This window comes from Lepisosteus oculatus, chromosome 14 (assembly GCF_040954835.1).
Source record: "Lepisosteus oculatus isolate fLepOcu1 chromosome 14, fLepOcu1.hap2, whole genome shotgun sequence".
NCBI lineage: Eukaryota > Metazoa > Chordata > Actinopteri > Semionotiformes > Lepisosteidae > Lepisosteus > Lepisosteus oculatus.
In genome coordinates, this window is record NC_090709.1 from 565228 (window position 1) to 637316 (window position 72089).

The following is a 72089-nucleotide window of genomic DNA, read 5'->3' on the forward strand; positions in this document are numbered from 1 at the left end:
TGAAGACACAATAATTGTATAGTTCAGGTTGGTAGCTGCATCAGCATGCGTAGTAATAGGTTTATTCCATGCTGAAAAGAGAAGAGAGAAAACACATTGTTTCAGCTATGAAGCCTTTTTCAGGTGAAGGTGTGATTGTCGCGGTTCCACTCGGGGTCGTGCCCTCCGCTACCCATTCTGTCCCGCACACCTGGGGCGTGAACCCGGGTCTCTAGCTTAAAGCAACAGGGCTAAAGGAGACTTCCCTCAGCCCAGGCAGCTGAGGTCCCTGCTACGTGCAGTGAGGATGCTGACGTCACCGTATCAGAACTAACTCCGCTACAAAGGCACCCTAAGAAGGCTTCACAGCTGAAATGTTGTTTTCTCTCTCTTCTCTTTTCAGCATGGAATAAACCTATTACTTATTCCTTTGCACAATAATTGTATTACCAAATCAGTTTTTTTTTTAATTTAGCCTCATTACCAAAATTACTGTGCAGTATTTGTATAATAATACTATACAGAAATTATATAAATAATACAAGATGCAGTACGTATATTTATGTTAGTTGAAAAATAACTCCCAAAGCGTCCAGATAAGTATTTTAAATGTCAGTCTGTATTAACCTCTCTCTCTGAGTGCAATGTTAATGTTAGTGACGGGGACACTATACTGTAAACAGGTGCTGTCCTTCGGATGGGACATAAAACCAAGGTCCTGACTCTCTGTGGTCATTAAGAATACATATAAGAAAGACAAGCAGTTAGAGGTGCTACCAAAATTAGAAAATGAAGCAGATACAGACACTAAGTCTTCTGAAAAGAAAGGTTCTGAGGTTAGATTTAAATGCACTCAGGGTACGTGACTGATATCACTGGGAATACAAATTGAGAGCTCTGGGGTGCAGCTAGAGAAGACCCTGTCACCCACAGAATGTAGATGTTCTTGAGGACAGCTAGAAGACCAGAGTCAGACGGACAAAGGTGGGGAGTAGACAGATAATAAGGCATATACTGTAGGTACTGAATGAGGATGAGGATTTTGAAGTTGATTCGAAACCTGATAGATAACCAATGCAAGGACTTGAAAACAGGTGTAATACATCCCTGATAGGATTCTCACTGTCATATTCTGAACATATTGAAGATTGCTCAGTGTGGATTTAATTTCCCCAGTGAACAGGATGTGCATTTATTAATTCTAGAAAAAAAAAGCCTTTCTTAGTTCTTAGTTTCTCTAGTTCCCTTTAAAATAAACTATTATTCCACAATGCAGAGTATTACATGGCCAGTATTTACACATGATATTTGTGATTTCAAGAAATTAACACAAGCAGCTTTTGGAGATTTAAGTGTTGGCTGAGTTATTGCAGGATAAAAGACTAGAGATGTTGGTAAGAAGAAGATAATTTTTGGGATAGCTGAGGATACACTGATAACAAGAACACTTCCTAATGGGGTTAGGCATACTTTTGATGAAGATGATGAAGTTAACAGACTGTATGTTTACATAGATACTGAAATGAGGATTGTATTTTAGATTTTGTGTAGTTGCTAGCGTTGAACTGTGTGTTGGATGCACATGAATTGAAGGAATGGGCAAACATAGCTGATGCGGATCCACAGAGCCAGCATATTAAGATGTTTATAATTAGAGGCAATTTGTTTAAATAACTAGGTATGGATACTGATGTGCAAGAGAGGTAGAAAGGCTGTTTCCTTAAGCCAGCACTATAAAATATTTTATTCTCAGTGAGATGCTGCCATTTCATAGTGGGTTTCTAACACCGTGTATAGTTCCATCCACACAGTGCCTTTACTTCCATTTCTAATCTCTTTATCCAGTACAGAGGATTTGGAGCCTATCCCAGTAAGCAATGGACACAAGGCAGAATACACCCTGGACATAGCGGCAGTCCATCACAGAACAGACAGACACAAACACACACACCAGGGTCAGTTTTCCCATAAACCAATTAACATACCAGTATGTTTTGGAGTTCAAGAGGGAGTCATATCACACATATGGAGAAAAACCATGTAACCCAGAGAGAACATGCAAACCCCACACACACAGGATGGCAGGAATTAAACCTAGGACCCCAGTGCTCCAAGATAGCAATGCTAACCACTTTGCCACCATTATAAATGGATGGATATCTTAGTTATCTTTCTAGTTCACAGGTTTGCATGCATAATTTAATTTTGAAAGCCACTGAGACATCAGGTACTACTGTTGTATTTATGAAAAAGAAACAAAACAAAAAGCATACTAACAACTGTGCCATCCTACTCTTTAGTTAATACAATTTATTATTTATAAACAGTTAACATTGTTAGCAAAATATTTTGAATTATATTTAACCCTATTTTTTCTTTAGTTTTGTATTTAACTTATTATATGATAGTCAGATTTAATGTATATTTGAACAATGAAAATATATTTTTACAAGATGCGGGGGAAAGTGCAACAACTTATTACAGTGCTAAATTTAATATTGATTGCTAATAGTTTATGCTAACACCTAACTTTCTTAGATGTATTTAAAACAGTAAACTAAGTGTAACATACCATTCAGAAATACAATCGAGAATAGTTTTGTGGTGTTTGTATGGATGAAACGTTTCTAAAATGTATAACGTAACAAAATTAAAGACGATTACAATCTGTAATCTTTCCACTTGTAATGTCATTAGACAGAACAACACGTTTCTGCTTTGTCTAAGGATGGTATCAAAAAGTAGTCTAGGTGGTGAGAAAGCTGTGCTTAATGATAATTAAGTGACTTAAAAGTAAAAAGAGATGCTTCATATTGCTTGATTAATTTTAAAAACTAAGTTATAAATGCAGACGCGATCGCTGCCATAAGCGCTCCAGGCAGAAGAACGTTCGGTCTGTACTGCTGAGCTCCGCGCCTCCTCCCTCTCTCGGTGCCGCGCCCCTCTCTGACGGAACGCAGTGGGCGGTAGCTATTTTCAGAGCCTCTGATTGGGAAAAAAAGACCTGCTGATGAGTTTCACACAACAGGAAGAGAAAAGAATGGGATTTTTTCTCTTCGAAACGTGTGTTGTCTTTATGAAATTCGTGTAACGTTTAATTAAGAAGTAAAAACCTTACAGCGTACACAAAGATTCTGAGCTGATCACGAGGAAGAAAAATCACCCATTTTTCGTGCATAAAAAGTGGTTTTTAACTCTCGAAACCTGTTTTTATATGTTTTAAAGTCGTGCAATGTCTAAGTTAAGCAGGAACACAACATTATATCTCATTGTTTATTTATTTTTTTAAAAAAATAAAAATCGTTTGCCCAGCCTAGTAGAAGACCTTCCCAATTTTTCCAAAATACCACAATTTGTAGGCATGAAACTAAAGCATGTTATATCAGAATTTATTTTACCTTCATTTACACATTGTAACATTCAACCTCTAAGTAAATAACAAATGCTCAAACATTCCGAACAGTAATTATACATCGTCTTAATAACTTTGGAAAATCATGTTAGAAACACTCTAATCTCTGTCTGTAAAATATCCTTGTAAGTCTGGGATTTTACATAAGTCTACTGTAGCTGAATATATTTCATGTAAAAGCAGAAATGTTACACATCCTTAATCTGTTTAATGACCTCTCTGCTAGATAAGGCATCTCAGTGTAAAGTATTGAGGAAGGTAATGTTACAGCTAAATAAGGGGATGGTATAAAGAATCTCCAGGTTAAAGATGGTCTCTCCTGTTGTACTTTGTATTGCTTAGTTTGTATTATGTCATTATTGGTAAATAGTTCAAGTAGGTAGCTGTGTCAGCATGCGTAGGCTGCAAAGAACAAGTAATAGGTTAATTCCATGCTAGAAAGAGAAGCTAAGAAACACAGCATTTTGGCTGAGGAGCTTTCTTTTGATGTGATTAAAGTAAATAGTTAGCTAAAGTAAGCCCAAAGAAGGCTCCACAACTGAAACATTGTGTTTCCTTTCTTCTCTTTTTAGCGTGCAATAAACCCTTTACTTGTTCCATTATTGGTGAATATTAATTTAACCCTATTTTCTTTAATTTATTACCTCTTCACCAGAGCTGCGCCAGGGAACAAAGTGCATTTAATTATATCAGCTTAATCCCTTCTCTGTAATTGTTTTAGAAGTGTGATTCTCTGGTTTAAACTGTCCCTGATACTTTACGGATCCTATGAGGGACAGCACAGTGTAACGAATGATACAATAATAATACAATACAATCAGTACAGTCAGTGAGATGTGCACTAAGAAGAGTTATTCACAGTCCAGAACATACCAGAACAGTACACAAAAGTTGTATTGCACAATATAAATCTAAATATATTGCACAAGTCCCTGGCATATATTGCACAAAAAATGGTTGTAAACAGGAAAGCCAGATGTAGGAAGGAGTTTACTGTTTAGTGCAAAAAACATGTCAATGTCAGTGCTGCCCCTGCCCAGACACACAGTGGATGCGTTGTACAGTTTGATGGCAGAAGGCAAGAATGACCTCCTGTAGCACTCCCTGTCGCACCGTGGATGGATCAGCCTGTTGCTGAACGTGCTCTTCATTTTCACACGCATGTCATAGAGGGGATGGGAGACGTTGTCCATGATGGCCTCTAGTTTGGACACCATTCTGTGTGAAGAGTAATTACAGAGGTGGATTTTAGTTCAGTGCAACAGTAGTTTTTTACCTTATACATACGTATAGCAAAGGAGATGACCTAGAACTGCTAGAAGTAATAGATATGTTAATTAAAGAGTGACTTTAGGCAATTGCATAGTAGCTTGAAAAGGCAAAACATAATTTTTTTTGGTCTTTTAATTTTGGGGAGACAGAAGTTAAGACTGGAAGGCCAGAGGAGTGTCTGGTAGCCTGAGTGCAGGTAGAGAAGTCACTGTACTCTGAACCTGGAGTATAGGATGTTAGTGAAAGGATAGAGGTGTGTGAGCCTCAACTCCAGTATTCCTCAGAATTCAAGGACACTGGCTCCAGTATTTCCCTGAATCCTTGGACATTGGCTCCAGTATTCCTCAGAATTCCCAGACATCAATTCCAGTATTCCCCTGAATCCCCAGTCATCAGCTCCTGTATTCCTTCAAATCGCCCGACATCAGCACTAGTATTCCTCCGAATCCTGGCAGGAAGTTGTGAATTCAGCAGCTCCAGAGCTCATCTGTGTTCATACTGCAGTGCCGGCAGGAGACAGTGGACTCTGATTGGGGTCGTACCAGCATCACTCCCAGTAGCCCAGCAGTGCTGGAGAAACCCAGGCCTGCTCTGGTGCTGGACAGACCTGACCCTCCTGCCTGGTGTTGCCCTTCTTGAGGGAGCAGTTTGTGCACCCTGGCTGAGAACAACCAGTGACTGGTTTGATGAAAGGAAATGGACCCGATAACTGATCTGTTTCTGCTTAACAGTGATCTTACTGATTTCCCTATGTGGGTTCAGTTTGTATTTTTGTGATATGTTAATATTTTTTGATAATGTCAAATAATAATAATTTGTGTTGTTCATACTGTGTCAGAGTGTTTGATTACTTCCTGTTATTCTTACATTTTTCTAACAACAAAATATTTATTGTGCATCACAGCTCTTATAGCAGTGAAAACACCAGCACCTTCTCTAAATTTCTTTCTGTGGTATTTAAAATGAAAAATAATACTTTATGCAAACTAATTCAACTGATCTCTTCTAAACACTATAGCTTGAAGAACTGCCAAAGCACAATGTATCAATTTGGGTGACACTAGGGGAAAAGGAGCACAACATTGAAAACAACAAGGTTTATTTTCAACATCAGAAATGTGCTTGAAAATATTTGACAAGAAAGAAACCTTAAATGCGTGGAAACCAAGTTTTTTCCTACTATTCCTATTTTCCTACAAGGGTAGAGTGAAGCATAGAACAGTAGAACAGAAGGTTAGTGTAACTCGATACTGCATCACAGAGGCCAGTCTCTTCCCTCTCATTGTGCAGGCTGATGTGTTTACGATGAACTGTCCTCCAGCGACAGTCAGCTGAAATCACCGACTCAGTCAGACATGATTTTAATGCTCTGACGACACCTTGGTTGATTTGGTTACTGTCCTATTAAACAGGAAATCCTGAGTTCAAATCCCAGCAGTGCCTTTCTTCCTGTCTTGTCTTACAGAATGCATCGCTATGGATGATCACGATTCATTCATTTCCTTTCTGGAACAACTTGCTTTTCAAGAAATTCATATAGCTTATAAAAGATAAAATACAAATCTTACCTATCAGGGGTGAGTTTCCCAAAAACGATGAATCTTAGAGACTAACGAGCAACTTAACGATGTCCGTACGTAACGTACGAGCTACTTTTTCGTGGGTTTCCCAAAACCCCTTTTAATCGATCATTTAACGAGCGAGTATAAAGTACTTCTTTGTTAACCCATCCCCTGAAGTCGCTTAGCAAAAAGCATCACAAGTCGATTGAAAAACAATCGATTGACAATACTTTCATTATATGGTGTCGGTTTGGGTCCTTCAGTGGGATGAAATAAAGTAAGGAATAAAATAAAAAAGGAATATGAAGCAAACATGACATCATAATTTAACAACCATTTAAGCGAAAGCGTATAGATAGGCACAAAATGGGACCCTTATTGTTGACCAAAAAAGAAAATCAAGTTTAACTGTGTGGACAGTGTATACGTCCTGCACGACGTCTTTGATTTAAAGCCATGTTTTAGGTGCGCTGCCATTGTTAAGAATCACAGTGTTTCATGAGAAAATAAATGTTGTTATTTTTTAACTTAAAACGGTATTCGAACTTTAAATATTGTATCGACCGCGGGTTTCGGTACGGAATGGAGCAGGCGTGGGACTCGGGGAATGGGGCTGAACAACGCATTTATTAACTCGAATCGGGAAAGGTACACACACAGGGACAGGGGTTACAGCGCTGCACCTACACTAACATACACACACACTAAGGGAAGAGACTGTATCCCAGACTCCGTCCCACTATATAGTCCGGTAGTCCCCAGGTGCTGTTCTCAGCCCGCCCTGCGTGGTGCTACATTGTAATACATGTTACATGTTTCACATTCTTTATGGAATTTAAATACAATTTAAACCCCACCCCAAAAGTACTAACCCAGTGGGCATTGATTCGTCGAATATACGTATATTCACGGCGAAAATACGGCTATACGTATATATACGTCGCCTCGACGTATAATCAACGTCGAATTGCAACTGTAAAATCGACGACATTAATAAACGCATATATAACGTCGAAAACACATCTAACACAGTGCCTGAGGCTTTTTACTGTATGTATCGTGTGTGCCGCAACTAGGAGTATACGGCACTCTGCACAGTGTACGAAGTAAATTATTTTCGCAGTATATTCGACGAATCAATGCCCACAGCTTGGCATACAAGGGTTTTGCGGAGGGGGTCTTGCCACCTGCCTGAAAAAAAAACAGTAAAATGTTTGAGTGCCTATAGAGTTTCTATTTTTATTTTTACTTGAGAAAAGTTGATACCATTTCCTGGACACCCCGTCCCCCAACAGTGCGCGGTGCCCGGGGAAAAATCTGCAGGGGGTGTCTGAAAATTCTGAGGGGGGTGATATTTTGGTTGAAACGGAGCTGTACGGTGCAGCTACCCAAATGAAATCTCGCAGCTATGCCATTGATTAGTGCTTCATGATAGAAGATAACGACTAGCAATCTGGTATTTGCGATGAAGTTCAGTTTCACATTTTTCGTCACTCTCACTCTTCTGTGTTTTTATGGCTCTTTTGCCTGGAGCAAAAAGTACCATAAAAACACAGAAAGCACAGACTGCTATAACTAGTCCTAGTTATATAACGATTTTAAGAATAATGATAAACTACTGCAAGGAATCGGTCCACCTGAGCAAACAGGATCGTACTGTTGACACTCAATAACGACACTGATATGTGCAGTTCCTGGACGGATAGCCCTCCTGCCCATCAAACAGTCCGAGTGACTGTTAGTGTCAATTAGTGTTGTCTGACCATTTACAAAGTACAACTATTTTTTTAGGGCGCAAATTAAGTTAGGTAAATCTTTTTGCCCAAAACTGAAGGGGCGACATTCTTCCCTCCCCCCGTGATGCCAGGCCTGTCCCCATCCTATTCCATAATATCATTATATATAATACCATACAACAGTGACCGATCCTTACTAACTGCATGCGTTAAAATTGCACATCAGCTCATAGCAGGGGGCACATAGCCGCGATGTATTATCAATGTTAAATTTCAACCATAATATTGACAACATTAATAAACGCATACGTTGAGAAAATATCGAACCCAGCATATTTTCCGGTTTTATACCACAATGCATTGCTATTATTCGTTGGTCACCATTTTGGACACGTTTTTCAAACGTAGAAGTATATCCGCAAATATCTCAGCAATCCTCTTTTGACGAGTAAGTATGAACAATAATAATACTATCTGAATACATACAGATCTTTCTTAATATTATTTTGATTAAAATAGTACGTGAATAAGCAAAAAATGGCACATAAAAATAGTGTGAATGGGGAAGATGACACAAAATCGTTTTGCCGTTTCTCTATTCTTATTCTATGTTGTACTTTCAAACTTTGGGTACTCTTTAATTAGGACAGACTTTATTGCTCAACTGCTATGATGCAAGCCAAATTTTATACATTTATTTCAGCTTTGAGCTTAGTAAACCGTTCATTTTTTAGATTATACTAAAGAAGATATTAATCATCATTTATTTGGGAAGTAATATTATATAATTTTCTCCTAGCTGCGGTGCTGAAGTCCCACCCTACATCAACAGAAAAAGAAATAAAGGTGCACGCAATGTGTTACTTGAAGAATGCATATGCAAGGCAGGGGGCCAGGAGATCTGGACACTGAAAATAATAGGTTTTTGGTTCTAACTGTTAGGACAATTAGACAGGGTTTGCAAATAGTGGACAAAAATCGTCTTAACTTCCATTGTAATATTTTTTTCTTGGAAATATAGAAGTTGTACATTTTAAAATGTATATTTGAATCAAAATGTGGTTTTGAGTTAGTGTGTTAATGTAATTAGTTTGTGTTTGTCATTACTATACTGTATATTGCCATGTTACCAGAATTTGTAGCTGAAGTTTAAGACTAGTTGTGTTTTTTATGATTATTGCCCATATGTTGATTGTTGATTGATTGTATACCATGTATAATTTGAAATACATATGTTTCAGGTGTGAATGTGTATTTTCAGAATAAATTTCTAAACCTAATCATTGGCTTGGTTTACTTGTTTCTACACCTATAAACCTATCTTTGATGTATAATAGACCTCTAATGTTATCCGTATAATAGACCTCTAACCATATACGTATAATAGACCTCTAAAGTTATCCGTATAATAGACCTCTAACCATATACGTATAATAGACCTCTAAAGTTATCCGTATAATAGACCTCTAACCATATACGTATAATAGACCTCTAAAGTTATCCGTATAATAGACCTCTAACCATATACGTATAATAGACCTCTAAAGTTATCCGTATAATAGACCTCTAACCATATACGTATAATAGTCCTCTAAAGTTATCCGGAACTCCAACCATATATGTATAATAGTCCTCTAAATTTATCCGTATAATAGAACTCCAACCATTTATGTATAATGAACGTCTAAACATAGACGTCTAATTGACGTATAACTTTAGATGTACAGGTATATTAGAATTTCATTCTAGACGAATTGCAGACCACATTTAGACGTCTAAGGTATGCGTTTAATAGAAGTATATTATACGTCTTTTGCCCACTGGGAAAAGAGGGAGTATTATTAAAACATTTGACTTATGAATATGAAATTTACCCAAGATGACTAATAAATTAATTACTGTAGAAATAAATGTTCTTTTTTCGAATTTCCTCTTACATAGTACAACAAAATATCAAAATCCTTAATATAAACTCCTAGTATTCTATATTTCCAGAGAATTCCCATGACGTGAATTGAATGTGCTCTGTCTGGCGATCTCTGTCACTAAGGTTGGCACAAGAGGTAGCCAGTTTAAGAAGCACTTAGTAATTAACAAGTGGGTCGGGGAGCACGTAGATTACGAAGGATTTAACGTTCTACTTTAGTTCCGATAGGTTTTGGGAAACACTCGTAAATTAACGATCTATCTTAAGAGCGAGTTTATGATGTTCTTAGCGCTACGATGCTTTCGGGAAACTCACCGCAGAGCAGAAAAAATACTGCCGACTGGCAAGAAAAAAGCCAGCGATTTTTCTTTATTAACCAAAAGTTTACAAATGGAGAAAAGGGACGCACGTCAGTCTCTGGCCGCTGTTTATTGAAAGGTTAGTGGTTCGCGCCCACCCAGGGACACACTTCTCATTATTCTGATGTAAACCTCATCTCTACTTAATTGGATTTCTTAGCAAAACCTTAACCCACTTGATATTTGCAAGAAATGCAGTTGTTTTGTGCGTGTCCAACAACAACAAGTAAGCAATTCAGTAAGTAAGTCAATATCACTGGGAATGGCCAATAATGGCCAGCATTCAAGGAAATCGTATACAGCCATGGACTTTGATCTTCGAATGGCTGGCAGGAGAATTATTTTATACTCTTGTTGCACCCTTAGTTAAAATATTTAAAATTATAAAAATTTAAAATTTGTTGGAGAACTTGACAAGCAAAAAAGACAGCTGGATGGCATGATTATGTTTGGACTGTGCGTTTGTATTTTAATACTTTTGTATATTTACCTTAATTTTTATATGATGACAGGACCTACATTTAGTGCTCAGTACTATTAATAAGTAAAATAAAATTTGCCTTTTTTTAATTGTGTATAAAATTCACTCCCATGGGCTCTGAAAGGGGGAAGATACTGTTGGGATCCTTTTAAGTGAAGTGTCTTATCTTGTGGTGAAGCACAGTCATACCTGACCCATCTTTATCCAGACTTTATCGGCCATATCACGCTGCAACTCACAACTGGCAACCCACTGAAGCTAAGCAGGTGTGAGCCTGGTCAGTACCTGGAGGGGAGACCTCCTGGGAAAAACTAAGGTTGCTCCTGGAAGAGGTGTTAGTAGGGCCAGCATGGGGCGCTCATCCTGTGGTCCATGTGGGTCCATATAATGCCCCAGTATAGTGACGGGGACACTATACTGTAAACAGGCACCGTCCTTTGGATGAGAAGTAAAACAGAGGTCCTGACTCTCTGTGGTCATTAAAAATCCCAGGGTGTTTCTCGAAAAGAGTAGTGGTGTAACCCTGGTGTCCTGGCCAAATTTCCCATTGGCCCTTACCAATCATGGCCTCCTAATAATCCCCATCTATGAATTGGCTACATTACTCTGCTCTCTGATGTGGGGTGAGTGTTCTGGCACACTATGGCTGCTGTCGCATCATCCAGGTAGATGCTGCACATTGGTGGTGGTGGAGGGGAGTCCCCATTACCTGTAAAGCACTTTGAGTGGAAACCAGAAACTCCACTCAATAAGTGTAAGCAATTATTATTATTAATAATAATTATATTATTATATATTAATAATAATCCACTCCCAGTAGAATGAGAGAGAAATACAGCACGATATGGCGAGTCAAGGGGGGGTCAAGATTCCCCCAATTAATATTTCCTCACATTACTAATTTCTTCACTGACATTTTGACTGTTTCACAGTCAGACCTTTCTTCATATTTAAGAACTTTTTTAAATATTTAAGAAAAAAATGAACATTTTTTATACAATAATTAAAAAAATGTTCAATGCCTTCATTGCATAAAGTTTCACACACAGCACGCCAGCACAACCAACATTAAAAAGGAGGGCACACTACGATTTGCATTGACTCAAAAGTGATCTTGGCAGATGTCGTTCCCTGCATAACGCAAAAGGTGGCAAAGCACATATGGGTTGAGAGGACACAATAAAGTTTTTGTTTTCTGCCTTGATGTCAAGCTGACAAAGTATCTTTAAACACGTTGCTTAGCTTCTCGAAAAACTGTCAAAAAGAAATTCAACCCCTTGCGTTTCAAGTCAGTAGAAAGGGGGTCTTGACAGACCTGGCAGCAGTGGGATTTAAACCCATGCCCCCAGAGAGACTAGAGCTTAAATCCAGCGCCTTAGACCTCTCGGCCACACTACCCACTGCCCTCTCTCTTTGCCTCATTACTTGTTCGGAGAAAGCCGAGTGGCTTTCGCTCTTGTCGTCTGACTTAGTGGTGTTATGACTGTGGAACTGACTGCACCTGCTTTTTCTGAGATGCTTCCCCTCTCAATGGCGAGATCTCGACTCCTTTAACACCTCTGGATATAGTTCTTCTATGGAACAGGCTTCACACCTCTGTGTACAGCACCCTTGATGTCATTTTATTTTTACAGCAGCCACATCCAGAAAGTTGTTTTTTTTTACTTTTTATTTGAACAACAAAAATACATACAATACAAACAAGAGCACATATAACATATCAATAATATCGTCAGGGGCACATGCTATAATACAACTACACTTTATGAAAAATGATTACACAAGGTAAATAATAATTGCACAGCTTGTTCTTACATTTCAAGAGAGATGGTAAATACCCCTTTACGTCTATTTCAAGCTGATGACGGATAAGATGACAGAGCAATGACAAAGGAGCAATGTTCTCGGATGTTGCACAATCAAATCCTAACATCCTGAAAGTATTACAGCGCGTTTGTGTCAGACTATCTGTAGCTGCAGGACAACTAACACAACTGGACAAACACAATCTGTGGTGTTTAGCGTGACATAGTCTTGCAGGCATTGCAAGTCTTGCTGTCTCACTGCAATACAATACCACTGCGGTTCGTGACTCTCAAGGAAACAGTCCATCTGAACGTCTAGGAGCAGTATTGAACGATATCATGATTCCTTCGCGATATGTGGAATCAACACAAATGCTGGAGAAAGCTTAAAATATCAGTGGCATTCTCTTATGGTGTTCTGAGGGGCTCTGCAACGTGCGCGTTGGTGGTGTAGTGGCGAGCATAGCTGCCTTCCAAGCAGTTGACCCAGGTTTGGTTCAAGCCCAATGCATCGACAGCTGTTTTCAAACGTTGTTGAAAACTGTTAGGAACCTAGTACTCCAACTTGTTACCTATACATTTTTGAAAGCACTAAAGCACAGCCAATCTGAATTCAGGAGAATCATACTGGTAATTCTGAGCAATATTTGCATCCACGCAATCCGATACAGACGCTGAAAGCTTGAACAACTATCGATATTTTGCTGGCTTTTGCCCAGCAGTAAAACTATGATTAAGAATCCTCATCAAATGTTGAAAATGGACAATTGTTAGTCACAGAAATCAATGATTTGGTGATTTTTACACTTTTTAAAAGATGGCTATATACACACACACAAAACAATGTTTCTTCCCGAGCCGAAGCCAGTGCACCCTTCCAAACCATTTGATAAAGATTATCAAAGATAGATTTTATCAGTTTCGTGCAGTTGATACTTTGGACTTTTTGAACGATATTGAAAATGGTAAAAAGCAGTTTTCTAAAGATCTCAGGAAGTATTGCCAGAGCTTACCTTTAGCACTCAGTAGCAATGTTGATGGAGTGGAAATGTATGATGAATTGACAGCTTTATCTGAGCTTAAAATGTTCTAAAACAGGTCCTATAAAAGCATTAGATTTCATAGGAAGAAATCTGTTTGTTTTTTTTACCGCAAACATTGTGCTCACATTACGCATTATGTGAACATTACCAGTTTCAGAAGCTTCTGGTGAGTGTGTTTTTTTCTGAAACATAAAAAAATAAAATTCACCATGTCCCAAAATCGTTCATCAGGAGTAGTAGTAATATCAATTCAAAGTTGTACCGAGAAAAAATAGTTTTACTGAAAAAACGCTGTAACAATGTAACAATTAATTCACATGATATCTTCTTTAAATTTTGGAGAACTTAGCCTGCGTACCGGAAAACCCCGGGATATGTGTATATAAATAGTTTGTCCCAAAATGTGTAATCTTCTGAAATAAACGAGTAAGAAATTGATTTATTTCAAAATGCAATCTTCCTAATTTTCGTTTGGTTGTTTTGAAGCAAAAAAAAATGCAAAGCACAGGCCTGGGTAAATAGCATCACAAAATTCTTAGAGGGGCCAGACAAGAAATTGTTTGGTGGGAGCGGCAGAAAACCTAGAGCAGGCACTGGGTGGCATACTCAAGATAATCATCTTTCCCAGTACTAGAGAGTCATATTTCAAGCGTATCTTTACTACAATTGTATCTGATGGATCAACATTTTCCCTGGGAGATGTGAAGCCATCAACCTGTACTGAGCTTCACATTGAACTCGTTGAGCATGAGAAGTGCCAGATAAAAGCCCTTTCTCATCTTTTCTCTTAGTGTCCGGGCTGCTATTGCATGTAAAGGAGGAGACTTGATAATGAAATGTGTAATCACCATACAGAGAGTCTTCAGGAAGGTGTGCGTTCCCATCAAACTTGTCCAGAGGGATCAGTGGCGGCGAGACAGCTGCTGCTGCGGGGACAGGGAGCAGGGCAGGAGCCGGGACAGGAGTTGATACAGGGGTGGGAGCTGAAAGCTGAGAGACCTGATCCGTAAGGAGCTGGAGGGAGTCATGGAGTTGGGACATAGTTTGAGAGTGCTGGTTAAGCAGGGAGGAAATAGGGTGTAGGTCAACGGGCTCCAATATCTGTACCTGGTATTCTGTCACAGATGACCCCCTATAAAAACAGGAAGATGAACCCTATGCAGTACCTTAGGGGGTCTAGAGATGAGGGAGAAGATTCAGAGGGTTTGAGGACAAGGCAAGAGGTGAGGTCCGAGTCAAGTTCCGAGGTTCGTAACAAAAGGTCAACGAGCAGGCTTCCAATCCAAAAAGGGACAAGAGACATGGTCGAAGGAAAGTTCTGAGGTTCGTTACGAGGAGAGAGTTGAATCCAAAAACAAAGGTGAGGTAGGAGCTCCAAAGAACAACCAATACCAGGCAAAGAACAGAGGCTTCTGGAGGGTTTAAGTATTGTGCGAGGGAGAAGGTGCGCTGATTGATGGAGTGTCGTGGTTGGCTGATTGGCAGGATCAGTATCGTTTAGCAGAAGTGCCTGGGGCTGGAGTGTGACTAGTGCAAATGCACTTCTGTGTGAGAATGTGGTGGGATGAAGGCTTGACAGTGATTTTGTTCAGATTATCTACAAGGAGTACAATGACTAGAATGCTTTGACATTTTTTCGGTTTATAAAAAACACTAAAGAACATGCCAAGTGATGAACATTTCCTTTATGTTGGTTTTCTTATTGTATCTCTGCTCTATTTTATGATTTTCCTTAGTGACAGGCCATTTCTTTCCAATATATTTACTGGTGCAGGTATAAATTGCATATGAAACAATATTTTCATAAAGAACAACATGTCACCAACAAAATCACAGTGAAACTAGTATTGGGAAAAGTTTCATAATATTTATTTTAATTAGAATACAAGTAAATCTTATCTTTCCCATTGGAATTTCTTGCCAGCATGGAGCTTGAATTCACAATCCTGAGATTAAGAGTTTCATATCAGTTGCTTCACTGAAAACTGAAATCTGTTATTCATATTACATACTGCAGGTCCTGTCCTTTACGTCATTGAAGTGGTCGGTCTGGTCTCCAGGTTACCAACAATGTTCAGGCATCGCTTATGTGGGGCAGCACATCAATTTGATGATTGTTTGCAGTACAAGCATGGTTCCCCCCCCCCTTCACTCAAATAACAGAGATGGAGGGAGTTCTCGTCTTTGGCTGGTGTTCTAGTAAAGGAACAACAATTACAAGGAACAAGTATTAAACAGTTTCAAATGGGAACACATAGCAGACACTGAACACAACTTGGATGGGATTCTAACCTATGCGTGCAGATGTAGTGCCCCTGAAGATGGAAATGAGTAATCAGTCACTTAACTCGTCATTTCCTCATCAGTGGCTTTTAGTGTGAATCTATATAGGATAAACAGTTTACAGTAATACAATATAAACAAAGAAAATAAGCTGAAAGTTACAAAAGGCTTCTTAATATTTTTAATTATATATTAAGAAAATATTCTGCATTATGTCTTATTCAGTCTTCTCCTTAGTGTATTACACAGTTCCGTAAAAAAATCAGAAACACTAAAACACAATCAAATCTGCGATATCTCAAGACTATATTAGTATTTAAAAATGTAACGTTCACTAGCAATATAAATGCAATAGCACTTTGGATATTAATATAAAAATATTAATATATATAGAAAACCAGGAACACTGAAATAAACTGAGGCTATTACCGAACATGAACTAAATTGCTTATCACTAAAACATTCACATTTCATTTAACATGCCAAATACATGGCCTTTATGCTAACCATGAGGATTCGTGCTACTAACTTTGTTCTAATAACTTGATATAACTTAACAAATACACTCAAATCTGACCGGAAAATACTTTTGTCATAATAACAAATCATTGATGACTTTCTGCAAATAACAATTGTGTTTTATACACTTTTTACCTGAAGAGGGAAATTATTAAATAATCAGTCACTCAACTCGTTGTTTCCTCTTCAGTGGCTTTTAGTGTGAATGAGGAAAGGCAACAGGAGCTCCCTCTCACTGTGCTTCACAGACATAAGTAGTACATTATCAATTAAACTGTCGACTCTACGGGTAGATAACGGATAAAAAGATTGAACAAAATAACATCCCAGTGAAAACTACACAAAATAACAGTGTCCATTACAACCCATTACACAGAGCACAATGGATTAGCAATCATCACCTTTACCACTCAGCCACCTTGTCAGGGCACTGCCACTGGACCAATCATGAGGTGGCACACTCAAGATGATCACCTTTTCCCTGTACTTGAGGGTTACTTTGCTCTTCCACCTGCAATTTCAACATCTTCCTTGGGAGATGTCAGACTTCTGGCCTGTGCTGTGCTTCAGTGGCAGCTGTAGTGGACAACCTGTTGTAAATAGAAAGCACATTGAGGTTCTTGGACATGAATACTGCCAGATGGTTAAAGCTTTTCTCAATAAACATTTGAAATCCTGCGGTGCCTTTCTTCCTGTTTTGTCTTACAGAACTTTTTCAAGAAATGCATACAACTTGTGAAAGTTGAAATCTTACTTATTAGCGCAGAAAGAATTCTGCCCGATGACTAGAAAATCCCAGCAATTTTTTTAAACCAAAAAGATGACCAAGAAGAAGTACTCTCCTTACAGTCAGGAGAGTAGTTCTGACAAGAAGAGTTACAGCTGACGTTTTATACACTTACTTGATGATGGTGAACAGTTTAAGTCTCAAAAAGGAAAACTTCAGTTGTATTTGATTTCTACTTGTTAAGCACACTCCACGGTGACTGATCACAAAAGGTATATATGACTGAACTGGTACAGCACCTGGAAATACAGGTACAATGGTGGTTAATGTAGGGAAAACCGGCTCAGGGACGCCAAATATGTAATCATAGTGGCTCTCTGAAGGCACCAGTTCTGTAGGGTTTGGGCATTTACTGAGACAATTATTAATTGTAGCAGTAAATCACAAAGTTGATTCTTTTGATGGCTTTAGAATCCAACCATGCTACATAACTCAAGCAACGCGCACACACAGGTACTAATACACGAGGATACATTTATTAATACATAGAATATGCATGTAAACCTAACAGATCTTATCGAGAGGGTTATCAGAATACAAAAGGTATATTCGGTCAGATACAAAGTGTTACACATATCAAGAGGACATACGTTCAGTATATCATTCATTAAGACCGTTTCGTAAAGTGAACTTGGTTACAACTTCTACATTAGATACTCAAAACAAGTACATAACTCTTAGGAATTAAATTGATATCAACTGGTTTGGATAACAATTGAATTCTCGAGCTGTAATGCATTGAAGTTGAATACTCATCCAATCTCTGGGGATTCAGATCTCCTGCGGGCACAAAGAAACAGTTGCAGGCTGTTGCTGTCCAATCCGCGCTCTCTGGCTCCGTGCCAGGATGTGCTGTGCGGCTTGACGGTGCGCTGCTGATGCTCACTGACCGGCTAGTTAGTGTTGGCTTTAACTAGCAAAGTTTGTGCACAGGAAAAAAGATGACTGTGGGTCCCAGCAAGTCAGGAAGAGGACCGGTTCGTTCCTGATGAAGAACTAGTTCTGAATAGTGATTCAGCTGTCCACAGTTCCGACCTGTTCACGAGGCCTGCTGCTGGTTACTCTCTGGCAACCTCCACTCTAGACTCTTAGAACAAAGGAAAGTTCTGGCACTCGGACACACTGGCCGTTCCGTGGTTGTCCGGGCTGAGTCTCAGGATGGTCAGGAGGCGCGCTGCGAGAATGTCCTGCCCTTGGGAGCCTTCTGCTCCTAGGCCGCCCTGCCCTGGAATTATCCTTTGAATTCCCTTTAGAACAGTCCACAGAATCCTCTCCAGAATCTTACTGAATCTTGTTGAATCTGAATCTGAATCTCCCGAATCTCCCAGGCTCTCTGTGTTGCCTGTTTTTACCTGGAGGAACTTCAGCTCATTGATTGGCTGAAAGTTCCATGGGCATCAGAGTCCCACGTGGGTTACTCGGTCCTACCAGTCCCTGATTGGTTGATCAAGGTGAGATATGAGTCACTTAGTCCTGACACTTAGTAATACAGTCCAGATGTCCAACTGGCACTCCCTAGACAGATAGGCGCCAATGGATGACCATTGATCATGATAGCCAGGCTTAGCTAAGTGCATCCCCCTTTGGGAGCTGTCTTTTATCAAACCTTAAATCAGCCTGCATGGTTTATCTGTGGCTGCACCACAGAGATGAACAGAGAAATGAGGCCTAATTTGGGAAATCTCAGAAACACTTAATTCTGCCTTATTAATAAGCCTCACCACTACATTAAGCTTCTACACTAGAACAATTCTTAGAATTATTACAATAGGCATATTTTGTTTCTGCAGGCTCCTAGCCTCACAAACATTGGTTAATGCTGGAGATTGTGCTCTGCTGAACATTGTACACAGAGAAAGAATTTAACCTTTAAACTCAAACAGCACCCCTGTTGTCATGGTGAGGTGACTGGTAAAATTTACTGACCCTGGGTGTTTAGCTGCTCTTTGAGTTGTTATTTATGTTGTAGATCTGCTATGCTTTATGCTGTTCTGTATAAACGGGTGGACAATATGGGGCCAATGAACCTGTTGGACAGACTGAAAATGAAAACACTATTTATACCCTTTGAGGAGAGCTGTATGAATAAAATGAAAGGAAGGAAAAATGTATGAATTAGATATGATGGATTTGGGAGGGGAGGGGAGGGGGTTGTGGAGGGGCAAAAGAAGACTAAAAAAATAAATATGTTAAAATATTGTCTGCATTCCATTCTTTCAGTTTTAAGACGATGGTATGGCCCTTACTTACTTGACTTATTCAGTGTTCCTTCTGAACCGGTAAAATTTCTCCACAGCCTCTACCATCGGCTCAGTCACGGCGCTAGTTTCAGTGGCTTATCTGATCCTGAAAAGCACACAGTAGCATTTCTTGAAGAGATTTTATTTGATAATATTTTATAATCACAAAACTGAGCAGAGCAGGTGATAAGTGATGTGTGCTTCGATTTAAAAATAGCTTTACATGAAATATTGCACTGATAATAATATATATTGTAACGCTTACGGCCGCGGGCTCGACCAGATGCGGCAAGGGGGCCCGCCTGAGCTCCCGTTGCGTTACAATACTATAGTGTTCTGCAAGAAAAACGTGGAAATAAATTTTCATTTTCACAATTCACACTAACTGCATAACTCGCAAGCGATTCACTCCTCCTGATTAGGTGTCGCTACCAGCTGCAGTCAGGTTTATATCGGCTGCAGAAATACATCGTTCTCAACACCGTTCCTCGGTTGTTTTGATGCTGTGACAGCGCTAACGAATGACGTCATCATGCCGCGCGGCTAAGCAGATATTTCACTCACGTGGCGGTTGCTTTAGCTAAATCGTTAAGTAAAGTTTTTTTTTTACTACGCTACGATTTGTCGGCTGTGTTTATGCTTTAACAGATTACAGGCCTGAATACAGGATCTACGAAAAATAAAAATAAAGAAAAAAGTTTTTGCGTTTAAACGCCGCAATTTAGCCGTTGTTTCCGACCGACTATGAAGAAAGATGGCAGAGTGTTTGTTGAATCTGCAAACTGAGCTTCACTCTTTCATGCAGGTTTTGTTCAAATCGATCGTGTATGAAGTTTCGGAAGTTTTCAGAAACAGGGTATCAGACACCGAGGACGAGTTTCAAGACAAACTCCGCAGCGTTTCCCAGATCCTGGTGAGACGGGCCGTGTTTAAAATCACACAGTGTGTGGAGGACTGTGTCGGGAGTGAAATGGCGGAGCTGAAGAAGGAAAACGAGAGCCTGAAGTGGAGATTGCAACTTTGGGAGAAGAAGTCGGGAGAAGCAGGAGATCAAGGACTGACGGATCATGTTGGACACACGCTTCTCTGTGAAGTCGCTGCAGAAATAAAAGAAGAAATGGACACGAAACCGGAGCTGTCAGGTCAGTGTGGTGACTTGTATGAAGTCAGTGTGTGTTTAAAAACCGGTGTCACTAGTGAGAATATAGTGGAGAGATACAGAGTGAAGTGGGAAAGACTTGTGTGATGTAGCAACGGGATTCTTTACTGGAAACTGACCTGTTGTTCTCCGAATATGGTGCCAAAAACAACTCGTTCAGATTCAGCATCTGTTTCTCTAAATCAGTGTGTAATCCGACGTCATTAGGAAATATATAATATTGTATTTATATTATAATTATTGTGTTATATTTGTTTAGATGTTATATTTATATGAATAGGTTTAAACATTCCAGTCCACCAGGGTCTATCTATTAAGTCAGTCAGTGCAGTGTTAATGTACTGGAGTATCCAATCAGTGTGTCTGTATTAACCCCCTTTCTGTTAGTACTTTGTTCATGTACTGTAGTGTCCAGTTATTGTGTCTGTATTAACCCCTCATTCTCAGTACAGTACTGAATTGTTGTTGTCCAGTTATGGTGCTGAAAATATCTGTAATTGCAGAGCTGAGAACACATCATTTAGACTGACTCCATATCATTCAATGACTCAGATAAAAAATGATGAGCTACTGTATTTACATAATTGTTGTGGGAAAACTTTGGTATCTTGCTTGTTTAGTTGTTTATCTTTGGAATATCCTCCTTACTTTTAATATAATTTTGGCCATACGTTTTTCCAGTGATTTAGGTTTTACAAAAGCAAATAAAATCTGGAAATAAATGGAAAATTGTAAACAGGATAAAAGTGGTCGATCAGTCAACATATATTTCCAGTTTTATGATTTCTAGCGGTCAGGGGTTTGAGGCGCAGGATCAAGTGAATATTGGATTGTCTCTTCGTGAGCTGCAGCATATTGGGGTGTTGGAAGTGTGTAGACTGTGTGCTGTATGAGTAGTGTCGTTGATTTGGAAGGAATTGAAAGGACAAACTGTTCCCAGGTTTTTTCTCTTGGTGTGTTTGTGCTGCACTGTCTGGCCAGTGTTGTCTGCTCTTACTGTTGAGTTGAGTACCAGCACTGCAATGTGCACTGTTTTCTTCCTGACCTCTTTGGATTAAGCAAAGAGCAGAATGTGTATGAGTCTTCTAGAGAGAGTCATTTCCTCTCAGTTGAATTCACTGCTCTATCCAGTACAGGGTCACGGTAGAGCCTGACTCTATTCCAGCATACAAGTGGCACAGTGTGGGATACACTGGGACAGGATACCAGTTCATCACAGAATATTGTTGACACCAATTGTTACAAATAGTGGGTTTTAAAATTAGAGGAACAGCCTGAAATGGCCCAGAGGGTAAATCAACAATTATGTGACTATATCCCCCTTATATAGCAATAATTAGATTGACAAGCACTTCAGTTCTTTGTGCTCTTACTCAGAAAAGAGACATAAGTAAGACACACTAGGCTAACAGATTTTATTAACAATGACAAAACACACACTAAACTACACACACAGTAAACATACAACATGCACGTTATGCAGTTTATAAATAAGGTGACCAAGAGGCCCACCTCCTATTTACCCAGAAAAACCTGTTTCTATGTATTCAACTCTTAAATAGCTCCTACAAAGACCAAAAGAAGAGATCTACTGCCTTCTAAACTATAAACTGTCACGATTGAAGTCCCTCGCCCTAAGGGCTCTTTCACTTCTGACCTTATTTTGTGCACCTGCCCCTTGTTCTAGCCTCCTTCCAGCCCCCCTTAAAAGCCAGACACTGACGTTAATCCAGGCTCTGCTCTGGTTTCCGCACCAGGCAAGTCCGGGACCTGGAAGTGCCTGGTCCCGTTAAGGTTTTATTTTCTGTTCCCGTTTCCCCTGCTGGTTCCGACCCGGTTCCTGTTTTTAATCTCCTGTTTTGGATGGATCACCTGGCCATGGACTTTTGCTCTGTTTTTGGATTCTCCTTTGGACTTCTTCCTGGATTGTTTGCCTCGGCCACACCTCCCCCGAACACCAGCGCACCAAGGACATGCCCCCTGTTTTCATCCCCGTATCCTGCATTACTTTTCCCCCCATGTTTTCTTCACTTTTCCCTGGATCGTGTCTTCCGCATAGGGTCTGAAAGAACTGTTTCATTACAAAAACAATGTTACCTGCAGTTAAATCTCTCTCCCCCTCTTAAATTACTGGCAATTTATCTGCTTATTCTCAAATCCACCCACTAATCAGGAGGTGTTTTTAACCAAGGCATTCTTTACATTGGTAATCAGAGATCTCTAAAAAATACAGAATAACAGGCTACCTTAACAAGGTTCAAATACTTGGCTCCAGTCTGGTCTTTCCAGGTGATCTGGAACAAGGAGCTCTCACCTTCATGTTCTCTTGTCTCCTCTGTTCTAATCTCTGTCCCTTTCTTTTATACTGTCTTCCTGGACTATTGATTTACACTTAATAATTTACCCAGAATTGAATTAACTAATGTAAACCAAGGTAAACTTTACAATTGCTTTGATCACTGAGTCTGGGGCTTCCACATCTCAGTGAGCATACCCTTTGCTGTGAAGCTTGAAATGTTACACGTTGTGTTTAGATTAATCTCAATGTTATTTAATCAAATTTGGTATTTGTGGTTATTTTAGAATCTATGCACTCCACTTTCCAAAGAATCAGGTTCAGATCATTTGTGTGTTTGGATCTTTGCTTTTGTTGGGGGTCTTAAATTTTTTTGTCATACCTGGACTGGGTCCAACCTGCATCCTGCGGTTGCTAGGTGCAACGCGAGCATTCTCACATTCTCACCCTGCCATTCAAACACTTTTCTCTCAGACTGCCTGTTTTTCAATCAGGATCTCAGTCTAGATCTCAATCAGTTTAATCAGACTCCTTATTTCCCCTTCCTAACCCTCACTGTACCTGTTTAATTTTGCTGCCTCCTCCCACTGTGTAGTTTTTTTCCCACTGTAAAGAGCTTTGAGAAGCCCTTTTTAAAAGTCCTATATAAAATAGTTTTGTATTTTGTATTTATTATTATGATTCAAACCACTGTTGTTGTTATTGAGTGTCTTGCACTTGTGTTAGCATTCTCTTCCCTTTCTGCGAGTAAATTCAAAACCATCCTTTTCTCCTCTCATCATGTCAAGTAATGACTCGGTGGAAAATCATCCCCAGTCTCATTTTCTCCCACTGGTTATCTCTGTGCCTTTTTACCTTTTTTCTCCTCTTTGGTGAATCACCAGCTCACCTCTTTCTGTTTCAGCTGGGAGCCTCTCTGTAATTAAACAGTTCTGTATCAGACTGTCTCCCTCTGAATTCACTTTCTAAGCCATTCACAGCTTCTAGAGTTCAACCTTAAACATCACACTGAGGACTGTGCTTGGGCTTCAACCAATCACCATGCTGTTTTCACATTTAAACCTTGACGTGGTTATTAAAAGACTTTGCTGGTCGATTGCTGATTTGCTGATTGTTGCCGTTAATAGAGGTATATGATACCAACAATTTTAATGTGTGTTTAGAAAAATTGTTAATTCTGAGTGCTGTTTTTCTGTGTACTTGTTTGCAGTGTTAATTTAGTCTCCAGTTTTTGAATTAGTCATAGTCTTAGTCAAGTCAGTGAAAGTTTGTTAGTCATAGCTACCTTCTAGTCATCCATTTTTAATTTAGTCCAGTCAACTAAATGTTCACTATAATTGGTCTTACTTAATTAACTTAATTAAAGTGATTAAAACAAAATAGTTTAATCACATTTTAAGTTTACATTTTATTATACAAATAAATTAAAATAAAGGTATAATAAATACTAAATTGTAATAAATAATAAAATATGTACCTAAGAAAATATTTAACTTATTTTGAATTTGACGAAAAGCACAAGTTTTTGTTGCACAGTCTAAAGAGTTTTGATCCCCAGAAATATCAATGCAATAAGTAATTTATTTTTGATAATCTTATAGAGGGACGTCGTATGAATCTTTCCTAATAAGAACATGTATTTTGGCACTGTTAATAATTCTGTACTTTTCTATAAGTTTTGTGTTGAAATTGTTTTCGAAGGAAGTGTTTTCAAAATTTAAAAGCAACATTATTTTCAGTTTATTCAGTAAAGGCTTCCACCAATACTGAATTTGTAATCACTTTAGGGTAATTACTGCATGAATTACTTAAAATATTACCACAAAACAGTAAAAGTAATATACACATTCTTCATTGCACTGATATTATTAATAAATAGTTCTTTTGATGCCATAATAATTTAGTTGAAAAACTGACGTAGTGTAAGTGTTAATCATGCTGTGCTAGTATTATGTTAAGTATAAGTATTATGACAGGCTGTGTTTCAGTTTATCACAGTGCTTTTTAAAAGGCTGAGCAAACTATTTTTTAAAATAAAAATAAGATATAATGATGTGTTCCTGCCTAACTTAAACAATGCATGACTTTAAAAGCTATAAAAATTCGGTTTAGTTAAAAAACACTTTGTATGCGCCAGAAAATGGGCGATTTGTCTTCCTTATGATCAGCTTAGAAAATTTGTGTATGCTGTAGGTTTTTTTACTTTTTGATTAAATGTTTTAAATAATTGAATTTCATAAATGTAACACGCGTTTCTTACAGAAAAAATCACATTCTCTTCTCTTCCTGTGAATCAGATCATCAGGTCTTTTTTTCCCCAATCAGAGGCTTGGAACATAGCATACCACTCTCTGAGAGAGGGAGGTAGTACTGAGAGAGAGAGAGGAGGTGCGGAGCTCAGCAATGCCTCTCCCTGTTCAATCCACTGGAAAAAAGAAAAGGAGCATAAAGCGTCTGATGGTCATAAACGATATTCATTTAGGAACAGCATCAGAGATATGTTTTTAACTGCACTGCATCGTAGAGAATACTATAGTGTGGGTTTTTTTTTTATTCCCTGGGGGAAACTGGCTTCCATAAGAATCATTATGGCTCAGAGATTAAATATAACTTCACTCGCACCAAACAAATGTATATTTCTAAATATCACAACATGATCGAATTTAAGTTATTTTAATAACAATGCTTTAGGCGTTACAATATAAACATTTATATGGATTTAAATCGCTTTTTGATTTAAATTGCAAAAGCGGGTTTAAATATATGTGTTTTTTGATTCACAATCAGACAAATGCAACATAAATTGATATCTTTGTCTTCTAAGTATCTTAATAAACTTTCAGCATAGCTTTCTCTTAGATTTATTTTTCTTGGGATCAAATGTGGAAAGATTAGATTGTAATCGTTTTTATTTTTTAATTACATTTTAGAAAAGTGTAATCTATATCTATACTAAAAAGCTGTACACCACCTGCTATAAAGATACATATTGTGATCCTTTCGGGTTCGGATAGGACAGACACAAGAACTCAGACTTGCGTAGTTAAAGCCTTGATTTTATATATCACCTTTAAAAGTGGCATCTCAAAGCAAAGTAAATACCCAACACTGATTGTACCCATCTGTCATGCTAATAAAGCACCTTGAATTGAATTGAAAGAGAGAGATTTAAACTGCGACACTTATCGTTCAACCAGAGCTCGAAATATCACAAGGATCCCCAAGAGCACAGCAAAGACTGTATTAAAAGTATACTAGTGACAAACTAGTATACTTTAGATCTTTTTTTTCTGAACCAGGGAAAATCTGATCATGTTTCTCTATAACAATAATAAAAAACATTATTTTACATATCACCTTTATGTGATATCACCTTAAGGACAGCACATACTAGGGTTAATTGCACAAAGAAATTTAAAATAGTCTTCTTTAGGTGTGAGGGCAGGAGTGGATTGCGGAAGGCATAATCAGCAAATTAGGAACACAAAGAACAGGACAGGTGAGATGTTTATCTAGAGAGTGAGTGATCAGAAAAAGGAACAGCTGTTACGCCCAGGTTTTACGCTCTCTCTCTGCTGAATGAATAAAAGCATTTTATTAAAAACACGTTTGCGTTTGTCTGGGTATTTACTTTGTAATCTATATGTAAAATAAAGTTTTTTATTATTGTTATAGAGAAACATGATCAGATTTTCCCCGGTTCAGAAAAAAGACGATTAAAATCTGTAATCTTTCCACTTGTATGTCATCGGAAAATACAAGAAGTTTCTGCTTTGTGTAAGGATGGTATCAAAAAGTAATCTAAGTGGTGAGAAAGCTGTGCTCCTCAAAGCGCTTTACAGGATAAAAACAATAAGAACAACAGTGTTAGGCTGGGCAAACAATTTTTTTATAGAAATACAAAATGAGATATAATGATGTGTTCCGGCTTAGACATTAACGATTACAACCCCCCTCTCTGCGGGAGTGCTGGCTGTGACAAATTAAACCGGTTTCACAGGTATTTTCAAAGTAGAAGGGGGCGAGATTTCCAGCGAAAGACACCTCCCCCCTCCAAAACCAAGGAAGTACAGTACTTACTAGTTAAGAAAGCTAGGCTCCTCAATGAAATCGCTTAAACATGCTAATGCGTTGGTGTAACAGTCCGGGCGTGGCAAGCTTCTAATGTCGACTCAACTCGATTGGAAGACAATGAATATTCTAGCCCTAAATGAATTAATAGCAAACATGGTTTACATAAAAGACATTTTAAAAAGTTTATGAATTTTAGAAAGTTTATAATAATACGATCTATAGTTGAAATCTGAGCCTAAATAAAAAGAAAAAGCATTTTCAGAGAGCAATTACGCTGTGTTAATGTAGAATAAGTGATTAGGTTTATGAGCAATATAATTACTTATTTGTTTAAAACGCTATATAAAATAAAGTTTATTATTAATTTGCTAGAGCGGTGAACATTATTATGCATAAGACAAAGATAACGATTCTGATCAGTTTAGAAATCTGTGTACGCTGTAAGGTTTTTACTTCTTAAACTTTTAAAATACATGTTTCGAATAGAAATAAATCCTCTTCCTGGTACAGTATGTACGTATAGCAAACCAGCACTTCTTTTTTCTCCAATCAGAGGGGTGTCAGATGGTGTCAGCCAATCACCATTCTGAAGCCCTACCATAATCTCTGGTATGGGGAGACCCCAGAATTCTGTCCCATAGTTTAGACAGATGATTGATACTTTTATGGATCCCATGAGGGAAATAAAGTAAATCATTTTCATTTTAGGAAATTATTAAACGTTCGGTTAAAAGCAAAGGAGATTGTCTGTTATAGTGGACATAAAAACAAGAGTTCGCTGGCATTATATACTAGAAGACGCAGACCGGCGCCAGACCAGGAGAATGCCCGCAGCGTAAAAGAAAATGCCTGATGAACTAGGGATTGGACAGTTTCCAAGTGCTTGTACAATCGATGGAAATGTTCAAATAAATGTGCAAAAGAAACAAAATAATCATTTATTTCTTTATCATATTGGCTAGCTAATGTCCTCTCTTTGCTAGTTAGTGGCTTAGTTTCTGCGTTGGGTAGCAATGGGTGAATGTTCTCAGGCGGAAGATGTAAACAGCTTAATTTTCGTGTCAAATAATTTTTTTGTAATTAAAATTCATTCTATACAGCAATCCCATATTTGGGTACTGTTTCATAAAACTTTCATGCTTAGAAATGTTTAGGGAGAAATGGAAGACTGGTGTGTATTTTTACAGTAATGTTTATGTTCCTAAATTAATATCGTTTATGACCTTCAGATGCGTTATGCTCCTCTTCTTTTTATGCTCAGCTACTAAAATTTCCCTTTAGTGGTAAAAATCCAAATAAATATTCAAAACTAAGCGGATTAAAATGTGCACAGTAAAGACATTAAATGATTAAATCTTTTCACTGCCAACCAATGCACCACGAGTGCCCCTGTCGGTCATTTTGGCCAGCTAATCACTTACCGAGGTGCCCTCCGGTGGCTTGTGGGTAGGTTACCGTACCGCGTATTTGTAACGCGCATTTTGAATGGCTGCATCTGAATGTGTCCAGTCAGTGTATCTGTATTAACACCTCTCTCTCATTGCAGTATTAATGTACTACAGTGCCCAGGCATTGTATCTTTATTAAACTCTCTCTATCAGTGCAGTGTTAATGTTCTGTAGTGTCCGGTCAGTGTGTCTGTATTAACCCTTCTCTCTCTCAATGAAGTATTAATGCACTACAGTGTCCAGTCAGTGTGTCTGTATTGAGCCTTCTCTCAGTACTGTGTTAGTTTACTGTAGTGTCCAGTCAGTGTTTTTGGATTAACCCCTCTCTCTCAGTGCAATGTTTATGTACTACAGTGTCCAGGCAGTGCTTGTGTATTAACCCCCCTCTCTCTCATTGCAGTGTTCATGTACTATACTGTCCAATCAATGCATCTGTATTAACCTCTCTCTCTCAGTGTAGTATTTATGTACTGTAGTATCCAGTCAGGCAGTGTGTCTGTATTAACCCCTCTTTCAGTGCAGTATTAATGTACTACAGTGTCCAGTCAGTGTGTCTGTACTGAGCCCTCTCTTTCAGAGCAGTGTTTATGTACTGCAGTGTCCAGTCAGTGTTTGTGTATTAACCTCCTCTCTCTCCTTGCAGTGTTCATATACTGTCCAGTCAATGCATCTGTATTCACCCCTCTCTCTCTCTCTCTCTCTCTCTCTCTCTCTCTCCCTCTCTCCCTCTCTCTCTCAGTGCAGTGTTAATGTACTGTAGTGTCCAGTCAGTGTGTCTCTATTAACCCCTCAGTGTCAGTACGGTGTTAATTTAAGTGTAATGTAGTTGTGATATTATTACAGTAGACTCGCATTTTATACAGCAGTTTCGTTCCTGACAAAGCCTTTATATCCAAAATTGTATATAATCAGAACACGTCCATATTAACCCTCCTCTCTCTTGGTGTAATGTTAATGTACTGTAGTGTTCAATCAGTGTCTTTATTAACCCCTCTTTCAGTGCAGTGTTAATGTATTGTAGTGTCCAGTCAGTCAGTGTTTCTGTATTAATCCCTCTATCCCAGTGCAGTGTTAATGATTAACATCTCTCTCTGTTCATTTTTTGTGTACTGTAGTGTCCAGTCGGTGTGTTTCTATTAGCCCCTCTCTCTCAGTGAAATGTTAGTAGATAAGAATATTGATCCCGAAGGGGAAATTGTGGTGTTACAGAGCCCAGCCCAAGACCAGCACAAACAGACATCAGAACACAAATTTAATACAAAAATTAAAATAAGTACAGCAATACAAAGTAAAATAGTTATGTGTGTACAAAATATACTAAGAGTCACTGTAAAATAATAAAATATGTGCAAAATGCGCATAGGTATATACAGATTGACTGTCCAAAAAGTACATTAGTGCAACATGCTGTCCAGAGATGAGAAGGTGAAGGGCTAACTGTCCTAGCCTAGGGCAGTGTTATACATCCTGAAAGCTGCCGGGAGCAAGGACCTGCGGGAACGTACCCTTGAACACCATAGCCGGAGGAGTCTCTTACTAAACATGCTCTGCTGCCTAATAACAGCCCCATTTAGCGGATGAGAGGTGTTGTTCCTGAGCTGGGTCAACACCACCTCCAGGGGGGTCAAGGCCCAGCCCCAACAAAGAGCCAGCCTTCTTGATGAGTTTATTGAGCCTATATACATCTCTTGCCATGATACTGCTGCCCCAGCACACAACAGTGTAGAAGATAGCCGCTGCCACCACTGATTCATAAAAAATGTGTAGCAGTGTTCCACATACACCAAAGGACCTCTATCAAAATAGTTGGCTCTGACCTTTCTTGTACAGGGCATCAGTGTTAACAGTCCACTCCAGCTTATCTTCCAGGTGTACCCCTAAGTACTTGTAGGACTGCACCACCTCTATGTCCTCACCATGGATGGAAACAGGGTTCAGCAGAGACTTATTCCTCCGAATGTCCATGACCATTTCTTTAGTCTTGCTGGTGTTTAGCTGGATAGGGTTAATATGACACCACTCCACAAAGCCTGTAATCAAACTCCTATATTCCTCTTCCCTCCCCTCACTAATACACCCCACAATTGTAGAGTCATTCTAAAACTTCTGCAGATGACATGCCTCAGAGTTCTACTTGTCAGAGGTGTAAAAAGTGAACAGGAATGGAGCAAGGACAGTCCCCTATGGAGCCCCAGTACAGCTAACAACATGTTCGGACACACAGCTCTGTAGCTGTACATACTGCAGTCTGCAGGTCAGATAGTCTATAATCCAGGACTCCAAGGGAGTGTCAATCTGCGCCGCCCTTAGCTTATCTCTCAGAAATGGGGGATGGATGGTATTAAAGGCACTGGAGAAATCAAAGAACATAACACTCACAATGCTCCCCGTCTTCTCCAGGTGAGAGTTAGCTCTATGTAGCAGATAGATTACTGCCTCCTCCACTCCCAGTTGTGACTGATAGGCGAACTACAGGGGGTCCAGTGCTGTACTTACCAGGGTTCTGAGGTGATCCAGTACAAGCCTTTCCAGAGTTATCATTAGGTGTGATGTAAGTGCCACTGGCCTGTAGTCATTCAAGACTTTAGGGTGCCCCTTTTTGGGTACTGGCACCAGGCAAAATGTCTTCCAGAGCACCGGAACCTTTTCTAATCTCAGGCTCATGTTCTGCAGCACTGAACCCTTTGGTCTGCACAGATCATTAGCACAGATCATTAGCACCCTAGAGCTGACACCGTCAGGATCTGCTGCCGTCCCTGCATGGAGTCTCCTCAACTCCCTTCTGACCTGGTTGGCTGTGATGGATAGGCCGAGGAGGGGAGGGGAAGATGGAGTAGGAGGGATCTCATAATGAGGTGACTGAGGACATGAAGAGGGTGTCTAGGGTGAAGGCCTGTGAGGTGAACGGACAGTGGACCCTGTTTCGAATCTGTTAAAGAAAAGATTCAGCTTACTGGCCCTCTCCAGGCCTCCCTCACTCTGTTGGCTGCCAGACAGCTTGTATCCTGAGATCTTCCTCATGCTGTTCCACACTTTTCTCACATTGTTCTCCATCAGCCTGTCCTCCATTTTTCTCCCATAAGCTACCTTGCTCTGTTCTTTCTGCACTCACATCAGCACCTCCTTGTCATCTGCCCAAAAAGCCTTCTTCCTATTTAGGATGGCCTTCAGATCACTGGTGACCCAGGGTTTATTATTGGAGAAGCAACACACTTTCCTGGGGGGCACTGCACTGTCAACACAGAAGTTTATGTAGTCAGTGATGCAGTGAGTAAGACCATTAATATCATCTTCATAAGGCTCACAGAGTATTTCCCTTGTTTCAAAACAGTCCATCAGTGCATCATTAGCCTAAGCTGACCATCTCCTCACTGTCCTGGTGGTCACTGGTTGCTGTAGGACAAGAGGCTTGTATAGAGATAGGAGATGAACAAGGTTGTGGTTAGATCTGGCAAGTGGGCTTAGTGATGAGGAGCTGTAGGCATCCTTGATATTAGCATACAGCAAGTCCAAAGTCTTGTTATCGCTAGTAGGGCATTTAACAAACTGACTAAAAGTAGGCTGGGCAAACAATTTTTAATTTTTTTTTAAAGAAATAAAAAATGAGATATAATGATGTGTTCCTGCTTAACTTTGGACATTGCATGACTTTAAAACCTATAAAAACAGGTTTCGAGAGTTAAAAACCACTTTTTATGCATGAAAAATGGGTGATTTTTCTTCCTCGTGATCAGCTCAGAATCTTTGTGTACGCTGTAAGGTTTTTACTTCTTAATTAAACATTTAAAATACACAAATTTCATAAAGACAACACACGTTTCGAAGTGAAAAAATCCCATTCTTTTCTCTTCCTGTTGTGTGAAACTGGTCAGCACGTCTTTTTTTCCCAATCAGAGGCTCTGACAATAGCGTACCGCCCACTGCGTTCCGTCAGAGAGGGGGGCGGCACTGAGAGAGGGAGGAGACGCAGAACGAACGTTTTGCTGCCTGGAGCGCTTATGGAACCGCTCGCATCTGCATTTATAACTTCGTTTTTAAAATTAATCAAGCAATATGAAGCATCTCTTTTTACTTCTAAGTCCTTTACTTATCATTAAACAAACAACTTTTTCAACAAATTAGACGTATCATTTTATAACAATATCTTATTGTACTTCCTAATTATATTATACATGGAAAATAATGTTTTTAATAATCTTTAATGATTTATACATTTTGGAAAGGTTTCATCTATACAAAACAGTTTTGGTATAAATTATACAGTGCCTTGCGAAAGTATTCGGCCCCCTTGAACTTTTCAACCTTTTGCCACATTTCAGGCTTCAAACATAAAGATATAAATTTTTTATTTTATGTGAAGAATCACCAACAAGTGGGACACAATTGTGAAGTGGAACGAAATCTATTGGATTTTTGAAACTTTTTTAACTAATAAAAAAATGAAAAGTGGGGCGTGCAAAATTATTCGGCCCCCTTGCGTTAATACTTTGTAGAGCCACCTTTTGCTGCGATTACAGCTGCAAGTCGCTTGGGGTATGTCTCTATCAGTTTTGCACATCGAGAGACTGAAATTCTTGCCCATTCTTCCTTTGCAAAACAGCTCGAGCTCAGTGAGGTTGGATGGAGAGCGTTTGTGAACAGCAGTTTTCAGCTCTTTCCACAGATTCTCGATTGGATTCAGGTCTGGACTTTGACTTGGCCATTCAAACACCTGGATACGTTTATTTGTGAACCATTCCTTTGTAGATTTTGCTGTATGTTTGGGATCATTGTCTTGTTGGAAGATAAATCTCCGTCCCAGTTTCAGGTCTTTTGCAGACTCCAACAGGTTTTCATCCAGAATGGTCCTGTATTTGGCTGCATCCATCTTCCCCTCAATTTTAACCATCTTCCCTGTCCCTGCTGAAGAAAAGCAGGCCCAAACCATGATGCTGCCACCACCATGTTTGACAGTGGGGATGGTGTGTTGAGGGTGATGAGCTGTGTTGCTTTTACGCCAAACATATCGTTTTGCATTGTGGGCAAAAAGTTCGATTTTGGTTTCATCTGACCAGAGCACCTTCTTCCACATGTTTGGGGTGTCTCCCAGGTGGCTTGTGGCAAACTTTAGACGAGACTTTTTATGGATATCTTTGAGAAATGGCTTTCTTCTTGCCACTCTTCCATAAAGGCCAGATTTGTGCAGTGTAAGACTGATTGTTGTCCTATGGACAGACTCTCCCACCTCAGCTGTAGTTCTCTGCAGTTCATCCAGAGTGATCATGGGCCTCTTGGCTGCATCTCTGATCAGTCTTCTCCTTGTCTGAGCTGAAAGTTTAGAGGGACGGCCAGGTCTTGGTAGATTTGCAGTGGTCTGATACTCCTTCCATTTCAAGATGATCGCTTGCACAGTGCTCCTTGGGATGTTTGAAGCTTGGGAAATCTTTTTGTATCCAAATCCGGCTTTAAACTTCTCCACAACAGTATTACGGACCTGCCTGGTGTGTTCCTTGGTCTTCATGATGCTCTCTGCGCTTTCAACAGAACCTTGAGACTATCACAGAGCAGGTGCATTTATACAGAGACTTGATTACACACAGGTGGATTCTATTTATCACCATCAGTCATTTAGGACAACATTGGATCATTCAGAGATCCTCGTTGAACTTCTGGAGTGAGTTTGCTGCACTGAAAGTAAAGGGGCCGAATAATTTTGCACGCCCCACTTTTCATTTTTTTATTAGTTAAAAAAGTTTCAAAAATCCAATAGATTTCGTTCCACTTCACAATTGTGTCCCACTTGTTGGTGATTCTTCACATAAAATAAAAAATTATATCTTTATGTTTGAAGCCTGAAATGTGGCAAAAGACTTTGGTCAAATGTGCATTTGATCTGACAAAATAAAAATATCAAGAAATGAAGGTAAACAAAAAAGTAAATTATGAAATAAAATGTGGCACTAGTAAAATAAATCAAACTAAAGTACTAAAGTTCTAAAATAATGAGAAATACAATTTAAAATATACTAAAAAATGCTCCTTTTCCCATCGGCACTGAGATGAAGCCCATCAGCAGCAAAGGACTGAGAAATGAGCTGCTTATTCTTCAGAAGCACTCTGTTGCTCCTGAGGAACTGCACATGGTCCATCTGAGAAGGGGGCTGTGAAAGAGCCCGGTTAGCTTCTTTCACAGCTCTAGCAGTAAATGAGTCATCACACAGCCGTGGCAAAATTGAGCAAATTGCAATATAAACCTACAAGGAGATGCTCTCCTTACTGTCTCAGTCAGTTCTTCCGTAGCTCTAAGGATGTCATAGGGGGTGTCACCCTGAGATATGTTATTTGTCCCTATGTTAATGATTAGTTATATATCCTCTTTCAGGGCCTGGAGGTGGTACAGGTGCTGGTGGGCATTGCGCTGCAGTGTTGTGCCAGGATGCAGCCACACCTGCTCTGCTGGCATCAGTTTTTCCAGGCCCCGCAACATAGGTGCTGAGGACATACACTTTCTTTGGACCTGATGGGGAAAAAAGGCATTATCACAGCTGAATAGCATTGCTATGTTCATGAATAGCAATGAACAATGAATAACAATGTAAATGTTAAAAATTATAACTAATGAGTAACTATATACAGTGCTGGAAACCTGATATCAGAAGGCACGGGGAAGTTATATCAGCAGATATGTATATATAGAGGATTAATTTCATATTGCTGGCTCCAGGGATCAGCCTTTTGACCTCCTTGGCGCATCAGCATCCATAATCTGCATGTTTTTAAATTAATTTACTTCCTAGGTATGTACAAATACAGAGATCTTAAGATGCTGGCTCCAGGGATCAGCTTTTCACTAGCCTCCCTGGCACATCAGCATCGGCTACAAGATGTTTTCCTATTCTCCAGCTGCATTGTGGAACATTGCATTCATTCGGTTTCCTTTAAAGGGAACCAGAGGGACATGATCAGATTTCCCCTGACTCAACAAAAAAGATCTAAACTGCACAGATTTGCCACTTTTCTCACACCCTCTTTCATGGATGGCTTTGCATCCAATCTAAGCTAACACTGCCCACCTTTTCACCACCAAAAATCATTCTTTCCCAGACAGAAAGTGTAACATTTGCCTGATGTGCCAAGCCATCAATTAAATGCAATCCACAGAACAACTCATTGATAACTCCGATCCTAGCCTTGTCTGTTTCACTGAGGTCGTCAAATCCATCTACAATTTCAGGCAAGATATCAGTTCTGTACTGCGCCAGAATTTCATTAAATATTTTTTCTGTACTTGCCCTGTCGCCAATTAGATTTGTAATTTTGCAGAAAATTTCCTTCTCAGAACTTGTTGCATCCAAATCCTTGCTTCCACTTTCTAACTGTGTCAAATATGCACTGAGCTGAACCCGATGCCTGCTCTCTGAGTCCTAAATGCATTCTGCTACCATCCTGGAAAGAAAACCCTGCAGTTCCATTTTTATGACCATATTTAGTGGTCCCATCTGTGGCAAGGGTTAAATTACTTTCTTGCAACAGTTTTTCTTTCAGATGTTGCAAAGAAACTTGCCTCGCTTCTAACACAAGATATGTACAAAAACTTTCCCCTGGTAATCTATCTACCTGAATACCTACCAATTTATCAAAAACTAGTCTGACTATCTGAGAAGCTTTTCGTGTACTAACGCCCATGTTTGCTACTAAATCCATATAAGCCTCTCTTACAGCATCACTATACTTGCCTTTTTCATACATGCTAATATTGTGACTCACTATCCTGTCTATCTCTGTTTTCAATCCTTCATATTCTCCCTGCCAGAACTGTACCTCCTAATTCAGGTCCCTCACCCTATGTGCTAAATTTGTTTCAGAATCACATTTCCTTTTATAATACACAACCTTCTGCGATTCCTTTTTTTGTACATCTAAGCTTTTCCAACTGTTCTTGCAATTCATCAATACTCTTCTCTAGCTGTGCCTTTTCCTTCTCTGACTCACTTTTCTCCTGTTCATTCAAAATGACTACTTGCTCACACTCCACAACTTTCTGCTCAAGTGTCCGAATTTTACTATCCCTGTGTCTAAGCCTTTTATTTACATTCCTAACACTTCCATGTCCTAACTTTTCATTTGCCTTGCTTAATTTATTTGAGAGAGCTTGAATTTCATTTTCAGCCTTATAAAGCATAAGTCCTCTTTTTTTTTCTTGTCTAACCTAGCTCTTTCATCGTCTAGCTTCCTGCATTCTTCTATTAATCTATGCACATTTTTAAACCGTGCTACTAATTCGCTAACTACCTCATGAGTGCACTTTACATCACTTAATTCACTCGTTGCTGATCTTACATCACAAGCAGAGCTAGTGCTAGCTGTTTGCTGTGCATCTTCTGCAGCTGTCATTTCACTGCTCTCCTTTCTTACTAGGGGTAGAGCAAAGATCTGGCGGTCAAAATCTTCCCTTTCACTTTTTCTTAAGTGGGATTTCTTATTAATGATCCTCTGTACATACAAACTAATCACTCTGTGAAAATATTATTTTTCCTGTTCATTTCTTAAACCTAGGTCGAAATTATGATTTAAGATATCAAAAAGCACCTGTTTCCTATTTGTTTTTTTGGCTCCAGAAAATTTGTATATCTCCATCATCGCTCTGTTCGTCAAGATTTTAACATCTAGTTTTTGTATTCGTTCAAATCTTAACTCTACATCTATCCCTAATTCCTTGAAGGAATACTGATGTATTGCTTCCCCTTACCACCAGGGCACACAAGCGTTTTCTCCGGATTCATTTTTTTCTTTCTCAGGGTCTCTCTCATTCGCTGTGGCTTGGCACCAGAACGGTTAAAGATGGCGACAAGTCAGGCACCCAGAGGGGGGAGGGGGGGCACTAAAATGCCAAATAGGGTTGGCTTAAGCGACATACACAGTCATGTAACTGACAGTTTGAGGTAGCCTATCGTGTAGATTTCACTTTGTTGCTGATAGGTTAAGCTTTCGAAACTCAGCCCCAAAGTCATGTGACTGATTTTTCACCGTTTCATTGGTTAAACGCAATGATCACAAGCACCACCATGGTAAATGGGATGTGTAGTTTTTAATTCAGTTTGAATTATAACTGTACGTACTGTATTCATATTTGGCCAGGGCTTTAAAGAGAGGGTGCGCCAAAAAATTTCGGTACCGTCATCTCCACTTTAAAGGTACCCCCGTCTCGGAAGAATTTGACCTCAGAACGTTTGACCAGCGTACTAAAAGTAGGCAGAGTAGAGGAGAGCGAAACATGATTAAAATCCCCAGTTATCAGTGTATGATGTTACACGCTGAGGCTGTGTCGGCAGAGGGCAAGGACACACACCAACACAGCAATAACATGTGAGAACTCCCTAGATAGGTAATATACCTGCGGGCTAACTGGTAGTAGCTCAGTGTCCAGGGTGCATAGCTGTTCTTTTACAGTATGACTAAAGTTACACCATCTGTTATTCACAAACACTGCCAGACCTCCTCCTTTTTTCTCCTCTTTTTACCGCTCTCCTTGATTTTCCAATCTGCACGCACCATCTGAAAACCCTCTACTGTAGCATTAGCAGCGGGAACCAGTTCGTTCAACCAAGTCTCTGTGAAGCACATAATGGAGGTCTCACGATATTCCCACTGGCTCCTCGTCAGTGTCACTAGCTCCTCCATCTTGTTGGCAAGTGATCATGCATTCCCCATTATGATGGAGGGTAAAGAAGGTTTATACCTTCTTTTTTTAGCCCGACACTTTGCTCCGGATCTACAGCCTCTACTCCATTGTATTAGTTCCCTGGGGATCTTCAACAGCTCACATGAGAACACTGCCGACTTCTATAACATGAAGAGCTGGTCTCTAGTGTAAGCAAAAGAGCCCGGTTTGCCTGTAGTACACGCCGATTTAAAAAGTTGCTCAGAGACCGTCATAAATCTGAGAAAAGAACTAAACGATATTCAAAACTAAAACTAATATAAACTACAGGTAGTAAACAACAAAAAGACACACAAATCACAAAGTAACTGGAGCTGCTCAGTGTCAGTGCAGTGTTAATTTAAGTATAATGTAGTTGTGATATTATTCCAGTAGAATCGCATTTTATACAGCAGTTTAATTCCTGACAAAGCCTGCATATCCAAATTGCATATAATCGGAACCCCCCCCGCTTAGATGCTTATTACCCATCCCTAAACAACTAATTTGTCACTGTTCTAGCATGTGCATGTATGTAGTTTAAAGTATAATAAAAACAGTGCTACAACTTAACTTTTCTTGTCTTGCTTTTCCTCTTTGTGCTTGTCATATTGATATTCATGCTGCATGATAACTAGTGACCAGTTCCCAAAGAGGTGCTTAAGGTGTGTGCTGTTGAGAGGTGAATTTTTGGAGTTTCCTGCATTATTTAAATTTGTATTTACAGTAAATATTATTTTTCACCGCTGACTGGCTATATATGAATGTTTGTAAAAATATGTAACGTAAAATGCGAGTCTGCTTTATTTTCAATATGGAATTGCGTATCTAAAGAAATTAATAACAATATAATTATTCATATAGCTCAAATTATTACAGTGGTACACTCTCTTTGTAAACATCTGCATAAATTTGACCCATTCACCGGCGATTATTTGGAAACATTTTGCCTGCTCTTTTCAGCTACGGTTTAAGTTGTTAAGCGTTGTGTTGGAGTAATGGGTTAGGCGTGTGACTTGCATGCTGGAGGTCGGGGGTTTGAATCCAGCTGAGTTTTCTTTTAAGAAATAAACATTTCTTTGAAAAACTAACTGATAAAATGTTATGGACACTATTAACATTTTTTCATATTTCTAAATATCACAACATGTTTGAAGCTAAGTGATTTATTAATAACAACAAATAATTTCAAACTGCTTGTATTTTGCTCAGGAACCATAAACAAATAGCAACTTTCCTTCCATTTAGTCGGCAGCCAGGGATATGCATTATTTCCACAGATAAAATAAGTACCGTTTGGAGGTCTTTTGGCCACACCTGAAATCGGAAAGTTGGGCTAAAGTTAGCCTCACTACCATTCCTTACAATTATCCCTTTCTGGGGCCACTGGAAAGCCTGGTGGGAAGAATTAACGTTAATGGTGTGATTACGGCTAACTCCTAATGTCTGTGATTCGTTCTCTCCTATGTGATTGAAACATATTGATCCATTAAACGTCCCACTTAATTTCAGATAAGGTGGCTTCCTATTCCACCAACTATTATTTTGCCACACATTTGGTAAGTAAAGGTTGGAAAAATCAGTATACACTTTTTTTTATCTGTTAGCCAACCTTTAAACGTACAATTGTTGTTTGTATTATTACAGCCCCACCAGCAAGTATTACTAATGTCATTCATCCGTAAGATGGCTCCTAGATAATCTGACAAGTCGTAGAATGTAGGCATGAGAGGAAATCCCCCCCCCCTCATATATCTAGGAATTGCTAGGCACACCTAACAGGAGCTTCTATTTGAGTTTTTCCCATCGTCCAGTCGATGCTCTAAGCGTTGTTGCAGGATATCCCTGTAGAGGAGGGAGAGAAGGCAGGACATTGATAGCAGTTTTCATTGTCTCAATTATTTTCCGGAGGACCTGCTTGTCGACAGTGTGAAGCAAGAATCCTCTGATCTTTGCCCTTGGCCTTGACTGCTGAGTTGGTGGTCAGCAGCACCTGAAAGGGACCCTCCCACTTTGGCTGGATGGTATCCTCTTGATCCAGACCCACTCCCCGGGTATCAAGTCCCGTCCACCTTCAACAGGGGGGCCCCAGGCGTCCAGCACTTGCTCCCTGGCTTGTTGGACTGCTGCCATCAAAAGCTCCACATACTGCAACAGACAATCAGTTAATTAACTCATATTCCCCTTAGTCAGATCTCGGGACCCAGGCAACCTCATAGGACGCCCTGTCACAATTTCAAACGGACTTAAACCCATAATTCGATTGGCCCCTGCCCGTATGTTGCACAGGACTGGCTGAAGCGCCTCTACCCATGACAGTCCTTCAGACTGGTAGCTTTTAGACTGGACTGGGGATGATGGGGGCAATGCAAGTCCCATTTGATTCATAATAACTTTTCAACTTCCTGGCACACTTTCCCAGTAAAATGTGTGCTTTGATCAGCGTCTATTTGGCACAGCAACCCCCATCTGGATATAATTTCAGTCACTAGGTATTTCTCAGTGACAGAAGCTGTAGCTCTCTTGACAGGGAAGGCCTCAACCCATCAGGAGAAAAGGTCTACCATGACCAAAAAAACAGTCTTTCCTTTACACTCAGGTAGGGTGCTGTAGTCGATTTGCCAATGCAAAAATGGCCCTTCTGGAGCAGGTTGCTTCCGCTGGGGCACCTTCACCTGGTCAGCTGTGGAATTTTGCATCTCTCGACCACGTCCCTAGCATATTTAATGAAATCTATCCCTACCCATTGCTGCATAAAGCACTGGGACATTTGCGTAACTCCCACATGTCCCACAGAATATATCTGGCTACAAAAGGCATCAGAGGCCTAGGACATGCTAGCCTTCCAGTGCTCTGATGTAGCCATAATCCATCAGATCCTAGCCCGATTCCTTTTTTCGAGCCAGGCCCAGTTTTCCTCTTTGGGTGCCTCTGTCTGTATGTGCTGTAATTGTCTGTCTTGTACAGGCTGCTTGTTTGGCTGCTGTGTCAGCATGGCCATTGCCTTTAGCCACAGCTGAGTCCTCTTTGTTGTGTCCTTTATATTTAACAACTGCAATCTGTTTTGGGGGGGCCAGTACTTCTAACAATTCTGCTACCAACCCAGTATTTTTAACTGGTGTCCCAGTAGCTGTGAGAAAATCCCTTTCTCCACAATCTCCCAAAATCATGGCATACCCCAAATGCATACCGTGAATCCGTATAAATTGTAACAGTTTGACCTTTAGCATATTTACAAGCTTCTATGAGCGCTTTCAGTTCTGCCTGCTGTGCGGACTTCCCCCCTGCTAAAATGTCTGAGCACACTAGCTGGGTGTCAGAGACCACAGCCCAGCTGTCTCTTTCCCCCCCCCCTCATGCATAAAGCAAAAACCATCTGTATATAGCACAAGATCAGCATTTTCGAGGGCTTGCTCTGAAATATCAGACATATTATCTCCTACAATCCAATCCTCACATTCATGTTCTAAGAGGAATTGGTCACTTGGATCAGGCATTAGGGAGGCTGGGTTGAGGGAGCCCTCCCTTTCTTCTACCACATTGGGGGCTTCTAGCAACACCTGCCGCTTAGCCCATCGGCTAGTGCTCACCTGGCTAACCCTGCTAAGGGATAGCAACATACAGTCAACTGCTGATCCAGGACTATGCTGTTGACGGCTTGTACGGCTAAACAGACAGCCTGAACAGCCCTCAAGCAAGGGCCCCACCCTTTAGCTACAGTTTCCAATTCTCCTGAATAGTATCCCACCAGCCAAGTCATGGTCCTGAGTCAGAACAGCCGTCCATTGCGCTCACTTACATACAAGTAGAAAGGCCTCTCCTGTTGTAGAAAACCCAGTGCTGGAGCCTGTAAAAGAGCTTGATTCAAATCAGTAAAGGCTACCTCAGCCTCTGAATTTAATAAAATAGGGTCATCTGAACGCACCCCTCCTTGTAGTAGATCAGTGAGAGCCTGCACTCTTTCAGCAAAGGAGTCTACCCATGTCCTATTGAAATTTACACATGCCCAAGAAGGTCCTCAATTCCTTGACAGTTTTCGGGGGGGGGGGCATACAGGCGTATGGCCTGTGCCTGCTTTTTTGTGAGTTTCCTCTTTCCTTTTACTGATTTTTTTGTCCTAAATACACTACTGTGTCTAGGCATGTTTGGGCTTTCTCGAGGCTAGCTTTATGCCCTTTATTAGCCAAATGATCCAATATTAATAACAGCTCCTGTTTATGAGTTTCCTCATCAAGAGAGGCCACCCATATGTCGTCTACATATTGTATAACCAGATTCCAGTGGGGGCAATTCCCGGAGGTGTTGCCTCAATGCCATATGATATACAGTGGGGCTGTTATGGAATCCCTGAGGCAACCTCGTCCAGGTGTATTGCTCCCCATCTACCACGAAGGCAAACAAATCTTGAACGTCAGGGATTAATGGTACAGACCAGAAACCATTAGCCATGTCTATGACTGAGAAAACATTGTGTTCTGGCTGCAGCAACTGAAAAAGAGTAGAAGGGTCAGCCACTTAGGGTGTCAATTTCTCAATATATTTATTTGCTTCCTGGTAATTTACAGTGAGCTTTCCTTTTTTACAGGCCATGTGGGACTATTGCGTCTACTGCAGGTCTAATGATGCCCTGTTCCATTAATTTCTGCACTACTGGCCTAATGCTTACTTTAGCTTCAGGGCTAATCTGGAGTGGTCTTGTATAGGGTGGCTGCTTACCTGTGAACGTGACTGGGGGCATGACCAAAAGCCCACATTCATCCTTATCTTCTGACCAAATAGCATGCCCATTCACTTCGTCCTTTTGTAAGGACCATATATTGACCTGTACCTGATTGCCCTGTACCAATAATGATATCCCGTGCAATTGACATGGAGAACTGATACTGTACATCATTTCCCATACGGATGGTGACAGCTCGTGTTTCTTTTAAGCTAACCCTTTGCCCCCCCCCACCCCAGTGGCCTCTAAATGCCTTACAGAATATTGCACTTGACATCTGCTGTTCTAGCTGAAACACAATATCTGAGCTCCTGTATCCCACATCAGTACTGGAACATCATTAACTGTACATTGGAGCATCAGTTCCCTTTTTTCCCTAAATTTTGTGTTAAGCTCAGAGAGCTTTTTTCTTGGGACAGCGCCTGATCGTATGTCCTGGCTGGTTACAATAGAAGCATATAACGCCACTACCTTCCTGTCCCCATTTTCCCTTAGACGTTACTATTAAGTTGCCCGTTCCATTTGCATGGCTCATACTTTAGCAAACATATTTCTTTCAATTTTATGGGCTTCTCTAGTGAGCATCTCAAATTGCTCCTCTTTCTCCTTAAGGTCCGGGCAACTTAACATAATGGTCTTAGCGATATCAGGTTTCAACCCTCCCGTGTTAATCTGTTTTATTTACTACTTTCTTGTCTGCCAACCCGGAATATTCGATCCATAAAGTGATAAACCGTTCAGTAAAATCTGATACATCCTCATTCTTTCTACTGACAGGTTGTCACTTTCTTCCAGTCTGCTTTAGGAGGATATTGATTTTTCAATATTACCTCCCACCCTGTGGCCTCACTGTTAATTCCATATATCTCACACAACTGCCCAGCCCGTCTCTTCCCCCACTCTCTTTAAAATCATTGCTGCCTCCACGGGTTTTATGCCATACATATCTTTTAACTCTTGAAGAGCACTCCAGGTCTGTTGCATCCCTGCTTTAGGGTGGGGAACTTCTTTGGCCCATCAATCAATATCTTCTGGTTTGGCTTTATATTTGGGTATATTCTAATTTTTCTTACCCTCCTTGCCTGTATTACTATCCCTTTCTGGACTTTTTTGTCTACCCTTGGCTCCCTTTGAGTTCAGTTTTGCTTGTGCAGGAAACAGGTTCACCCCTTCTCTGTCCCTTTCATACCATGTGTCATCCCAATCAGATCCCTGGTCCCCATACAGCCAGTCGGGATGTTTATCCCAGGGGTTCCCTGCTTGCAATGGTGTCAAATCTGGATATAATTTGGGAGGCTTATTGCCCTCCCCCTCCCTTTTATTTTTGTCTGCTTTTTTAGTGTCTTTTGTCTCTACTTCGCTTTGCAGCTTATATCTTTCTTCGGTCAGGGTATCAACCCATTCTGCCATAGCTTTTAGTTTCTCTGTTAAGGACTTCTGTACCTTGTCCCATTCTCTTTATTCACTACTGGTTTGTCTACACCTAAGGTGTTCTCCTAGAATCAGCCAAATTTCGGTTTGTTTGTTTGTTTTTATTCCAATATACGTAGACCTTTTTACACTCGGGCTCCGTCAGGGTACCTTCGGAGAGGCCATATTTCTTTTTAAGTTTCTCCTCTTTCAGCTTCTTTTTCTCTGACACCCAGTCAGAAACCTCAGTTAACTTGTCTTTACACCAACTAATTTTCCCAGACCTACGCACTCCCATTTGGCTTTACTGCGTGTTTCCGTCTTCAGACGGGTGGGGTATTATCTGAAACCCCTCTATCTCAATCCGCCTGGCCTTGATACACAAACCACATCAGGCTTTACTGTGCACCCTTCATATGGGTGGGGTACAATCAGAAACCTCTCTATTTCAACCCTCCTGGCCCTGATACACAAACCATGTCGGGCTTTACTGTGCACCCTTCAGACAGGTGGGGTATTATCCGAAACAACCTGTCCAAGGTCATTCATTATTAATACTATTAATAACATCTTCCATATTGCATCAAAATTGGAGCAAGTGTATGAGGCGATGCACAACGTGTTTGCTCTATATCTCTTCAGTGTACAGAATAATTTTGGTAGAGTTAAACAACCTCATCTCAGCATAGTAAACAACAGACACTGGCTTATTTACTTAAGGTGCAACACGTCTTCACTGTCATGGTACAGTTTCAACATACTGTACAGTGTGTTCTCCATTACCACTAGAAGAACAATACAAGCTTGAAAAAAAAACAAATGTCAAAATGTCCAAAATATGTTTCTGAAATATTTTAGCTGCTTAGTTAAACAGCTCCATAATAATATTACTATCAAGTGGTATTAAATCAGTACAACTTTTATTTTTTACAGTAACAGCAAGTGGTGTTCTTACTACAGTACATATTCTTAGAAAAGGATAAAACGTTATGACTTTTTATGAAGTACAGAATATAAGTATAATAATGTTAGAACAAGCACGTAAAAACCAGAACCCATGTAAGTTACCAAGTTAAAGGCTTTGATGCATAAAATATTTATGCTGTAGCGGTGAGGCTTATTAATAAGGCAGAATTAAGTGTTTCTGAGCTTCCCAAATGAGGCCCCATTTCTCTGTTCATCTCTGTGGTGCAGCCACAGAGAAACCATTCATGCAAGGTGATTTAAGGTCCAAGGACAGCTCCCAAAGGGGGATGCACTTAGCTAAGCCTGGCTATCATGATCAATGGTCATCCATTGGCGCCTATCTGTCTAGGGAGTGCCAGTTGGACATCTGGACTGCATTACTAAGTGTCAGGAGTAAGTGACTCATATCTCACCTTGATCAACCAATCAGGGACTGGTAGGGCCGAGTAACCCACGTGGGACTCTGATGCCCATGGAACTTTCAGCCAATCAATGAGCTGAAGTTCCTCCAGGTAAAAACAGGCAACACAGAGAGCCTGTGAGATTCAGATTGAGATTCAGATTGAGATTCAGATTGAGATTCAGATTCAGATTCAACAAGATTCAGTAAGATTCTGGAGAGGATTCTGTGGACTGTTCTAAAGGGAATTCAAAGGAGAATTCCAGGGCAGGGCGGCCTAGGAGCAGAAGGCTCCCAAGGGCAGGACATTCTCGCAGCAAACCTTCTGACCATCCTGAGACTCAGCCCGGACAACCACGGAACGGCCAGTGTGTCCGAGTGCCAGAACTTTCCTTTGTTCTAAGAGTCTAGAGTGGAGGTTGCCAGAGAGTAACCAGCAGCAGGCCTCGTGAACAGGTCGGAACTGTGGACAGCTGAATTACTATTCAGAACTAGCTCTTCATCAGGAACGAACCGGTCCTCTTCCTGACTTGCTGGGACCCACAGTCATCTTTTCTCCTGTGCACAAACTTTGCTAGTTAATGCCAACAATGAGCATCAGCAGCGCACCGTCGCAAGCCGCACAGCACAGCCTGGCACGGAGCCAGAGAGCGCGGATTGGACAGCAACAGCCTGCAACTGTTTCTTTGTGCCCGCAGGAGATCTGAATCCCCAAAGATTGGATGAGTATTCAACTTCACTGCATTACAGCTCGAGAATTCAATTGTTATCCAAACCAGTTGATATCAATTTAATTCCTAAGAGTTATGTACTTGTTTCGAGTATCTAATGTAGAAGTTATAACCAAGTTCATTTACGAAACGGTCTAAATGAATGATATACTGAACGTATGTCCTCTTGATATGTGTAACACTTTGTAACTGATTGAATATATACCTTTGTATTCTGATAACCCTCTCGATAAGATCTGTTAGGTTTACATGCATATTCTATGTATTAATAAATGTATCCTCGTGTATTAGTACCTGTGTGTGCGCGTTGTTTGAGTTATGTCGCATGGTTGGATTCTAAAGCCATCAAAAGAATCAACTTTGTGATTTACTGCTACAATTAATAATTGTCTCAGTAAATGCCCAAACCCTACAGAACTGGTGCCTTCAGAGAGCCACTAACATTACATATTTGGCGTCCCTGAACCGGTTTTCCCTACATTATTTGGCGTCCCTGGGTCGGTTTAATCTACAATGCATAATTAAAATATTTATGATGAAGGTGTAAGGTTGTGTACTTTTGTCTAACTGATCAATCTTGCTTTTATAAAATGTACCGCCTTTTTAATGTTTAATGATTAACATGCTGTAATACACAGTTTAAAATTATTAAAAGTCTAAAGAGTATACAACTTAGATTGTCCCTCAGCAGTGACCGGGATTCAAAACTGGACATTTTCTGGTGATGGATCAAATGCTGTACAAGAGATGTTAAGCTTTATTAGCTCCACCTGGCAGTTTTACAAGGTGTCTCCGGATACTGTTATCATATTTCAATTTGCAAGCAGCATAATGAGGTATCATGCGCCACACCCACCACGTTTTGACTCCCAAGTGTTTTGAATGGCTGGATCTGTACTGGATGTGTCCACTTGGTCAGCTTTTAAGGTAATATGGCCTCAACTATCATTTCTATGCTGATGAGACACAAATATACAACCATACCTAACCTGACACTGATGTGGCTTTCTCTATTCTATCAAATTGTATCTTGGACATAAAAACCTATGTAACTCAAAATTTCCTTCATATTACCTGTGACAAGACTGAAGTCATGCTTATTGGCACCCCCATCAACTTTGTAAAACCAATGCTGTAAACCTATCTGTAGATGGTTCTGTACTTGAGCTGCAGTCTAAATTGAAAAACTTGGGCATGATATTTGACTCAGGCTTGACATTTGACCCACATGTGCAACACATTTACAGAACATCTTTCTTTCCCATACTATACAGCCACCTTTGAAGATGCTATATAAAATTAAGCTTATTGTTATTATGATAAAGATCTTGTCCTTTTGTCCTGTGTTTTCAGGCTCAGAGGCCAGTGTTCTCTGTGAAGCTAGGGAAAGGGCTCCTCTTGAACAGCAGCACAGTGAGGAGGAGTGGGGCTCCAGTCTGATGCAGGAGACAAAGCTCACTGCTGCAGAAGGGAAAGAGAAACTCAGTGAGAAGTACACAGAGAGCAGACAGAGTGTCGAGGATCTGCACAGCATGAAGATAGAACCTGAGAGTGAGACACTTGGGTTCTTAATATTTACAGAGAAGATTAATCATCTGGATACGAAGAATATTGCAGAACATTGTGATGAACTTGACTGCGTCTCTGTACAAGAACTCGAAGAACTGAGTGAGTTTAATCTTACAGAGCAGGACATGGAGCCCCAGTTGATTGACCCTGCAGAGCAGGGGAAGGAGCCCCAGGTGATTCACACTGCTGAGCAGCACACTGAGGGGCATAATGGAGAAAACAAATATCAGTTTCAGCACACAGAGCAAGACCATTCCATGGAGCATTTGCAAAATAAGAGACGCCAGCACAATCAGAGGATGAGAAAGAATCACTCAAGGCCTTCCTCAGATGGAGTGGACAAAGAAGAGCAGCATTTCTGTCAGTCTAGCATTTCAAAAACCTTTTGCACAGGAGAGAAACCTTTCAGCTGCAGTCAGTGTGGGAAGAGTTGTAAAGACTCAAGTGCTTTAAGAGCCCACCAGCGCATTCACACAGGAGAGAGTACATTCAGCTGCAGTGAGTGTAGCAGATGTTTTAGTCAGTCAAGTCACTTAAAAAGACACCAGCGCATTCACACGGGAGATAGACCATTCAGCTGCTGTCACTGTGGGAAAAGTTTTAGAGACTTAAGTGCCTTAAGAGCCCACCAGCGCATTCACACAGGAGAGAGACCATTCAGCTGCAGTGAGTGTGGTAGGAGTTTTAGTCAGTCAAGTCACTTAAAAAGACACCAGCACATTCACACAGGAGAGACACCATTCAGCTGCAGTCAGTGTGGGAAGAGTTTTATAGACTCAAGTGCTTTAATAGCCCACCAGCACATTCACACAGGAGAGAAACCATTCAGCTGCAGTAAGTGTGGGAAGAGTTTTATTAAGTCAAGTAACTTAATAGTCCACCAACGCATTCACACAGGAGAGAGACCGTTCAGCTGTAGTCTGTGTGAGAAGAGTTTTAGTCATTCAAGTACCTTAAGAGCCCACCAGCGCATTCACACAGGAGAGAGACCATTCAGCTGCAGCCAGTGTGGGAAGGATTTTATTCGGTTTAGCCACTTACAAACACACCAGCACATTCACACAGGAGAGAGACCATTTAGCTGCAGTCAGTGTGGGAAGAGTTTTAGTGATTCAAGTACCTTAAGAGCCCACCAACACATTCACACAGGAAAGAGACCGTTCAGCTGCAGTCAGTGTGGGAAGAGTTTTATTAAATCCAGTAACTTAAGAGCCCACCAGCGCATTCACACAGGAGAGAAACCATTCAGCTGTAGTCAGTGTGGGAAGAGTTTTAGTGAATCACATGACTTAAAAAAACACCAGCGTATTCACACAGGAGAGAGGCCGTTCAGCTGCAGTCAGTGTGGGAAATGTTTTCGTCTATCAAGTAACTTAAGAGCCCATCAGCGCATTCACACAGGAGAGAGACCATTCAGCTGCAGTCAATGTGGGAAGAGTTTTAGTCGGATAAGCCACTTACAAACACACCAGCGCATTCACACAGGCGAGAGACCATTTTGTTGCAGTCAGTGTGGGAAGAGCTTTAGTGACTCAAGTGTCTTAAGAGCCCACCAGCGTATTCACACAGGAGAGAGACCGTTCAGCTGCAGTCAGTGTGGGAAGAGTTTTAGTCGGATAAACCACTTACAAACACACCAGCGCATTCACACAGGAGAGAGACCATTTTGTTGCAGTCAGCCTGGGGAAGAGTTTTAGTGACTGAATCACCTTAAGACATCACCAGCACATAAGATAAGATCACTTTATTGGCCATATACAGTTTTTTATATCAGGAATTTGTCTCTCACAACGTGCTCACCACGAGGCCCACAACTAGGGAGATGCTGGGGGTTAGACCGCAGGACCATCCTTTGTCCAGCACCCCTGGAGCACTTGAGGTTAAGGGTCCAACAGAGTAGGATTCCTCCTGGTGTTAGGAGGCATTTCCTTTTGCAGCTGCTACTGTTTTGGTTTCGGCTTTTATTTTTATTCCTTCCAGAGGAGCCCATGGAAGTGTGTTTTCATCTGTGCCATCCTCACTCCTCCTCTGCTATCATCACTGCTTCTTCTTGTGCACTACAAACACCTAGGGAGTTGTTTCCTCCTGATTTTTTTAATAAGGTTTTCAAAGGCTGGAAGGGCACAAGACACGTGGACACAAAATGCATTGTCAGCAGCCATATCACCCTGCAACTCACACCTGGCAACCCACTGAAGCAAGCAGGTGTGAGCCTGATCAGTACCTGGATGAGAGACCTCCTGGAAAAAACTAAGGTTGCTGCTGGAAGAGGTGTTAGTGGGGCCAGCAAGGGGCACTCACCCTGCGGTCCATGTGGGTCCTAATGCCCCAGTATAGTGATGGGGACACTATACTGTAAACAGGCGCCGTCCTTCGGAAGAGATGTAAAACTGAGGTCCTGACTCTCTGTGGTCATTAAAAAAAATCCCAGGGCGTTTCTTGAAAAGAGTAGGGGTGTAACCGTCCTGGCCAAATTTCCCATTGGCCCTTATCAATCATGGCCTCCTAATAATACCCGTCTATGAATTGGCTTCATTACTCTGCTCTCCTCCCCACTAATAGGTGATGTGTGGTGAGCGTTCTGGTGCATTATGGCTGCTGTCGCATCATCCAGGTGGATGCTGCACATTGGTGGTGGTGGAGGGGAGTCCCTATTACCTGTAAAGCACTTTGAGTGGAGTGTCCAGAAAAGTGCTCTATAAGTGTAAGCAATTATTATTATTATTGTTATTTGTTTCTAGCTGCTCAATGTAGTTCGTAGGCACTGAAGAATTGATTTCCAAGGTAGCGGGTCCAAGTGATTTAGCATTTTAAAAGTATAATGAAAAGAGAAAGGGTGCTTCTCCTTTTTTGTGCATACAACCCCATGAGGAGGTTGCCGTAGTCGGCAGAATTTAAACCTTCATAGGGAGACCCCAAAGGATTTCAAGTTTATCACTTTAACCATTTGACCACATCTACAGTAAGTGCTGTTGCTGCAGCATTCTTGAAATTAAACATGTATAAGAGTTCAGAAGCTGCACAACACCGCAGTTTGAATATTATTTATAGTTATGGTAGAGGCAGGAATTGCCTTTGATTTTCACTCTTACGAATGTGCTGAAAAAAAATACAGTACTACAGTTTAATATACAGGTAATGCAAGTAAGTGTACCTTTCTTTTCTGTAACAAGTTGGTTTTCATCTTCAAGAAATGCATACAACTTCGGGAAAATAAAATACAAATCTTGCTTATAAGTTAGGAAGAAATACTGCTGGCTGCCAGCGATTTTTTTTTTCCTTGACAAAAAGGCTCAAATGTGAGGAATTTCATGGAACTAGAAAAAGGAATATAAGATATCACTTTATTAGCCATATACAATTTCCTACATTATGAATTTGTCTTTTCTACATACCCAAGCTTGCTCTCTATGAGACACATGGAAGCTTGGGGTCAGAGTGCAGGGTCAGCCATTGTATAGCACCCCTGGAGCAGTTGGGGATAAGGGCCTTGCTTAGGGGCCTAATGGGGGAGGATTCCTCCGCCAGCTGCAAGATTTGAACCAGCAACTTTCTAGCCACAGGTGCAGCTCCTTAGCCAAAGAGCCACCACTTTGCCCCAAGACCTGATTGCTCAAAACATCACCAATTCAAAGCATTAAGGCAGCATAAACAGAACTGTCATGATGGGTAATTTTAACACACTCCCTTGTGTTTTAGTTAGTCTAGTAATTTTGAGACACTCCCTGGAGTAAGCTAGTGTGAGATTGAAGATGGCTCATCATCTGAACGAATTGTGTAATGGCCGTTGAAGTAAAAGTGAAGTTAAACGCATTCATTGTGTTATGTTCAACTGTGTTTAAGATATATCTAAATGATAGTGTTCTAATTATATATTGTAGATCTGTGCAGCAATTTTACTGGATTTCTTTAAATCTATTCAGGTTTGCTTGAATCTATAATAGCAAAGTGATCTGAAACTTCCTACCTTCCAATCACTGATTTTGATGCCCGAATACCTTTGAAAGAGACATTTCAGAATCTCAGTCAAATCCAGTATGATTGCTGGATCACTCGAATTCAGCTGAACTATAGCAAAGATCTACAGTCCACGATTAGAATAGTGTTTATGCATTGTACAATACACAACCTAAAGATTTTCTAAAAGAGGAGATATAGGCTTCATTTCGAAATGAGATATACATAAGGTGAAATTATCTGGGAAGAGTCCTATGCTTGAACAGTTCAAAATAGATGTAAAGACGTATTTGCAGACGATTTTGAAATGTAAGTACATGAAAGCTTTACAGCTGTTGTTTTTAATTGCCTTGTTTAATCTTTTTTTCATAAAGTGTAATTATTATAGTTTGTGTCCCTGACTATGTTATATATACATTATATGTGCTCTTGTTTTTATTGTATCTAGTTTTGTTGTTCAAATAAAAAGTAAAAAAAGAGATTTCAGAATGTGTGCTGTTTTAAGAATAAAATGACGTCAAGGGCACTATACCAGATGTCAGAAGAACTATTCCCACAGGTGCTAAAGAAGTAACGATTTCACCATGAGAAAGGATGCATCTCGGGAAAAAGCAGGTGCAGTCGCTTCCACAGTCAAAACGCCACTAGGTCGGACAGCAAGTGCTAAAAACACCAGCTTTCTCGGAGCAAGTAATGTGACGAAGAGACACAGTACCGTAGGTAGTATGGCTGAGTGGTCTAAGGTGCTGGGTTAAGGTTATAGTCCCTTCTGGCTCATGGGTTTGTATCCCATCACTGACAATTTCTGGCTTTAGAGTTATGAAGTACATTTGTTCATCTCCTGGAAGAGTGAGAGCAACATTATTAAAGAAAGTTGACCTTAACATCAAGGCAGAAGGAGTTTTTTTGTCTTCTCAACAGAAATGCTGTTTAGCACCTTCAACTTTACGTAGGGAACAAATTTTGCCCAAATCGCTTTTGAGTCAATGAATATCATAGTGCTCCATCAATCAGCTTGCTGTGCTGGCGTGCTGCTTCTGTCTGTGAAACATTAATGTTCTGTTTCTTCGTTCCGAACCGTAGGCAGGGGTTGAGCTTGTTAAATCCTTGCGCATAGCACTCCTTCGGAAGTATTTTACTGTATGGTGAGGGCTGCGGGTTAGGCAGCAGCAGAACATGATCAGTATCAATTGACTGTCCAGGAATTTTGGGGCTGTACGGGGGTCAGATCTGTAGATGTAGTGAAGACATTAGTGGAGATGGTGTGTCTGCTCTCTGTGGTCTGGAAGGTGCTCCTCACAGGAGAGAATGAAATAAAAAATCTTTTCTCGGAACGCTGATTTTTTTTCTGACTGTTCTGTGTGACCTCGTGGCGCAGGGGTAGCACGTAGAGGGTAGCATGGCTGAACGGCCTAAGGCACTGGATTAAGGCTCTAGGATGTGTGGTTTGAATCTGATCCTTACCAGCTGTTTCTGTGTTAAAACTGCTTCTACTGATTTGGAATCCAATGGGTGTAAGTGTGTTTTGACAGTTTCTCAATAAACTGAGCAATGCGTTGCAAGTTACATTGCCAGCTTTAACATCAAGGCAGAAATAAAAGCTTTGTTTCATCTTCTCAACACAAACGCTGTTTGTCACTTTCAGCGTTATGCCGGGAAGGACGTCTACGGAGATGACTTTTGAGTCCGTGCAAATCAGTGTGCCCTAAATTTTAATGTAAGTTGTGCCACTTTTATCAGTGAAACATTAATGTTCTGCGTCTTCAAGTCAAGGCGATGAGGGTGTTGCTCAGTAGTACAGCACATGCTTCACATGTATGAGATTCTGGGTTCCATCCCTGGCAGCTCTAGGTTTTTTATATTACCGAACCTCTCTTGAGTGAGAACTGTTTGCTTGTGTTCATAGAGAGCCCAGTTTATACATTTAAATCCCAATGCTCTCGCAGTGCTACAATGTTCCTCTGCCGTTTTAAAGTTTCTTCTTGAGATAGTGCATAACGCCTCATGTTCCCCATTCTCCTTAATTCCAGAGCTCACTTTTCCATGTATCATACAATTGATAAAAAGTTTGGTGGTTCAACTGCTATCGACAGCAGGTCAACAGCAAGGTAACTGAAAAAAGTCATCAGCTCTCAGCTAACATGGTGTAATAGCAAGTTTACTTTAAACCAGTTAGTCATAGACTTAAGATCGGGTATTCTTAATCACATTAAATTAATAGTTATCGCTTTGTCGGATATTTGCCTGTGTCATGAATTAATAAAATGCATCAATACATGATTAATACTACAGTATTACAACAAAGAGGAAGTACATTTACTTTTCTGCCGATTAGAGACGTTTAGCTACTGTTTCATGGTGCTGGCTCACAGTTAATAGAAAAAAGTTCAAAATCCACAGTTTGCAAAAGTCACTCGCTTGTTAGCAGTTAAGCCAGAAGAGTGTTCAGAGCTGACCTTGGAGGAGGGGGAGCAATCTTATACTCGGGGGAAGAGGCTAAATAAAGGGAGGTGCTCCAGTGGCGCAGAGAACAACGAGACACAAAAGGGCTCAGGTTCGATTCCACGTGTCCACTTTAAGTACTTTTATTAAGCACAATCAAGCACAGTGTAAATATAATAAATGTAATATTATAACAGTAATATAATAAGTAGAATCAGTTAAAAGTGCAATAAAAATTAAATATAAAGAATGGCAGACAGTATATCAACCTATTGGCCAAATGAGTTTTAACATGCAAGGAATTAGATTTAGGTTACTCACACAACATGTACAAACATGCAAACAAGATATCTAAACAAGACATATATTGCACATCAAGAATAGGTGTGTTAGAGCTCTGTCCACATGTAGATCCCACACAAATGTACATATTTATAAATCAATCCATATAAACATCAATATACAAAATAATACTATTAATGCAAGTACTACAAAGTAAGTAATATGTTTACATAAAAATAAATGAATACATAAACCCAGAATGTGCGGTGCATTAAGAAGACCTTGCACAGTATATTCCTAATGCTGAATTGTTTTCGGGAGTAGAGCTTTTTAAATCTTTGCTCTTAGAGCTCTATGAGATATAATTTGATAAGCATGATTTGTATTTCCCCTTTTGCAAGATTTATGGATTTCTTGAAAAACAAGATGTTGCAGAAAGGAAATGAACACTTGCATTTAACTAAATCAAGCCATTTGTGATTGCCCATAAGGATAAAATCTGTATGGTATGACAGGACGAAAGGCACTGCTGGGAATTGGACCCAGGATTTCCAGTTTCCTAGAAAAGCACTTTAACCAACTAAGACATGGTGCTGGCAAAGTGCTGTCCTTTTACATCCTCTTGGACACATCTCAACTGACTTGAGACATCTGTGTTTGGTGTGCCCTGAGCCTGCTTGCCGAGCAAGTTGCCTCCTTTAAATGCGATTGCAGCATCAACACTAAGAGAGGATAAGAATCTGGCACTTTTCATGTCCAAGGATCTCAATGTGCTTTCTGTGTAAAAGAAGATGTCCTCTACACCCACCTCTGAAGCACACAACAGGCTTGGTTGCTTGATATCTCCCAAGGAAAACAGTGAAATGGTAAGTGGAAGGGGAAAATTACCCTTGAGTACAGGGAAAGATCACAAGTGGGTTCGAATTCCATCCTCATCGCTTGTAACGTTTTACATGTGTGCTGTTTCTAAGCTGGTTTGGTGTTCCTTTTCTCCTGTACTGGAGGACTAACACTTGCAGACTAGCAGTGGCTGAACATGGGGTAGTAGGCTAACTTCAAGGAACACGTAGTCCACGCGCACTGACAGTATCAGTATCAGTATCAGATGAGGCTGCAGTACTTTGGTTTAGGAGCAGCAATAACTTTCATGTGGACACAGGCATTAATACAGCTGTATAGGAGAGAAAAGAGTAAGAACTACGCAAGTAAAGTCAACAGTTGCTTTAAGCAGCGAAAGACATAGAGGACAGTGTTCCACTTAAATCTTGAGCTCACAACCCTCGGCATGACTCCGCTGTGTACTGCTTTATAAGTAACGCGCCCTGAGCGATTGCGATACTAACAAAAATGCACCAGTCAATGTTCCAATGTCAGCCAATGGACAGAAATGAGATGTCTTTAATCAAATGTCTTGCACTGCTTACGGTGTTTGCAGTGCTCTTTTTAAAATAAACCACGAATCCTCACCATATGAGGTGAGACTAGATAATACCGAAGCATGTAGCCTCAGCATTCTGTGCGTGACACGAGCAAAGTGTAATTCCTGTCTTTATAGTGTGCTTGCTAGAGAGTTAGCTGGCACCCATAGAACTTTGAAACCGGGTAACAGTTGCCCAAGACAAGAGAGCTTCCTTCGTCTATGTTATTTGAGAGAAGCAGGGGAAACCATGCGTGTACTGGATACGATCTTAGAATTGTGCCATCCCACATAACCGATCCAATAAAACTGCCTTACAGAGGAGCACTTCCATGAGTTTAATGTTAGTAAGTTGAAGAGCAGCCCGAACTTTTCTGTGACTCTTAAACTCTAAATCTCAAGGTTGCGAATTCGAGCTCCACACTGGCGAGAAATTCCATAGGTAATGATGAAATTTACTTGCATGCTTATCAAAAGAAATATTAAGAAACGTTTCCTAATACCAGTTTCACAGTTACTGTGTAGGTGACATGTTCTTTATGAGAATAAGGTTTTGTATGTGATCAATTTGTGGTGTAATGGTAGCATGTCTGACTTAACATCAGGAAGTTCAATGTTCAACTCACATCAGAGTTTATTAATACTGTTCGGATTCTGCTGCTGCTGGACCTGCATCCCTCACCGTGCCTCCAATTCTGCAAGCCTGATGACCTTGTATGTCCATCCCTTCTCGTCAGAACTCATATTTTCACAGGTTACCCTTTAGAAATCACTGTATAGAATTAAAAAAATCTTGCAGATCTTGGCCGCTGTTGGTTCTTTTCCTTTAAAAAATTTTAAAAAATCTCCGGAAATTGAGTGTAGCAATTTCAATGAGACCGAGAAGTGTTAAGCTGTATTTGAGTCTTTGTGGCTTGGCTGTTAACTGAAAGTGTGGTGGTTTGAGCCCACCCATGGATACTGCGAGCCTTTTAATGAACATACCCTCCTCACCTCATTTCTGCAAGACCTGGGGGCAGTAGGCTCACAAATATTGCTCACTGTGTATATAATGAAGAAGCATCGGATACTTTTCCATCTGCATGTTGCAGAGGCTAACATAACTCGAACCAACAGCTGGGGTCTGATCCCTGCACGGGCTTTTAGTTGAAAGGCCATTATAAATTACATGTAAGAGATTTATCCAGCTGGCTTTTGTGCAATCACACTAAATTGTGACAGAATAACAAACGGCTACATGTGCCACAGGATTCCCATGCAGATACAGTTTGCACTATGAATTAGGCGACCCAAATGAAATATTTTAGTGTTGTCTCAAATGTAAGGAATTTTATGAAACCTCAAAAAGGAATGCTTGCAGAAAATGCCAGCAATTCAAAGCATTTAGGCAACATGAACAGACCAAGGCAGCTCTCAGTTAAAGCGATCTGAAGCCGCAATTCCTTATTGCACTTGGCAGTGCTTTCCGAGTCGATGGCCCTGCATAAGAAATGAGAAATTCTGAACTCCAAATATGCTCTTGCCATTACTGCTACTCCTGCTGCCGTAACTTAAGGCTCTAATCAGCGATCAAAGTTGTACAAGGGCTAGAGTACTTTGCCCCGTCTCAATACCATTACCTGAAATTAAGAAGCAGAAGTATTTTGACAAAGTACGGTCTTCAAACAGTAAACGCTCAGGTGTTTGTACTTACTCCTGAGCAGATCAGCCTCGATTTAGAAACACCTGCAGCCTGTCAGTGTGCTTTCTGTAGACATATCTTAGCCTTCTTCAACTGTCTTAGGAAGTACAGGCGCTGTTGCGCTTTCTTGATCAGACAGGTGGTGTTGAGAGACCATTTGAGGTCCTCGGTGATGTGGACGCCAAGGAATTTAAAGTTACTGACCCTTTGATGTCCCGTTGATGTGGATAGGGGCATGTCCGGTTTGCAGTTTCCTGAAATCAACGATCATCTCCTTGGTTTTGCTGACATTGAGGGTGAGGTTGTTTTCATCACACCACATTGTAAGGAGATTGACCTCCTCCCTGTAGGCCCTCTCATCATTGTCTGTGATCAGACCTACAACTGTGGTGTCGTCGGCAAACTTGATGATGGAGTTGGTGTTGTGTTTGGCCTTACAGTCGTGGGTATAGAGGGAGTAGAGCAATGGACTAAGCACACACCCCTGGGGAACCCCAGTGTTCAGAGTTAATGTGCCGGAGGTGTGGTTTCCAAGCCTGACTAGTTTCTCTGGGATGATAGTGTTAAAAGCTGAGCTGAAGTCGATGAAAAGTAGTCTTGTGTATGTGTTCTTTTTGTCCAGATGGGATAGGGCAGTGTGTATGGCAATGGAGATTGTGTCATTTGTGGATCTGTTGGACCGGTAGGCAAACTGGTACAAGTCCACTGTGTTTGGAATGGTGTCCTTAATGTGCTTCATGACCAGCCTATTGAAGCACTTCATGATGACAGGTGTTAGTGCCACTGGTCGGTAGTCATTAAGACATGTCACTGTGCTTTTCTTTGGTATTGGGATGATGGTGGTGGTTGTCTTGAAGCAGGTGGGGACTACGGCTTGGGCCAGAGACATATTGAAAATGTCTGTGAATAGATAGATAGATAATACTTTATTAATCCCATAGGGAAATTGATGTGTTACAGCAGTCCAGCACAAGACAAGCAAAACAGACATCAGAATAGTTATAAAACAAAAGACAACAAAATAAATAAATACATAGGTGTGTGCAAAATATGCTGATCATAGTCACTGAAAAAACAATAAAATATGTGCAAAATGTGCATAGGTTTATACAGACTGATTGTCCAAAAAGTACAATGGAGTAAACATGCTGTCCATAGAGGAGCAAATGAAGGGCTAACAGTTCTAGCCTAGGGCAGTGTTATACACCCTGACAGCCGCCGGGAGGAAAGACCTGCAGAAATGTTCCCTTGAACACCGTAGCTGGAGCAGTCTATTTCTAAATGTGCTCCGCTGCCCAGTAACAGTCCCATGAAGCGGATGAGAGGTGTTGTTCATGATGGCTGTGAGCTTGGTCAGCATTCTCCTCTCAGCCACCACCTCCATGGGGTCAAGGCTCATCCCCAACAGAGTGCCAGCCTTCTTGATAAGTTTATTGAGTCTATTTGGATCTTTTGTTATGATGCTGCTGCCCCAGCACACAACAGCGTAGAAGATGGCCGCCGCCACCACTGATTCATAAAAAATGTGTAGCAGTGTTCCACACACACCAAAGGACCTGAGTCTCCTAAGAAAATAGAGTTGGCTCTGACCTTTCTTATACAGGGCGTCAGTGTTACCAGACCACTCCAGCTTATCATCCAGGTGTACCCCTAAGTACTTGTAGGAATGTACGCCCTCTATGTCCTCACCCTGGATGGAAACAGGGTTCAGCAGAGACTTATTCCTTTGAAAGTCGAAGATCATTTCTTTGTAGTTCAGGTGGGTAGCTGCGTCAGCATGCGTAGGCTGCAAAGGAACAAGTAATAGGTTTATTCCATGCTGAAAAAAAGAAGAAAGAGAACGCAACGTTTCGGCCGTGGAGCCTTCTTCAGGTGTGAGAGAGACAGGGCAGTAGGCAAAGGTAAAGTAGCGGGAGAACAAAGGTTGGGAGGGAGGAGGAGTGAGAGGCGGGAGCAGGGGACAGAAAGAGAGGCCAATCAAGAGGTGTGAAGTCAGAATGGGTGCAGAGAGGTGTGAAATGAAACTTCCAATGAATGGAGAAAATTTAAAAGAACAGTAATCTGTCGTTAAGGGAAGGGAGAATGTGTGATCCTAACTGCAGAATAATTTTAGTTTCGGTGGTCTTTCTGATGTATGAGTTCGGAAAACCGTCTTTGAGAACACAGACGGAGAGATTAGTGTGGTCGTGGCTGTCAGAGGTGAAATGAGAAACAATGGGCTTGGAGAGATCTTTAATCTTCACAGCCCTGACGTGTTCTCTGAAGCGGTCTCCGAGTCTCCTTCCTGTTTCTCCAATGTAGATGGCTGGGCATTTACTGCAAGAGATACAGTAAATAAGGTTGCTGGAGGTACAAGATGCTGTCTGGGTGATCCGGAATTGTCCTGAGGGGCCTTGAATGAGTGTGGTGGTGGCTGTGTACTTGCAGGTGATACAGCGAGCTCTGTTGCAAGGGAAAGTGCCTGGTGTGGATGGTTGTTGAGGGCGGTCAAGGGAGCTGTGAACAAGGAGGTTACCAACTTCCACCCGTCCCTCAAATATATGGTTAACATATCTTCCACCACTCTTCCGTTTCTAGACATCCACTTGTCTATCAACTACCCCCGACTGTCCACTTCAGTTTATTACAAACCCACGGATTCACACAGCTACCTCCTGTACAGCTCATTTCACCCCAACCACACTAAAAACTCTCTTCCTTTTTCACAGTTCCTTAGGTTACGACGACTATGCAGCGACGACATCGACTTCGAGAACCAAGCCCTCGAAATGTACTCATTTTTTATCAACAGAGGATATCCCAGCAGTGTGATTGACAGGGCCCTTGCCCGAGCCAAAAACATCCCCCGGACCATCAACCCGATCAGGAACTCCCGCCGTAACAACCGCATTCCCTTGGTGCTTCCTTACCACCCTAACACACTTCCTATCCCCAGGACCATTAACCAGAACTTTTCCATCCTACAGGATGATCCCTCCATTGGGGCCCTCTTTTCTGATCGCCCTATCATCTCATATCGCCGACCACCTAATCTGCGTAACCTCCTTGTTCACAGCTCCTTTGACCGCCCTCAACAACCATCCACACCAGGCACTTTCCCTTGCAACAGAGCTTGCTGTATCACCTGCAAGTACACAGCCACCACCACACTCATTCAAGGCCCCTCAGGACAATTCTGGATCACCCAGACAGCATCTTGTACCTCCAGCAACCTTATTTACTGTATCTCTTGCAGTAAATGCCCAGCCATCTATATTGGAGAAACAGGAAGGAGACTCGGAGACCGCTTCAGAGAACACGTCAGGGCTGTGAAGATTAAAGATCTCTCCAGGCCCATTGTTTCTCATTTCACCTCTGACGGCCACGACCACACTAATCTCTCCGTCTGTGTTCTCAAAGACGGTTTTCCGAACTCATACATCAGAAAGACCACCGAAACTAAAATTATTCTGCAGTTAGGATCACACATTCTCCCTTCCCTTAACGACAGATTACTGTTCTTTTAAATTTTCTCCATTCATTGGAAGTTTCATTTCACACCTCTCTGCACCCACTCTGACTTCACACCTCTTGATTGGCCTCTCTTTCTGTCCCCTGCTCCCGCCTCTCACTCCTCCTCCCTCCCAACCTTTGTTCTCCCGCTACTTTACCTTTGCCTACTGCCCTGTCTCTCTCACACCTGAAGAAGGCTCCACGGCCGAAACGTTGTGTTCTCTTTCTTCTTTTTTTCAGCATGGAATAAACCTATTACTTGATCATTTCTTTGGTCTTGCTGGTGTTAAGCTGGAGGTGGTTAAGATGACACCACTCCACAAAATTAGTAATCAAGCTCTTATATTCCTCCTCCCTCCCCTCTCTAATACACCCCACAATTGCAGAGTCATCTGAAAACTTCTGCAGATGACATGTCTCAGAGTTGTACCTGAAGTCAGAGGTGTAAAAGGTGAACAGGAATGGAGCAAGGACAGTCCCCTGTGGAGCCCCAGTACTGCTAACAATCTGTTCGGACACACAGCTCTGTAGCCATACATACTGTGGCCTGCAGGTCAGATAGTCTATAATCCAGGACAGCAGGGGAGTGTCCACCTGCACCACCCTTAGCTTATCTCTCAGTAAAGGTGGATGGATGGTGTTAAAGGCGGTGGAGAAGTCAAAGAACATAACTCTCACAATGCTCCCCGTCTTCTCCAGGTGAGAGTTAGCTCTGTGTAGCAGATAGATGACTGCATCCTCCACTCCCAGGTGTGACCGTTAGGTGAACTGCAGGGTGTCCAGTGCTGTACTCACCAGGGTTCTGAGGTGGTCCAGTACAAGCCTTTCCAGAGTTTTCATTAGGTGTGATGTAAGTGCCACTGGTCTGTAGTCATTCAAGACTTTAGGGTGCCCCTTTTTGGGTACTGGCACCAGGCAAGATGTCTTCCAGAGCACCGGAACCTTTTCTAATCTCAGGCTGAGGTTGAAGATATACTGCAGCACTGAACCCAGTTGGTCTGCGCAGATCTTTAGCACCCTGGAGCTGACACCATCAGGACCCGCTGCCTTCCCTGCATGGAGTCTCCTCAACTCCCTTCTGACCTGGTCAGCTGTGATGGATAAGCCGAGGAGGGCAGGGGAAGATGGAGTAGGAGTAGGAGGGATCACATGATGGGGTGACTGAGGACATGAAGAGGGTATCTGGGGTGAAGGCCTGTGAGGTGAATGGACAGTGGACCCTGTATCGAATCTGTTAAAGAAAAGATTCAGCTCATTGGCCCTCTCCAGGCCTCCCTCACTCTGTTGGCCGCCGGACAACTTGTATCCGGAGATCTTCCTCATGCCATTCCACACTTCTCTCACATTGCTCTCCCTCAGCCTGTCCTCCATTTTCCTCCCATAAGCCACCTTGCTCTCCCTAACTCTCACCTTCAGCTCTTTCTGTGCTCGCTTCAGCTTCTCCTTGTCACCTGCCTGGAAAGCCCTCTTTTTCCTGTTTAGGATGGCCTTCAGATCACTGGTGACACAGGGTTTATTATTGGAGTAGCAGCGCACTTTCCTGGTGGGCACTACACTGTCAACACAGAAGTTTATGTAGTCAGTGATGCAGTGGGTAAGACTGCATCATATTGATTGGCGCAGGCTCTAAGGACGCGACTGGGTATGCTGTCGGGTCCTGCAGCCTTGCGTGTGTTCACTTTTAGCAGAGATCTCCTCACCTCATCTGCAGACAGTGAGAGCAGCTGGTCAGCTGCGGAGGGTGCAGTTCTGATGACTGGTTCTGTGTTGTTGGCTTCAAACCGAGCATAGAAGGTGTTGAGCTCGTTAGGCAGGGAGGCATCATGGGCAGTTGCACAGATGTTCTTCCTCTTGTAGTCTGTGAGGGCCTGTATACCTTGCCACATACGCCTTGGGTCATTAGTGGTGAAGTGTACCTCTAATTCTTGTTTGAGCGTGTTTTTTGCATGTTTAATACCATTGTTAAGATTGATCCTGGCTGATCTTAGTTCTGAGTTATTGCCGGATTTGAATGCTGCATCCCTTGCTTTGATTAGGGTGCGAACCTCACTATTCATCGATGGTTTCTAGTTAGGAAAAGTTCTTATTTCTTTTGTGAGTGTGACATTGTCAGCACATTTCCTGATGTAGCTAGTGACTGATGATGCTATCACGTGCTGCTTGCACTGTCCTACTAAAAGATTAGAGTAATCAGAAAGGACACAAACGACCTTTGAATCCACAATTCTGAACTTAAGCGTCGTCAGCTCTACCGACTACGCCTCTCTTGCTCCTCTATTACACATTAATATTTCTAGCATTGGTTGAACATGGTATTGTAGGCTGACAGCTGGAATACGTGACTCACATGCAGTGACAGTACCATTTTCAGATATCACTGCACCATATTGGTTTGGGAGCAGGAATAAATTTACCTTGAAAACACGTGCGTCTCCATTTAAGTTTGAACTGGAGATTCATTCACTGCCACATTTCTCTATCAAGGTCTTTTAATAACTTTGCAAAATGTCAGTCCTTGTTACTTTTTCTCTAAAGCAGAAGATTAGTTGCCCACCCTGTGTCTCACTTCCTGTGATTCCCATGTAAACATCATCTCTGCCAATACTCAATTATTTTTCTCTAAAACATCTTGAGGTTTGGAAGAAATGCAAGTGTTTTGCATATTTCAAGCTACAACAAGTAATCAATTTAGTATCTAAGTCAATATCACCTGGAATGATCAATAATGACCAACATCGGCAACTTCCAATAAAATTATTTTCACTTGTTGAATTTACATACTCTCTTTGCATTTTCAGCTATAATATTTCACAATTACAGTTCAGATTTGTTGGAAAACTTCTCAAGCATTATTAGGTTATGACTGTACAATTGTAGTTTAATATCTTTAATATCCAAAAGAAACATGTTAATTTGATTGTTTCTGTAGTATTATGGACATAGTTATAACTTCCATCGAAGAAAGATTTCATCAGTTGCCTTCAATTAAAACTTTCAATTTTGTGAATGGTTTTGAAAATATTTAAAAAGTAAAATAAACAATTTTCTAAAAAAGATCTCATTAAGTATTGCCTGGATCTACATTTAGCGTTCAGTAGCAACAGCACTGCTGATATTAATGAAGTAGAAGATGTATTGACAACTTTATCTGAAGTGAGAAGTCCTAGAATGCCGCCCATAAAAGTGTTAGAATTCATACGAAGACATACCTTTTTCTACCCAAAATGCTGCTATTTCAGTAGCTGCTGGCCTCGATTTTCCAAAACTGAAACAAAATGATTGCACCATTTATTTCATAAACTATAAACCATGAAGAGAGTTACAGGTCATGTCCTTCGCTTTGTAGGTAAACAATCAGTCTTTTAACTTTTAACTGTTCAGCATTCAAGTGGACGGCTGTGTTTCTTGAAGCTCTTGTGATCTTCAAAAGTCGTTGTTTTGTCCTTCAGGTTTTTTAATTGTACCGTGGATATTTTACACGTTCATTATTTTTTCATTCTCTTTATCATTTTTCTTCCCAAACGGAAAAATTTCAAGGTGTTCTTGTCGCTGTGCTGCACGTAGATAATCTACACGAGAGCACACGTAACAGTACAGGACACACAGTGAGGAGCTCGCACAGTTTTCAGCTCAGTGCGGAGTCCAGAGGCCTCGCTCGCTGAATGAACTCTCAAGAAATCCCGGCTGAGATTCAACTGGTGCTTCTTCAACAGCCAAGACAAGTCGGAAGGCCTTCTCTGGCTTTCTTGTAGATGACGTTAAATTAGTTATATCATTTGATAGTTAACAAGACTAAATGCTTTAGAAGTATCTTTAAAGCAGTAGAGCAGCATTGTAGCACTTGGAGAGTATCTAGATTTAATTGTATAAACCTAGCTCCCTATGAACACAAGCAAAGACGTTTTCTATGTGAGCGCTAACACAAAACACCCAGAAATGCCAGGGATTTAAGCCAGAACCTCATGCATGCAAAGGATGTGCTACACCACCGCTAAAGCTACACTTTAGGGAAGTGCAAAAACTCTCTGCACAAGGAATTCACCACAAAGAATACGTGCAGTTTCCCGCTTTTGCTTTTCCTTTACTACAAAGTAAATTAATGGGAATGAAGAAATAAGGACGGGAAAAGAATCTCATTAAAGCTTCCAGTGACCGGGATCAAAAAATGAATCAGTTATACAGTCATTGGACGTTTGTATCTTCGTAACTTTTAAGGTGAGAGAGAGGATTGTGAAAAAGGTGCTTCACAGAAGTGCATTGGTGGTATAGGTGTTTTCCAAACAATTGAGCTGGGCCTGAGTCCTGGGCAATGCATCCCCAAATCTTTTCAAATGAATCTGTGATCCTTTAACCCATCTTCTGAAACTAGCATTGGAGGTAGAAAGCATCTTCTTAAACACTGAAACACTCAATAAAGAAGAAGTAGATCTCTGTACACAAGACCACAGTTATTATCATATTAGAATTGCTGTGTTCTTGATTGATTTAGATTCATTCTCAGTGGTGCATGCTTGCCAAATAACACCCAACCCAATATAGGCATCCTCTCACAAGGCACCAATAACTGTAGGGGTTTGTGCATTTACTGGGACAATTATTAATTGTAGCAGTAAGTCACAAAATGATTCTTTGATGGCTATCCCGCATCAACCATGCGGGATGACTCAAACAACGCACACACTATTACATGACTATTACATGAGAATACATGTATTAATGCATAAAATGTGCATATAAACATGACAGATCTTATAGTGAGGGTTAGCAGAATACAGAAGGTATATATTTGATCACGAAGAGTTACAAACCAAAAAGGACATACATTCAGTATATCATTAATTTATACTGTTTCGTAAATGAACTTGGATTACAACTTCTACACTAGATACTCAAAACAAGTACATCACTCATAGTAATTAAATTGATATCAACTGTGGTTAAGGTAACAATTGAATTCTTGAGCTGTAATGCAGAATGTTGAGTACTCATCAAATCTGTGTGGATTCAGATCTCCCGCGGACACAAAAGAACAGTGGCAGGCTGTTGCTGTGTCTAATCGCTTTCTCTGGCCCCGTGCCAAGCAGTGGCCAGTGCGGCTGGCGGTGTGGGAGAAGGAGGGAGAGATTCCTGCTGCAATGTGCTGCTGATGTCTCTGTAGACCGGCTAGTTTGTGTTGGATGAAACTAGCAGAGTTTGTGCACGGGAGAAAAGTGACTGCGGTGGATCCTTTGGTTACGCGCTGGCAACCTCCGCTCTCGACTCTTAGAACAAAAGTAAAGTCCTGGCACTCGGACACACTGGCCATTACATGGGTGTCCGAGCTGAGTCTGGGAAATTTCCAGGAGGAGCCGGAGTCTGAGAATGTTCAGGAGGAGCTGGAGTCTGTGAAATGTTCAGGAGGTGCACCGGATAATGTCTGTGCCTGTGCAATAAAGCACTGCAAAACTGAATTCAGGAAAATCATATTAGGAATTCTGAGCTATGGCTGCATACATATCATAGGTTTACAACATGCCTATAACGAGAGAGTTCTTTCAGGGCCCTATGCAGATGACAAGATCCGGGGTGGAGTGAGGAAAACACAGGGCAAAAAGGCATGCAGGAGTCGGGGGGCATGTCCAAAGTCCGCAGGTGTCCAGGGGGTGAGTCCGGGGCAAACAATCCAGAAGTAGTCCAAACGGGTAATCCAAAACGGGCAAAGTCCAAAGCCGGGTGGTCCATCAAAGACCAGACAGGATAAAGACAGGAGCCGGATCTGAACCGGCTGGGAACAGGAACAGGAATAGAAAATAAAACCATAACGGAGCCAGGCTCATCCAGGTCCCGGGCTCGTATGATGCGGGAATCAATGCAGAGCCCCGAACTGAGTGGGCATCTGGCTTTTAAGGTGGGCTGGGAGGAGGCTGAAACAAGGGGCAGGTGCACAAAATCAAGTCTGAAGTGAAAGAGCTGGAGTTCTCTTAAGGGGGAGGGACTACAATCGTGACAATGCCGTTGTAATCTATGAACTCATGATTTTACATGCTTTAAAAGATGGCCATACGCACAGTAAAAATGGCAGTGCTGGATATTTTTCCAGAGACAAAGCACAGATGTTCTTTCTGAGACAATTGATAAAGCCCACCCAGGGGATACTCTAGCAGAACATGGAAGAACCTTCAGCTTTGTGACCACAACAACAATGGCAAGAAGCACAATCAATTCATTTAAATTCATTTACATTTGTCCTGTGAGCTATGCTTTATGAACGCATGAGTTAAATCCCACGACCTCTTTTGAACTTGGACAAATTAGTTCTAAGAGAGCGCTATGCGCAACTATTTGATAAGTTATACCCCTGCTAATGTTTCGTCTTGAAGAAGCAGAACATTTAAGATTCACAGACAGAAGCAGCAAGCCAGCACAACCAACATTAAAACTGAGGGCACACTACGATTTGCACTGACTCAAAGTGATCTCGGCAGACCTCGTTCCTTGCATAACGCAAAAAGGTGGCCAAGCGCGTTTGTGTTGAGAAGATGAAATAAAGTTTTTTTCTGTATTGATGTTAAGATGACAAAGTATCTTTGAACACCTTTCTTAGTTTCTCGAGAGACTGTCAGTAGTGCAAGGTGACGCCTTGGTGCCACGCCCTCTTTTCCATCCAATGGGAGGCCGTTATGTCTGGGACGTCCCACTCCCCGACCCCCTGCTAGCGGTGCTGCATTGCAGAGTCCATATTTCCGCCTCTGTTGCCTCCCATCCAGCATTTATAAATATAAGTAACCAGGTGGTTATGGAAGGGATATTTGGAATCTGACACTGAAATTGGTAGGTGTCGCTTTAAGACATGCACGTATGAGTGACATCAGCGCGCCAGTAATTGTGGGAGTGGACATCATAAAGTTGAGCGTGTTTGGTTACGTGTGATGTGAATGCAGAGGTAAATGTTCAGAATTCAGTTGATTGTGTAGCTATCGAAAATGAAGTTTGGTAATCCTTGAAAGAGACGTATATTGCTGATATATTAGTGGAGGGTGACATATTAGTTAGAGAAAATTGGTGGATGTTTAGGGATGAAGTGATCCCAACCCCCATGAAGTTTCAGTGCTGTGTGGGTGAGTTTGCGGGAATAATGTTCACAATGTTGAATGGTCATAAATTTTTGTTAGATGTTTGCATTTCTTTAACCATTGTTTGTGGAGGAAATGATTTATTTTGTTCTTTGAGAATGACCTTATTCTGTTTAACTTTTTCAGAGCGTGTTAAAAGAAGACTGTGATATTCTGTGCGTCTTGGATTAGGCGAGATCAAAGAGTGAGTACTTTTTTTTATATTTCTGTGATGTAAGGGGACCAATGAATATGGCATCAGACTAATGTGGAGTATTTCTTTCCTTAGGGAAATTGCCATTACCGTATTTATTTCTTTGTCTTTGTTATTTTAGTAGCGCTTTGTGTATCCTGGTGTGTGTATATCTCCAGGTATATCTATGTGAAGCTTTTGGGTTAAAGGTCATACTGTATGCAATCTAAGTTCTGTAACACAAAATAATACAACCCCTCATTTTTATGATTTCATGCAGATCCAGAATAAAAAAAATCCCCATTTAAATTCATTGTAGTATGGTGTATTCTTTGCCAGGCTACATATATATGAATAAAAAGTGTATATTTTTATAATGGTTGAGCAACATGTCTGAAGTGGATTTGAGCACTGTGTATTTTACTCCTAAGGAGCCAGGGAGTTCTGGCAGCGTGGGGAGCCTGGCTAGGGCTGTGTGACCCCGGGGTGTGACTGGAAGCCACGGGCGTGTGTCAGATTGGTTGTCTGCACAAACGGGTTTGCATGAGATTTAAGAGAAACTGGACGCTGGTGCTGGATATCAACTGGCAGTGGCTGGCTGATTAAGTGGACATGGGTAAGTACACAGAGTTCAGTGATGGTTTCTGTTACTTCTTAACATGTATAGACATGTTGTCTAAATACGCCTGGGCTGTGCCTCTGAAAACCAGGTCTGGAAGGGGCTATAACTGGGCATCCTGATAGCATGCATGCGTGCACACACACACACGTAGAGTAAAGTGTCACGGAAAGAACACTCAGGAAAACCAGAATGTAAAATGTGATCAGCTTTTATTATAACAGCAGCTTTTCAAATACAGAAAACTGAGAGAGAAACCAACCCAGAATACACTTTTGAACTTTTTACAGATGTTACAGACTCCTGGTTGCAATCTACAATTAAATGTTGGTGGGAAAATTGGTTCAGTACATGTAGCTATTATTCGAACATGGCTGAAAAACTCTGCACACCCTTTCTCTCTCCGCTTCTATAGCTGTGAACACCTACCTGTGCTACTCTGTTCAGCAGGGAAAATAGATTTGTTTGGCTGATCAGAGGCACAGTGTTACCACAGGTTCTATGCAACACACGTTGTATTTTGGAATAGAACCCACAGTTAGCACAGGGCTTTAGTTTCTGATCTGTAAACATCAGATTTGAAGTAATGTCACTCATGTTCTTTACATACACCTTTTACAATCGAAATTCCTCATTCTTCTGACAGTGTATCACCCAGGTCTGTAAAACAGAGTGAAGCTCTATTCACAATTTAAAAATCTCACACTCCTGGTTTTACTTAAGATCTTTTTTCTTTCTTTCTGTAAAAAAAGTATTAATTATTCATTAATTGTTTTTAGCACCAGTCTTATCTCCTGCTCAGTGAAAATGTACCCAGGGCTCGTGCGATGTACAGAACAGTTGCTAAAATTCGGCCGAAACTGAGAGACTTATACGTTTCTGACTCTACAATTGACCCATCATTGTAGCCATCTTCATACTGCCCCATCTGACTCGGATTATCAATTAAACATGCTTCACATTCATCAATCAGAAGCCCCTTTAAACAGTGGTTGAAGATGCAACAAACAGCCGACTTTACAGCCTGGTCCATAACAAAGGACGCATTAGTGTGTGAGTTAGCTAAACTAGGTTGACCATCGTCATTATTTACATAATGAACATTATTCACATTTTTGTGAACACACGTACAGATATGAAACTTTCAATCTTGCTTGTAGTTTGAAGATTGGCGAGTCAACCTCTTCATTATTCTATTAAAAGATAAAAGAAAAAGGAATGCTTGACTAAATAAAAAAGCATTCAATAGTATGCTTTTTCCCAAAATAAGATATTTACCATTTGTAGCAACTCTTTTCCGTCAGATATTGTCAGTTCCCCATCAACAGAATCACTTTCAGAATGGAGAAGAAATCCAGAGTCCATCTTGGTTGTTGCATTGTCTGACATTTGCAAAAAAGAAAGCCAAGTGTTGAAAATAACATACACAGTGGCCGGTCCTGACAGCTCGGTCGGTACAGTTTATGCTGGACACCCCAGCTAATTTTAAGCATAAACAGTTTTCAATTGGTTGCGGTGCTATAGTACAACCCCAACCACAAACCTCACGATTTGGGGGAAGAAATAGAAAATTACATTGGATTAAAAAATACAAAGGTTTTTTTTCTTTTGAGAAGAACATTGTGGATGGGGTGGAATTTTAAATTTTACTAACTTCTCTGCAGTTGTAACTGATAGGCTATAAAAGTTTGAAAATAACTCTCTGCACAGAATGTAGTTTTTAAATATTAAAAATATAAAAATAAATGTTTTAAAATCAGATAAATTAAACAACATTACGTTCAGTGTGTAGAGAATTCTTTTCAAACTTTTAAAAGTCGGCTATATTGTTTAACCAACAAAACAGGGCAAAAAATCAGTCCATGACTTTGGGGCTGGGGCTGATTTTTGAAAGCTTAACTTATCAGCAACAAAGTGTAATTTACATGATAGCCTACCTCAAATTGTCAGTTACACAAATCTGTATGTTGCTTAACCCATTCCTATTTGCCTTTTTAGTTATGGAGTCAGGAAGGCAACCCTCCCCACTTCCCTCTGGGTGCCTGACTTGTCACCATCTTTAACCGTTCCATGTCCAAATCGCAGAGGGTGAGAGAGAGTAGGGATAGACGTAGAGGAAAAAGTGAATCCCAACTACAATTGCAAAAGCTTAGGTATACAAATAAAATCACAAAAAGAACATGTGAGCCTGATTCAGATTTGGCAGAGAGTGAGGGGCTTGAATAATCAGGTGCGTTTCTGGCAGTATGAACAGTATGAAGGTTTGATAGGATAGAGAGCCAGAAAATCAGCTCACGTGACAAACAGAGCAATTCAGTTAGAGAGCCCTGTATGAATTAATAGCAAACATGGTTTCATGAAAGGCTTCTCAATTAGTTGAGCATTCAGGTAGATTGTCAGGGTAAAAGATTTATAAATATATTTTGTTAAAGCATGTCAGTTTTTATTGCAACACATAAAACACTTTTCCAAGCAACACAGAAACATTTTTACAACAGAGTAATTTAGTGTTTGTCACTAATGGAACCACATAAAGACATGAATACAGAAATCTAAAGATCTTTAATTCAATGCTGGTAGTAGGATGAACTTATGACTCAGCAGCTGTCAGGTTGAGTTCAGTGTATATTTTGTCAGAGAGTTCGTGCAAGAAATCAGGTATTTAGAAATGACACATTTCAAGAAGAGATTTTCAGAATAGTTATAATTCTAGTAGGATAGAGAAAGCACAGGAAATATGTAGTTAGATAGATCTAATTAGTATGCAAAGCCATTTAGCAAAGAGGGTGTAAGGAGAGACAAACCAGTATGCTTTAGATATTTTTTCTTTACCAGGGAAAACCTGATCATGCTTCTCTATAACAATAAAGTTTTTTTTTATTATTTAATATAGCACCTTTATAATTAGCATCTCAAAGCAATACAGTAGGTGTAAAAACAGGAATAAGGACCACAAATTACAAAGTAAGTACATATAAGAAAGACAAGCAGTTAGAAGTGCCACTGAAATTAGAAAATGAAGACAATACAGACACTAACAGTGTTAGATACAGTCTTT

General features: G+C 40.8%; 1 pseudogene; it reads left to right on the forward strand.

Moving 5' to 3' along the window:
- Positions 1 to 19951: 19951 nt before the first annotated feature.
- On the forward strand, positions 19952 to 49568 carry LOC102697199 (zinc finger protein 502-like; annotated as a pseudogene).
- The last annotated feature ends 22521 nt before the right edge of the window (positions 49569 to 72089 follow it).